At 43.4% G+C, this 72,089-nt stretch overlaps 1 protein-coding gene and 1 long non-coding RNA gene across 2 annotated transcripts in view; both read right to left on the bottom strand.

Moving 5' to 3' along the window:
* The window catches only part of LOC139672781 (uncharacterized), a 12,346-nt gene extending 2,565 nt beyond the window's left edge, over positions 1 to 9,781 (bottom strand). Inside the window, exons 1-4 of the long non-coding RNA XR_011697978.1 lie at positions 9,597 to 9,781; positions 8,253 to 8,375; positions 2,694 to 2,810; positions 1 to 2,605 (exon numbers count right to left, since the gene is read on the bottom strand). The exon at positions 1 to 2,605 is cut by the window's left edge and continues 2,565 nt beyond it. This is a non-coding gene — a long non-coding RNA (uncharacterized lncRNA). The remainder of the gene's footprint in view (positions 2,606 to 2,693; positions 2,811 to 8,252; positions 8,376 to 9,596) is intronic.
* Positions 9,782 to 22,318: 12,537 nt separating this feature from the next.
* On the bottom strand, positions 22,319 to 63,943 carry SYT16 (synaptotagmin 16). The gene is made up of 5 exons (XM_071559371.1): positions 63,336 to 63,943; positions 42,622 to 42,878; positions 38,277 to 38,720; positions 37,017 to 37,206; positions 22,319 to 25,634 (listed from the first exon to the last, which is right to left on the bottom strand). The coding sequence occupies exons 1-5, from the start codon at positions 63,886 to 63,888 to the stop codon at positions 25,321 to 25,323; spliced, it is 1,758 nt and encodes a 585-aa protein (XP_071415472.1). The 5' UTR covers positions 63,889 to 63,943; the 3' UTR covers positions 22,319 to 25,320.
* Positions 63,944 to 72,089: the final 8,146 nt, after the last annotated feature.

Raw genomic sequence — 72,089 nt, 5'->3', positions numbered from 1 at the left:
GTCTCACCAGCCCTCAGACCACGCAGCAGATGGGCTTCTCTGCCAGCTCCTACTGGTGGTACTGGGGCTGTTCCTCACGCCTGATCATTGTCCTGGCCTCTCTCAGCCTCCTCTTGGGGTGGGCACAGCCGCCTTCAGGTGAGATTTCTCAAACCATACCAAATGCAAGCTTAACCATATCCATGATTTTGGGCTGGTGTAAGCACAAGGACAGCAGGAATCAAACTACACATAGCCAGTCAGCTCTGATGCTGAATTGTGCTGACCAAGGATTTAAAGACACCCTTTCCTAAAAGACAAGTAAATATGACTTGTCTTAAAATAAAAACAAACCCCTGAACATTCATCATGACTAACAGCACTTCCGAAACAGCACAGCCCTGTTTTTCCAGCCTTCCCACAGTATCTGTGCTGTTTATGTTCTCCAGTTTACAGGTTATCCTTGTTTTGAGTTGCACTGCTGCCTTTTTTTTTTTAATTTAAAAAAATATCTGGATTTTACTGCTTCCTTCTGTCTCCTAAACCTCTTCTGGCTTCTAACTACTGATGCCAGAGTTAACTTTGTTCCTCAGACCTCTTGCTTTTGCCTTCCTGCCTTTTCCCCTGCACTAGCATGTGCCTGAGAGCTGTGATGATATGTGCAACACACACAACTAGAATGCTCTAAGCAGGGTGACAGGAGGAATCTGACACAAAGCACGTTCCTGGCAAGCCATGGTATTTGTTCATACTGTATAATGCTTCAGAAATAGCATCAGCCACATCTGCAAGAACAAAGCCTTCCAAAATAAAAAAAAAATAGGTTCTTATATATATATGTATATATATCTGCCTCCAGCTGAGTGTGCGCTATTATTTACTTTGCTTCAGAGCTTTAAAGTGGTGATAGCCAGCGAGGCAAAGCCAGTTTCTTTGCTATAAGCCCATAGACCTGCAGGACTTTGACAGGCTTTGAATCATCTTATATATTTGTTCAGCAATTCTGGGATGCAGGTCACCTGTGGTTGAACTGCAGGTGTATCACTAACGGCTAATTTACAGGCTCGTTAATCACATTTCCCCAGATTATAGTGCAATCTTTGCTTTTGACCCCATTGCTGGAGCATCATCTTTTCCCTTATGTTACTCTTTGGTATTTTCATAACGTAGCTTTGGCAGCTATAAAACTTTCCACTTGTAGTCATTCCATTTGCTGAACATCTCACGTGTCATTGCTTGTGAAATATATATTTACATCTTTCAAAGTTAATTCCCAGACAGAAATTAGACATTTCACTTAACCTGAAACACTATTACTAATGCTGAGCAGTTTCATCAGGAGAACTTCTGAGGTCTTACCAGCATCTGTCAAATACATTCATTCTCTATCTATGAGAGTTACCATTGTTTTTCTGCCTTTTATATTCCACATAAAAAGAAATTGCTGTCTATTCCCTAGCAGCAATGTGAACCTCGGGCCAAACAGCAAATTAGCATGCAAAGAAGTATCAGGGAAACAGCTATGGAAAGAGGCAAATGAAGTTAAGGGAACACCAATGATGGGCTGAAGAAACAATCTTTCCTGTAAGTCATTCTGGTTCTTATTAAAATAGCAAAGTAGGTACCAGCTAAGAGATAAGTAAAAGGTGAATGCAATTATTAAAAAAACCCCAAACAAACAACAAAACAACCCAACCCACACACTCTTGCAAATCTCAGCATAGAGTGCTTTGTAAGTAGGAAGTGAGTTCATTCTCTTAAAATCCTAAGCTAAAGTCTGATTCCTTTGGCACTGACTTCTTCATGATCAAAGCTCTGCTCAAAGAAACTTTCCATCTATACCTTTACAGCAGATAACTTGTGTTTTACTCCTCATTGTTAGACTACTCCAATGCTTTGGGGGCTTCCCCTTGCACTGGGGATGGCATAATTTAACTGCAAAAGTGATTTGGAACATCTGTATCTACACACAGGGAACTTAAATGCAGCTTTTGTTTCTAAAAAACTGCACTGCACGCAGTCTCTGCAGGTAAGAACCTCCATATTGCACCAGCTCTGTGTGTACAGCAAGGTACTTCACAAGCAGGGGGTTTAACAGCGGAGGCTGTAGAGTTATCCAAAGTACCTTCCACTCAGCTCCCAATGCATCCGCCTTGGATTGCAAGCATATCTGCAATTAGTGCCTCACCTTAACACCTCAGTAAGCAGTTCAAGCATTCAGAAACAAACATCAGTGGGTCTAACAGCTACTTTAATTCATTTTATAAATAAGCAACTGAGAATTTTGCTCCAAGTGGCTGCCCGTGTAGCCCATTCCGTAAACGGCGTTCTCTGCAGAGTAAGGCACGATGCGATACGAGTGCAGCTCTTCATAATAGAGCGACTGGGAACAGCACTCCTGCACCATAAACTTCAGCCGTTTTCGTGCGTCAGAGTAAGCAGTCCTATAACACGGAGCCTCCTTAAAGTATTCATAGCTCTCCCTCTCTGTCTCTAGGTGAATCTTCCTCAACAGATTGTTAATTAATACAGACCTACGGAGATAAGCTTCAGGGTCGTCCAGGAAGCGGAGTTTCTGGAGAGATAGTTTTAGGATACAAGTCCTGTCCTCTGGTAATATCAAGTGCTGGAGAGTAAAGAGAAAGGGAATAGGTCTTTAGCATAAAGGAATGAAACTGGAGGAGTATGGAGTCTGGAATGAGAGAGGTACTCACTTTTGGACAATACTCATGGTAATCTTGATGTAAATGTTCTTCTTCTGCATATTTTCTCTTAAAGTAGGCTACTTTCGACGTCGTTAATGTCTTTGGTAGGCCCTGATCAGATCAGCTCTGCACAAAAGAAGAAAAAGAAGGTCAGTACTGCTTGCTGCCATAGTGGCTGTAAGGTCACAGTCTGGAGCGTGTAGGGGAAGAAGGGATCCAGAGGAGGGACGCAGACAGGATGACACTCAGCCTTGACCTGCAGCCTTCAACCCACTGGAAAACCAATTGAGAGGCTGGTAAATGTTAAGGCATTTATCAAATGCTCACCCTGAGGCTTGTCAGCATAGCAAGCCCCTTTCTGGAGTGACCACCACGGTGGGGTGCCCTGGCCAGTCACAGCATCTCAGAGCAGCCGAGAGATGCCCAAGGCAGTAAGTCACCATGCACTGTGGGAGTGACCAGGATGGGGCCACCTGTCTGCAGGACTGGACTCTCTGCCAGGCTGTGGGGTGTGTAGGCTTAGGGATGGGGTTTGGTTGCCACACACCATGCACAGAGCTCTGTGCCTTCCCTGGAAAACCAATACAGAGCATATTCACTAGATGGTAGTGTCGTCTCAGAGAAGCAATAGAGCCCCAGTTCAGCGGGAGGGTGTTGGAGTTGGTTTGTTCTCCATGTTGCTTCAGTTTTTCAGGGTACAGAGGATGAAGGCTCAACCTTTGGGCTAAGAGAAGGAACTACTGGGCTTTTGTTCTGTGAAAAGAGCCCAGTGGAGGTCTGGTTCCTCAAAGCAGAGCCCTGTAGAGGACTAGGGCACCCTGTGTTCCTGCAGCCAGGCTTGGCTGGCTGCTCTGAGTTTGTTCATCTCCATGGAAAGCTGTCATGGTGCTAATTCAGCATCTTAAAGAGGTCCATAACTTTGCTGGTACTCAGTCTGCTGAACACTGGGTCCCTGTGAGAGTCAAGACTGATCTTTGCTTGGCTATTCACTAGAAAATATTAGGGGGCATGCACATACCCTCTCTTTTAGAAAAGATTTCTGTTGTTTACTTTTAAATGCACCATTTTTTAAAAAAACTTATTATTGTGTTCTGTAAAGGCAACTCAGTTCAAAGAAAGTATCCAGACCCACTTCACAAAATAACTCAAAGTGAGGTTCTAGGGAAATATTTTTCTCCCCAAATTGGGATCTCCTTATGGGAGCATTTGAAACTGAGGAATTAGAGGATTTTGTTCAGGACTGCTTCTGTGCCACAGTAGAAAAGCCAAAAGGTATTGCACAGCCAGAACACAGACCTCACATCACTGGAAGGATCCTGCCATGGGACATGAGGGACTCCTTGAGTCATAACTGCAGGTGGGAGTGATGAGATACCCACACAACCATTTCAGGGACTGACAGCATCTCTCCTTCCCTAGCAGGAAGGAGCAATGGGTTCTCCCTTCCTCCCTTTATATCAAAAACCCACAAGAAGGGGCTGAAGAAGAAATTCCCTCATGCAAGAGTCTTCTTGTGTTTTCTCCCTGAATTTCAAGTCTGCAAGGAAAGAGGTTTCTCATAAAGTATGTTACAAATCTATGCAGAAAACTCTTGATTGGTGGATTAACTCCCAATTTGGAGTCGGGTCCCCTGCTCTGGGACCGATGCCAGCACAGATTGCACAAAATAGCAGCATTTCTCTGGGTGAGGGACTATCACACTTGCAGTGGAACAACACTACATTCTCATCACCCTGGACCACAACACACAACAGAGGTGCTCTCTGCACCCACCTCAGCTCTCCAGGTCAAGGGCACAGCTGTGGTCTTCACCACTCCATTGGCAGTGAGTAACTGCAAACACTGGGTTAAATTTATATGCAGCTACCCTCACTGTTTGCAGGTTTTCTTCTATCATTTGAGTTATACCAGAGCCTGGACAGCCTGGACAGTTAATTACTCTGATATTAGGTTCTCCTAGGTGAAACCCCACTACCATCTCATCTGAGCACAACAACAGATACATTTAGCTTCCAGTGCCGTGGGATGGGAGAACATTACAGTTTTCCTCACACCTCTCTGAGAAAGACAAAGGTATAGACAGATGAAGTGACATCCCTGTAGCCACCCAGACTGTCAAGGCTGGGAAAGGAGCCAAACCCAGCACACAGGTAGATGAGTCAACCACAAGCCCATCCCTTCCCTCAGACCAAGACTCTAAATGCTGTAAAACTTGCTCCCTAGTGTTTTTCAGGGAAAGAGTTGGGGAGCATGGCCCTAGTATTGCCTGTGTGCAGCACAAGCGGAAAATCACTCTGAGTGTTGGGGCAGCACAGACAACCACAGCATGCAGAGCATCACAGCTCAGTTCTGCAGCTCCACCAGCTCCATACAAACCTCTCCTTTGCTGCTCCAGGCCACAGAAATTCCTCTCCCTGCCCCAGAGATGGAAGGTGACATTGTGAAATTCAGCATCCCCTGAGCACAAGTGGTCCTGGAGACACCAGCAAGCAGCAGAGAGCCGAGACAAAAGAAGGAGCACTGGCACCCTGACCCTGAAAGGGAGGGAGGGCTGTGGTGTAGCACATGCCATGGGATGGGGGCTGTTGCTGGCTGGCAGGAGCAGATGGAAAAATTGTATTTTGCTGAGGGACATGTATGACCATCCTGGCAGTGGGTTCATTGCGCATCCAAGTGGCACCCCCTTTGTGGGATTAAGTTTAGCGCCAGCCTGGGTGCAAAGTAGTTGACTATATTTAAACTAGTAAAGACCTTGTATCAGCTGAAGCAGCAAAGTTGCAACCACTATCCCCATAGCTTAGTTTAGGAGCCAGGAGGGAAACAACAACCAAGCAAACACCAAGAGCATCTTTAGGCTGTAAGTTTGGCTTTAAATGTGCTCCCAGTTTTAAATGAAAAACTACACACCAGGAGAAAAGTAGACCCAAGCTGCTTGACACCACACCAGCTGTTAGCAAGTCCCAGCAGTCTCAGATCTGCAGAGCCTGAAGCACCCATTTCCCCACACCAGCAGTTCCCATGAGTTGTTACAGGTGGCTCAGCTGCTACCTTCCCCTCTCCACGAAGAAAGGGATGTTGCCTGCCCACCTGCAGCTACAGGGTGAGAAAATGAGCTGAAGGCAAGTCCCATCCCAGGGCTGCTCCACAGAGGCTCAGGGTCTGCTTTTGTGCTCAGTGTAGCTGCCATCCCACCATCACCCATCTCATTGTCACCATCTTTTGTGGCTGCTTGTGATGCCCACATATCTGTCTGCAGGTGCAGGGAAGGAGACCATGAACTGTGCCCTTGCACTGTGCCCTCAACACCAGCATGGATGCTAAAGCCTTCCAGGGGCCCCTTTCCCTGCAGGAAGCTCACAAGGACTAAGCCTTTCTCTGACACTTACGGAAAGTCAGCGTGCACTGACTCTGGCGTGCCTGGGAGCTGCTTGGCTGGGGTTACAGGCTGTAGTAATGCCGCAGTGAATCAGACTCTTAGTGTTTTGTTTAAATATAAACATATTGAATCAGTGCTTTTTGTGTAGAAGGCTATTCTCGAGAGCCAAGTGTTTTGACAGCTACAGCAAGGTGGTATGAGTCACTGCCTCTGCCTCACTCAAGCTCAGAGACAGATACATCTTAATCACATTACGGGTTTTTTTCAGCGCTACACCACAAGTCAAGGCACGGGGCCAAATTTCCCCCACGGGGGAGACTAACCAGCGGAGCGCTGAGTTCTGAGCCTGAGGTTTGTCCTTCCAGCCTGGACGAAGCTTGGAAAAGCGCATTCAGCATCCCGGCAGCGTTCAGCCGCAAGCCCTCTGCTGCTCACCAAGGACTCGGTACAATTTGCAAGAGCGGTTTAGCGCTGCCAGGGCTCGGGAGCCGCGGGGCAGGCGCTGCTGCTCACGCTGCCCGGTGTTTACACCCCGCCGGTGCGTGCCTGCTCTGAATGCGAGGCACATCGGAGCGCGGCGGCTGCAGCTGCCATTAGTGCTAATGGAAGTTTGAAATATAAATCCCACGAGCGGCAGGGAGGGAATAGACGCCTCTGTCTCGAGCTTGGACCTCTCCAACGAAGCTTCGCAAGGGCTTTAATCGTACTTTCAAAGGAGCAAAATGTGTCCGTTCCTATTTGTTTCCCCGGGAATAATTGTGGTGCTCTGTGGCGTGGTACTCACAGCGTTATTAGGCGTGTTTGGATGAAGGGTTATCTTATCTAAATTGGGTTGGAAATAGATTTATAACATGGCAACTTCCCAGTTGCACTGCAAATTGCAAGAAATTTACTTCATCTGGTCGCTGTGCTTCTGCATTGCCCCAGTGACAGGAGCTCTTCTTTGGCACGAATTAGTGCCGGGCAATTTCCACAGGGCTGCAGCCTAGCCGAGAGAGTAGCTAAGAGGGAGTTCAGCAAATGGTTGAACACCCAGGAAAAAATTACCAAAACTTGTGCTCTTGCATCTCAGGCAATGGAGAGGGATCTGAAAGCCCTAGTCCCAGAATTTGTACGTGGGAGCATCCCCAAACCTGCCTGTGCCTCCACCTCCCCTACCTTTTCTCAGGACAAAAATTCATCCCTGCCTGCTCAGTGCTGCAGTGAAAGGGGTTGTGCAAGTCGATACTATTTGCTGTTGATGCAGACACCTGCAGGGGGTAAGCACAGGGCCGGCTGACCGAGCCAGACCTGCCGCCGCTGCGCACGGAGGTGGTGACTCAATGTGCCGGTGCCCTGCAGGGTTCCTATCATAGCGTAAGGGAGGGTAATCAATATGCAAGCTAAAGCTGGCTGAGACGGAAACCATTTCGGAGTACCTCTTGCATGCACAAATAGAAAAACCTGAAGCTTCTGAGCACAGAGAAATTGCCCTTTATTATCAGCGGGAGATGTGACTTTGACATGGCAGGACGTATCACCACGTCCTTGCTACTGCTGTCAAACTGCCGCGATAAATTCCCGCGTCTCTAACCTCCAGAGCACTTGCAATTAGGGAGTGCTCAGCTGAAACCTGCCTCTGATTTCAGATGCTCTGATGCTGCTTTGCCCCTCTGCAGGGGCAGCATAAACAGCTGGTCCCACCGTGGGATCTCCAGTTGGTAACGCAAAGCCACCAGACCACAGGCAGATGAACATGTGGATCGAAAACACATGCCAGCCCCAGGATTTCACACGAACTGCCAATCGATTGCAGTCCTTCCAGCATATCGAGCCTTATCCTTTGCTCAGACAGAGTAAGCCCCCTTCCACTGACTCACAGAAAGGTGGAGACCCACAACCGTAGTGTTGTCTGCTGGCTTTGCATTTTAAAACTGCCTTTTAGTTTGCTAATTGCTTTGCAGATCTCCCTAATTGCAGATTCTCCCTGGGCACACGTGTGTACAAGGCACAAGCATCTGAATAGCTCTCATGAGGGCATGAAGGCACGAGACTTAATGGCTGAGTGAGTATTCCTGTCTTGCTGCTCATAGTCCCGCTGCTTTTATCAATAGAACAAAATAATCATTCCAGGTTCACCTCCTTTCAGCACTAATCCCGGTAAAATCCCTCACTCAGCCCGACCAGCCGAAGTCTGCAAACTTGTTAGTTACCTGAGGATGCGGAGTCAATCTGCAAAGGGTCCTTCTGGGATAATCTCAGCAGTTGTGGTATGATTTCCCCCTCGCACGGGCTCAGCGAGCATTTCTGGCAACACGGCACTGCTGAACGGTTACCTGGGATGATGGATCAAGGAGAAACACACATGGCTAAGGTGGCAAAGTCAGGACAAACATAGCAAGTAGCTGGACCACAAGAGAAGGAAGTGCTATCTCAGCATCTCCACAGGGCTTAGTAACAGGAATAAATAAGAGTTCCAATGTCACACCCAATTCTCCAACTTTGACCTTGTTTCCTGGAATCTCTTTCAAACATCAGAAAAGTAGAAAATATTAAGAAAGAAACATTTCAGTCTCTCAGTGGTATAGCTGGAATACTCTCATAGCAAATGCTGAAAAAAATACAGCTTGCTTCTCTAAATATCTGGACATTTCCGGAACTAGAACATGAATTCTGTTCCGACCACCTCTTAAAATGGCACATTATTTTCTCCATTAGTTCTTGTCATCCTCAGAGGACAGCTAAAGGGCTACTATAAAACAACACCATTATTTTGAGTAGTAGCATTAATTACCTATCATACACACACTGCCTGCAGAGCAGTACAGGTCTGAGGAAAGTCAGATTCCCATTTCTCTTTAACAGAATTATTGCAGGGTGAACGTTTTAATGTTTGCCTGACAGAGAGTGCAGTTTCCAGGCTGATGCCTTGCCTTCTGGGTGAAGTCTCTGGCATGCTGTAGTAAGAGTATCTCCCACTCTGGGGGAAAAACAACACAGATATATATGGGTATGCCTAAACTCTACACTTTTACATGTGTGTGCAGAGACACTCACAGTTTTTATGCACGTGAATGTAATTAGACGTGTTTAAATCCCACAAGATAGAAAGGAAAAGAGAGCACGTATGTGTGCATATTTGTGCCTCGCAGCTATAAGACAACTATATTTAGACAGTTGTGTCATCCCAGAAGATGACACCATTAACAGGCAATGAAAGAAGAGCTAGGGTTACTTTTCAGAGTTCGGCTCTGACCGTAAAAAGAGGACTGTGATTGAAATGACCTTTTGTAGAGCATGCTACAGTCCGGCAGAGCAGCAGCACCTCTGCCCGTAGCCCATAGCACTGCGGGACGCGGGTGAGGCTCCCTCTCAGCTCTCTACCCCTTTCCACGGTGCAGCAAAGGCGAGAGCTCACAAACAAACACAAAACTTACTCCACACCAACAGTCACCTGCTAAACCCACTGAGGCAGATCCCACCAGCAAAGCCTCAGGCCACCTCACTGCCACGGGTAACCCCACAGCTCGCTGTCCCCCCGGATCAGTGCCACTCACCCAGCGAGCCCCGGCTCCAGGGAGAGGGCTGCTCCGTCCTTCCCTCGCTGCTCCTGGAGGAGGTGGTGGCGGTGGAGGTGGTGGTAGCGGCGGTGATGGTGGTGGTGGTGGTGGCAGCTCCTGCGGGTCCCTGCAGCCACTGAGGAGCGCATCACCTCCCGGCCGCAGCCCGCGGAGGTGGGTGCCCAGATGTTCCCCGCGCGGATTGGTCCAGCGGGAGCAGATGTTGCCCGGTTGCTAGGAGCGTTGCTAGGAGGGCTGCTAGGAGACGGTGACGCTCTCTCCATCACTGGCGCTACTCGAGGCCGCGGGGAGGGAGGAGGAAGGGGGAAAGAAGGGAGGAGGGAAAGGGAAGTCCCGCCACCGAGATGCTCCGCGCCGAGCCGGGCCGAACCGTGCCGTGCCGTGCTGTGCCGCCAGGCTGAGGGGTGAGCCGGAGGATGGAGCAGATGCTGCAGCTCAGAGCTGGACAGGCGGTGAGGAGCTGCCTGAGACTCGCGGCAGAGGATGGGGATGTGCAACACCAGAACTGGGAGGAGGGAGAAGCTCGGGATGGGTATAAAACCTCCCTTCAGGGAGGACTGAAGGAGGCACGAAGAGAGTCGGCAGCCGCGGAGCTGCTGAGTGCCTGTTGCGGCACTGGGAGAGGACGAGAGCTCTGCATGCTTTAAGACAAGACTGGGAGAAACACAACTCAGTGCCTGAAAGGGTTGGAGGGAGAGGCGAGTCCAATTTGTTACTTTTGGGAGAGAGCCGAGCTCTTCTGCTCTCTCGCTGAGTCACAATTCTCTTCCCTCCCCACTTACATTGCTCTCCTCTTCCTCCATTCCCGCATCAAATCCTGGCACACAGTTTTTCCCCTGAGCTTTTGGGATGTTCCACCATGGTGCCCTGGGTCTCACCCTGACACGTACTCCTGTGATCCCAAAGAGGCACTACAGCACTCTGTAATCTCATGGGCAGAAATTGGATTGCTGCAGGAATAAAAGCTGCACAGCAAAACAACCCAAATCTTCTCCTGAACAAAACAGCAGGTCACTGTGGGGTGGGACAACTCCTGCATCTCAGCCAGACAGTGGGATTTTACTGCTGAGAACCCTCCTTATAGCAATGGGTGGGATATCAGGCTCTGCCTACCCTCAAAACCAAGGGTCCAGCTAGCAAGGCCCAGAAAAAGTTTAAAAGAAGTAAGTAAAATACTACCTGTGTAAGGCACAGGTGTGTGCACAAAGAGTGGAAATCCCTTTCCCCAAAAGCCTAACTTTAGAGGTCAATACTGGCAGATAGGAGAGTATGAAAAAAAAGTATTTTCTTTTTATAAACAGTTACTACAGCCAACTATGCGTAGGGAAGTTCCCTGAAAGAAGTGAGACACTCCCAGAGGAATTGTACAAGTTGAAAAGGAGTTGTGTAAGATGAGCTTTACTATAAAGCCAGATTGGTGCCAATGGCTGCAGTGAAGTTACTGACACAACACCTTCTTAGATTAGCCCCAGCACCAAGCCTGGGCTTGGCTCAAGCCTTTTCCCCAAGAGGAAACCTCCTTAGACAAGAATTTTTCTTTTGTGCCTCCCAGCAGTGTCCATCTCCACACAAGTACCATGAATGACAGACACCAGAGGTCCTGAGAGACTCATGCTAATGCCAATAGTCAACCCCATTACTCAATGCAGCCCACAGAAGCATGGAATGGTTTGGGTTGGAAGGGACCAAGATCATCTCGTTCCAACCTCCCTGCCATGGACAGGGACACCTTCCACTAGACCATGTTGCTCAAAGCCCCATCCAACCTGGCCTCAAACACTTTCAAAGATGAGTCACCAGCAACTTCTCCAGGCAACATACTACCATGATCCATCCTACTACTGAAGGTGACTCAAAGTCTCAGCCAGTGCCTAAAACAAGGCAAGGTGCTATGGGAACACATTCATTTTAGCAGCATCTGAAGATCCTGGGCAATCCCCTGTTCTCCTGTGATCTGTAACATGGGTGTCCCACACACGTTGTAACTGGGCATACCACTGCTGGCAGGACACATGGAGCTTCCCGCCCTCTGGTTCTCCAGGGTCTTCATGAAGGTCCTGCAAAGGAGCATGCACCAGGCTTAGTCCTCCTCCTTCTTACATGGTGGGAATGAAAGCACACTTCATTTGGCATTCCCCTGGATCAGTATCTCATCCAAATTTTAACAGAGTCTTAGCAAGCCTGAGGTCCAGCTAACACACATCAGTGCTGCAGCCTCAGACCAGTTACTCCCTTGACTTGGAGCATCTGGCTGTGTTTGGTACTCACTATGCATGAACATGTGGCTGCACACAGCTCCCCTGGTCCTCACAGTTTGAGGAAAGATCACTCAAGGCCATATACTTACTTCAAATTATCTCTGAAGTTCAGCTTCTTTTATTGAGAAGTCAAATGAACTCCAACTAATTTCAAATTTGAATTTTCTAGGACAATAGGAAGGCACTGGAATTTAATTGATTTTGATTACCGCCTTATTATTATGCTGCCAGTAGCAGTATTTCAGGTTGGTGTAATTTTAAATTTACTGTGAGATGAATCTGACATTTCTGAACTGCTGAATAGAGGACTTCAGTGATTCGTCAGCTCTTCACAAAGATGTCATAATTAATTCAGTAATATCACTTCTGTAAGCAGAGGTAGAAAAGGAAGACACAGAAGCACCTACTCTGTGCCTAAAAGCTGAATGAACGACAGCCTTACTTACTCCAATCTTCATGAAATTGACTGTATTTTTTTTTAACATTCAACTCAATTTCTGCTGCAAAGATACATCTTCCCCTCTCCTGTCAGCACACAAGCAGGACTTATTAGCAGGTAATAATTTACAGCCAAAAGGTCAGCTGTGTTTCCTCAGCTGGCTCCAAGAAGTATTTCCATCCCTTCAGCAACCTGGAAGAAATTCTTCTGCAATTCAAGCGTGGCTGCTTTTCTTTGTCTGCTTTCCAAGGGAAGTAGATCCCCGTCAGTGTAAACCAACATTGCTCTGCTGGCTAAAAGGGACCTCCACCAAGGTGAAGAGATGCTCCATCTCACACCATCCCACCCCCTTCCTCTTGTCATGGAAGCATGAGAGATCACTTCCCCTTATGGTCCTAAGAGTTTTTCCCTCTGCCAGGGATGCCTGGTTGAGAATCACTGTCCAGCTGAATTGCACAGTATTTTAATGCAACGGAAATTAAACAGACCTGTGAACTGAGACCAAAGTCTCTATTGCCAGTGATATTATTTGAGAAGATAAGACTTTAAATGTGTATTGCACAAGATAAAACCTGGACAACAGGAGAGCAGCTTTTTCACTTTTATTTAAGTCTTTTAAAAGCAGGATTGCCTGGCATAGTCAGTGCTATAACAAATATATGTTTTAAAATGGTTAGAGCAATAGGGAGTATAAAAGCCCAGAACATTCACATTTCCGTTACTTTAATTGCCTCACAAAATTAGAAAAAATAAAAAATTAGTTCCTTCATTTCAAAGCAGTTATGTCTCCTCAAGTTGAGTGCTAAAGAAAAAATGAATTAAATTAATGTGCCCTTTCCAATTCAAGCACCAAACATTCTAAAGATGTGCGTACAAAAGCACCAGTCCTCTCAGGCAGCATATACCCACACAGGTACAGTATTTCTAAACACAGCATGCAGAAGGTATTTTTAAAAGATGGAATATGCCTGAAACATTCAGCATTTGTACCTGAGAAGTTTCAGATATGAGGAGCTACATCCTGGACCAAGTTTTATCGCTGGCCTGGCATACTCAGCTGCTTCCAGAAGACACAGACCCTCAAAAGCTTTCGCAGCCATTGGCTTGTCACAGCAAATGAAGATGAGTAGCTTTGCTTTCTGGCCCCTGTTCATGCCTCCCAATGGCTGGCCAACCTCAGAAGGACTGAATGCCTTGGGAGGCTAATCCTGCCTGCATCTAAAATACAGCTTTTCATTTAATTTTGAAAGACCAGCTCTCTCTCTTTCTACTCTTCCTGTACTAGAACTCTGTTTTTCTCCTCTATCTTCCAGTTCATTGCACAACAAAATTTGTTTGTATTTTAAAATTTTATAATTCACTTTTTACTGTTTACATTTAAAGAACTTTAAAAAACTCTTCTGAAACAAGCTGGGGAAGAGCAGAACTAATGAAGTTCATTTTCCTACTTATTTGTGCTCATTATCCCCTACATCCTCCCCACCACCTCCAACCATATCCCACCACATCCCCTTGGACACCCACAGCTCAACCAAAGACAGCACCAAAGGCAGCACGTACTGGAGCTTGTCTTGAGTTTCACGGCATCATGATAGACCAGCTGACCAACCCTTGGCCATGAAATCCACTTCTTTCTGCCTCCTTGTAAATGATCCTCTGCCAGCTGACAAAATTTGCGAGCAAAACCGCCTTTGAGACAGTTACTCTTCTCTCAAATGTGATTGAAATTGGCCAACCTGTTAAAAAGTGATGATGGTGGAAGAGAGACTGGTGAGGAGACAGATGGCAGACAGCTCAGCTTTAGCCTCCACTGAGCTGATTGAGAAGTGGGAATGCTTTCACCCTCTCATGAAAAATGATATCACTCTTTCACTGAAATTCAAAACTTAGTTTCCTGACATTAAAAATGTGACTTTTCCAACTGGTCAAAATTAGGATGGAAAACGGGATGTCTTGACAAAACAGAACTTGATGCTTTGCCAAAGAACGAAGTCATTCTAAGCAAGGAATTAAAATGCAGCTGGAGGAAGAACAGGATAATCAGAGCAATAAAACATAACACAGCCAGGAGCCCAGCGAGACCCACACGTGCTCGTGCTGAGCAGGGCCGTCCCAGCAGGAGTAGCAAGTGGCTAAGCCCATTGCACAGCAATGTTCTACTCCAAGCATATAGAAATCCTGAGTATTTTACTACCAAATTTATGGGCGGTCTCATTTGGGCCAAGCTGACCAAGTGTTGGCACCAAGACATACATCCACTCTCGAGTTCAATGCCAGCAGCTTCATCATCATGTGTGCCGAGCTTGCATGGGGGCACAGGCAAGTCTGTCTGGAAGAATGAGACAAACTCCACACTGGTTAGCCCTGCACTGGGAACGAGTCTGAGAAAACCCACCCTGAGGCTGAGGGCACTCCCACAAGGACATGTGAGGCTGCAGGAACAGCAACACAAGTGTGGTCTACCCAGCAATGATCAAGTCCTCCAGAGAAATTGCTGGCTCCCCTCAGTGCTGGGTTTACACAGGAGGAATAGGGTCAGTTGGTGGGAGAATCGAGGCTGGTTGATTGGGCAAAGAGAATTTTAAGTGATTTTCAGAAAATGTGTGGTCCGAAGTGTTACGAATAATCAAGCCAGGGAAGCACTGCCCTGGTACCAACTCAGACCATGCCACTGTCTCAGCAGCAGTGCCCACCTGAGCTCCCCAACCCCCTAGCAACTTGCAGATGGTGCTTTGCTCTGCAGATCTCCCTTGGTCCCTGGAGGAGCTGCTGGCTACAACCCACAGCAAATCCCCAGCCAGCCCTGCAACTCTCCCTCCCTCACCCACCCTCTCAGCTGAGCCTGGTCACCCATAAACATCAGCAAAACACATATTTCATCCCTAATTTACACCAGGGAGGGTGAGTTTTTCCAAAGTCTCTTGTTCCTCTCTGAGCCTCCCAGCATACCCCAATTTCCCGCTATCTTTCACAGGAAGGGCTCTGGGCTGGGTTTTCTGTGTCCACAGACTTGCCTCATACTGGCTGCCTTTGCTGAGCTTTCCAGGGACTGAAGCTATCAACTGTCACCAGAAAAAGAAACTCTATTTCTGGGCTGGTCCTGGAAAGTCAACCCTGTGGATGCCAGCAGGGATGCAGAAATCGTGGTTTCTCATGTCTCCCTTAAAGGTGGCACTGCTATTCTGAGAGGAACAAACTAACCCTGGGTTGAAATCACCAGTTTGGAAAGTTTTTTTAGCTTCTTTTTCTGTCTTAATGTAGGCAGAGACTACCACCTCAACCTGCCAGAAGTAAACCACTCACACAAATACATCATGACCAAAAGTACATGCAAGCAAGCATAGCCACCAGATACAGACATATCCCTCATGTCTGGCTTCATGTCAGCCCAATTTCAGCTCTTCAGGTCATCACTTGTGTTCTTACTTCTGTTTCCACCCCGTGGCTACCCCAACTGCTATGGGAGCATCCCTCAGTGTCCCATACACACGGCCTTGATGTCAACAAGGCTGGTATCCACACACAGGGGACACAAGAGTGACATTGACCCCCATGTGCCCTAGTGCAGGTGCCAAAATACCATTGTCATACAGGAGAAACCCGGCGGCTGGGGAACCACCATGGAAGGGGTGGGAGGGACTTCTGCCCCAAATCCTGCTGGGGCTGGAGGAGAGAGTGGGGAAGAGCAGACATCAAAGACATAGCCAGCACTTTTCCTTCCCCATACAGAGCTGGTTGAAAGAAGGTATGCAGGGGAAAGCAGACACATAGTGGGACATGGAAACCACTTCAATTCCTCAAAGCTCCCCAGCCTGCTGCTGCAGGACCTCTCTGTGTGAACAGACAGGGGCACCAAGGTGGGGGCAGAAATTTCCCGTTTTTCCCAGTTATGCATTATGCACCAGGCAACTGTATCCCAGTTCTGAACAAAACACATCCACCTCTCCTAGATGCATATTCACTCTGTTCTGCCACAGTGTGAACAAAAAGGAAGATATGTCGGTTTTGCATGTCTACATGAGCCATCTGCTTCTATTTTATTGAGAAAAACCTGCAACAGCAGCATTCACTGTAACAAAAAAATGACTGTTTCTAAGGTGTGGATGGTTGTATGTGGGGTGGGGGGTGAAGGGGTAATTTCAGCCCAGAATTCTGCAGGAGCTGGCTTTTATGCTTTTTTTCCCCCAAGTCAGATATCATCTGGGCATTAGTATTCTTAACGCAGCATAAAATTAGCGAGAGCCAATATATTGTATGATCATGCACGTTAGCACTTAAGTAGAATTAAAATGTTTCATTGTCAGCTACATGAAAAGCTAAGTATAAACCCGTGCATTCTTCCTGTTGAATATCCAAACATCTTTTCATCATCTTTTTCATCTTTCTGTCGCAGTTTTGCACTCCAGATCTCTTTCAGTCACATACCCAACAAGTGAAACAATGCTCCAACCATCCTGGTGGCCTCATCAGTCAATACCAACTTTTTCTAACTAGATTGAAGGTACAATTTTCAGAGCAAATCTTTAAACTTTTACAGAAGTGGAAAGAATATATGAATTTGTTTCTTATAACCTTCCCAGCATGAGCAGTTGTCCCTCTATAGATTTATTTACCATAAAAATAATTCAACAATAAATGAAAGCTCTAGAAGCCTTGCTTTTGCAACAACAGAAGTAAGGGACCTGGCATTTTTATTCATTTGTCTGTATTGTTATTATCTAAAGTGATCATTTTATAGATAAATTTGTGCTTGCCCAGAGAAGTTGCAGATGTTTATCCCTGGAAGTGTTCAACGCTAGTTTGGGTGGGGCTTTGAGCTACCTGGTCTAGTGGAAAATGTCCCTGTTTATGGCAAGGGGTTGGAACTAGATGGTATTTAAGGTCCCTCCCAACCCAAACCAGTATGTGATTCTATGAGACATTTAATTTCTCTGGGAATTCATGGTAATATTTTTTTTTCAGTATACAGAAGCTGGATACGAATGTGCCAGGAGGAAATGCCACGCAGCCCTTTTGGTTCCTGTTGAACCACTTCTGTGTCATCTAGAAGTTTCACAGATGTGTAACTAGTGGTAGAATTTCTCTCTATACTGAGTAATGATGAACATGGGTATGAGGAATGCGCTGTGCTCAATATTTAACAATAGGAATGAATGGTGCGTTCTCCTGTCATTTGTATTTTTGAAGTTGGCTTTCCAGGTTGCCCACAGAAGCTGTGGCTGTCCTATTCCTGGAAGTGTTCAAGGCCAGGTTGGATGGGACTCTGAGCAACCTGGTCTAGTAGAAGACGCCCCTGCCCATGGCAGAGGGTTGGAACAATTGTGCCTTTAAGACCCCTTGCAACGCAAACCATTCTGTGATCTCAGGCTGGGAGAGGGGAGCTGAGATCTCTATTACTCCTGATGCAGCCTCAGCCAGAGGGTTGAATAACTCAGTACCAGCCAGCTCACTACCCACCCATGGGCTGCGCTGAGGAGATTACAAAGAAAGGAAAAATCTTCAAGGCAGATTATCCTACTAAACTCCAGGAGGGAAATGCAGTAAGAGGCTTACAACACTGTCCTATGGTAACACGCCCTGGGAGGGATAGCTGTGCACCCACAAAGCTGCTGGAGGTGAAAGACTTCCATGTCACAGGGCACATGGAGCAAAAAGGAGATGGACACACCTCAATCTTTGCATCGCCGGTGTCCAGCTGTGACTGGGACAGTGAGACAACAAAAGCCTGCCAGAGATGGTATATTGTTCCAATATAGAAAGAAGTCAATACACACTAAAAATAACTTATTATGTACCGTATATTTAAATCAACAGTCAAATACACATTGAGATGTGCTTCATGCAAATGCCTTGCGGCACTCTACCATAAAAAACATTTTTATATATACACATATAAATGTCACGCAGTATTTAAATGTTAAGTCTACCAAATGATTACTTCATTTACTCTTCTTGACAAACAAAACTCTCTGCGGGGAAAAAGTCAATGAAGTTAAAACTGAGAATACAGACCAGCAAGACACAAACCACGGCAATGCCAGCAGAGGAACACAAGAGAGATGTGGTATCAGTTTAACTGGAAAACTTGTGCTTGAGGTGTCACATAATGACAGCAAGAGATTGGAGGATAGGTTCTATCCTGAGCACCATGAAAATAAAATATTGCTACCAGGCACAGACCTGTATTGGAGCAGACCTCTCCAGATACTAATGAGAGGATAGGAGATGCAATGATGGAAACAGCATGAAGGAAAAACACCTGCAAAGTGTTAACAACGCACAATAGGGATAAGGAAAGCTGGCAAAATTATGGTTTTTTTCCTGGTTGTTAATGAAGAGAGAAATTTGCAATGCTATCCTAAGTTTGAGAAATGAAGGGAGAGGGAGGTATTTGGCACAATAAAATGCCTTCCCTGGAGGTCACAACTAATTAATGGTTGTAGGGTTCAGGAAGAATCTAGCTTTTGTCTGAATCACGAATTGTTCTTTGCCCATGGCCGATATCAGCTTTCTGTCTCTTGTTACTCAGTAAGATCAGCCCACGCTGGGTATGATGCTACATGGGACAGACACCTCTGGAGTACTTGGTGTTTATTTGATGTCACCATTATAGCCAGAGGAAATGCAAGAGCCAGGAGGAAGCATCCTTACTTCCGCACAACTGCAGCTGCCCAAGCAGCTGTGATTTCTGTTAAACCACTTTTGTTAAGTAAACCCCAACACTTTGCTTTCTAATTTTCTAGAGAGATGAGTAACAGGTCTGAATGGAACTTCACAGCTCCCATCCGGCATTGTGTTTCTCCTTCAATTTTCTCCAACCCCAGCTGCCTAATACTTACTGGATGCAACACTGTGACCATATAGGGTTTTGGGGAGATCGTATAGACTACCATATAGACTGTCATATAGACTACCATAGCCTGTCTGCATGGCTGCCAAGCAGCAGTCTTCCTTCTGCTTCATCAGTGGTACCTTGTAGAATTCAGTTTTATGTTGCTGTGATGGGCAATACCCAAATCCCATGCAGGTTCCCAAATTAGGATCTAAAAAAATCTCAGCACTGGACTTTTTTTCTGCCTTCTACAAGCATTAGGTTTTCCCTGCTCTGTGTATAGAGACCTGTCTAGTGACAGAGCTTTGATCAAGCTGTTCAGCTCTGCAGCAAGATCTCAAAATTCATCCTCCCATGACAAACTCAGGAGCAGAGGGGAGGTAAAAATTTCACCTTCAGCCTTCTGTTTTAGGAGAGCAGCTCAGGGAGAGACCAGCCCTCAGCTCTCCTCCTACCTTCTCATTTGTACAGATGGGTTGTGTGGAGGGGAGAGGGATTGTAATGCCAAAAGAGATGAATGGTATCTACCAAGTTCTTTATTCAGGCTACAGTATTGACCTATATCTGCTCCATAAAGGTGAAAAAACATGGATAGCTGTGTGGGTTGAGCAGGAACATCTTCCTGCTGCCAGCTGGCAAACAGCTTGGGGATTACAGCATGAGGATTAATAGCCTTTGTCATTTGTAAGTGCAGATGCTAACCTTACTCATATGACAGACTGATCTTCTTTGGATTCTGTGCCTGTTTGCTGTTCCAGAAAGATGACCTTGGGCTGCTGTGAGAGACAAAATATTTACACATTCATTTCTTAGGGTCCACAGTGTAGGCTGCAGAAAGACAGGAGCTCACTCAGCTCTAAGAAAAAAAGCTGTATGCCTTCAGCAGATCTGGAGCTCAGGAATCATGCAGAGAAACTGGATTTCAGCTCAGACTTGGGCCACTGCAGCCCAGCTGTACTGCTTTCTGGAGTAGAGAGTGAGCAAACTCCCAGCTCTACAGCAGCAGGAGAACACTGAGAGCCTTCTCTCCCTCCCTCCCTCCTCACCACCTTCCCACCACTGCTTGGGGTTTTCTTTTCTAGCTTGACATCTCATTAAATCTGCACCAGATCCCAAATAAACACCGAAAACAGTTATGTGGAATTATCCTGGATGTCTTTCCAAGCTTTAGGATCTGTCAGCCTCTGGTTGCTTGTAGCACAGAAGCAGATGAGCTGGGAGCCAGCACTGCTTTCTGGGATATGAGAATGTATTTGTTGGAGTACCACAGGCAGAAGGGAAAAACCTGCCTATTCAAAGTGTGAGCTTTTCTACAAACCCTTGTTGCTTTGTTTTTTCCTCTCAAACCATAGCTGCAAACATCACACTTAGTACATTTTAAATGAAAAGCGGATGTTCCTGCATACTAATTCCTTCAGGCTCTGTTGTGCTTCTATGGAACACAATGCCCATGAGAAAAAGAAGAAAGAAAATACAGAACAGTTTGTTTCTTCTGTCATTAACTTGGTCCACACTGAGGTGAACGGGTGTCACTACTTTGTAAATATTAAAGTATCACAGCCCAACCAACAAGCTTCAAATTCCACAAGTGGACTAGCTAGCAGGGAGGCAAAGTCTTGATCATGAGCATCATAACTTTAGGATGACCCCTCCAGGAGTCAGCTTCCCTGGAGCCCAGGGACAATGTGATGGAGAAGGCTGTATTCTCTGCTCAGCCTTTCTGTCCACCTTTCGTGCTGAAGGGCAGAAGGCAGCTGAGAGGCAGAGAGATGAAGTGCTGTGATCATACAGATTAAAGATGATGATAAATATGGGAGCGGAAAGCAAACTCTGCAGGCACGCCAGCTCCAAGGTCATCGCCAGCTTCAACTGAAGGGGAAAATGAACTGCCACCAGAGGAAATGCCTGCTCCTCTGCCAAGCTGCCACCCTCGGCTTTTTGCTGGAAAAATGATCAATAACAGCTGGCAGCCTTTGGTTCTGTTCATCCAGGAACATCTAAAGACATTCATGACTGAAGATCAGTCGACTGTGTAAAAGCACCAAACAACTCCTCGGGATCTGCAGCCACTAAAAATATATCCAAGTATTGTCCATGTACCCTCGGAGCTGCACAACCCACATTACCCCCAAAAGGGAAACGCAGGCAAGGCAGAGTGACAGGAATGAGCAGACCACAGCAGGGTCCAGCTAATTAAAGACACTGGTATAAAGGAACCCAAACAAATCAAAGGATGTAGAAGGCCGTCCAGATAAAGCCTTTGCAAATGGGCACTTCAGTGAACCATCACTGTAGCTCAGTGGGCTAAAAGAGCTACACATTTCTGTGGGCATCAGCTGAAGATCACCATTATCATGGGGAATATAAACACGGTGAGATCACTCTGTTCTGTTGTCGACACACATTGAAACCAAAAGATGAAATAGCAGCAGAGAGCTTAGGAGGACAGGGGCGTGCTGGTTGGAGAGAGACCAAGGAAGGAACAGACTGCAACCAGCTGAACGATGCTGTTCAAGATACAGAGCTGTATGCAGAGCACTTGCCCACAAAATTCTGGGCCTGTGCCAGTGCAGTTAGTTCCTTCCCACACAATGGTTTTGTGGCTTTTCGGGCCTTTTTTATTTTTCAAGAGAAGAAAATTCAAATAAGCTATGAAGGGATTACAGACAGTGGTGTCAAAAGGGAAGGAATTGTCTCAGAAAACCAGTGCATTAGGAAATATCCATAATCTGGACCTGCAAGCACCCAAGCATCCCAGAGACAGGTCAGCAATTCCTGTCCTGTTCCTTGAACTTCCCAAGGCCCTCCCACATATTCTCTCCCCACTTGGAACCTAGAGAAGCAGAGAGCAAGCATCAGCTCCCACATGGAGGAAGACCAGTGGAGCACAGGGCCCAGTCTACCAACCACCATCAACTGTGAGTCAAGAGAGTCAAGCTTCCCAAGGAATGGAAAACTTATTCCAAAATCTTGTCAGCCAGTTCCAAAGGAAACACGGGGTTAAAGCAGTGACTGAAAGGGCAGTGGTATTTACATAAGAAAGACCAGGAGCACAAGCTGAGCCTGTATCAATATTAGCAATGACTAATTCAATCTGTCAATGGGAAGAATTAGAGGAGCTTTGGACTATGCCAGGGGTGCTGCAAAGCCTTCATTTCACAGACAGTCAACACTGAAAAGAAAAATAAACCACAAAAGCAACAAAAATCCCAAAATACATATAGCAAGCACAAGCACCCCAGCACCTTGTTCATCCCAAGATTCCAAATATTCCTCTATTGCTTCAGTAATGGACCCCACAAATACACTGCTCAAGGCATGGCTGTGCCAACAGTTTTGGCAAGCTCCAAAAACCCAGTGGTCCATTTGCCTCCTTCCCTTTCCCCCCCCTTCAGAATTTACTGGTAAAATATAAAACCAAAATGTTGCAGCAGGAATGCAACAACCTGTTTCCCCTGGACAACAAAGTTTTAACATGCTTAGATATTGACTTACTCTAAGTAAGCTGTTTTCACTTGCTTTCCTCTGACTCCCAACACTCTACACTGAAATTATATATTAAAATTAAATTCCGATAATGTCGTATCTTCAGAAAAGATCTTACTGTGAAAACAGCATGGAAGTCCAAAACCAGTTTATTTCATTGCTTTTTAAAATTATCTTTCTCAATAGTTTCTTCTTTAATCAAACTGTTATAAATCTGGTTATCTCCAGTACACTGCTAAAGCATATTATCAACTTACACTTTTCCCTTAGCTAATCATGAAGCAAAAGCAACGCTTTGCAGGTTCAAGAAGTTATGAAGAGAATCTCAGTAAGTTTATTATACATACACATTCCAGATTACAAAATTAACTATAAACACTTGTACATACATTTTATGCAGTTATGGAAAAAAAAGACATAGAGATAGGAAAACAACTAGAATCAGCAATTGCACCTTTTGAATTGAGCTGTTTCCTCTACTTTTTATTCCAGATAAAAAGTGTGTGATAAAAAATGCCAAAACTATTGTGCTCATTACCACTCAAATGTTCGTTTTTTCTTGCATTGGTGATAAAGCAGCATTAGCAATGCAGTCAAAAATGCATTTGTTTGCTGAGCTGAATTTTGGTTGTATCCTGTTTTGTGATAAGAAAGCCCTAGTAGTGTAAAGCAGACATGCCAGCTTATCTAGGCAGTGGAGGAGAACTCTCCTGCACAGGACACCCACCAGTCTCTCTGGAAAAATGATGTTCAGGCAGGTGATAAGAATATACAAAAGCAGGGTCTGTAGAATAACTTGCAACACCTGTACCAGAAGTCCTTCTACATGCAGATTATTCTGTCTGTCTCATGAGGACAGACAGAGCCTGGGTTTATGACACCAAATGATAACCTGTGAATGTCACAGCACTGCCCTCAGGACCTGGCTGGCTGGATGTGATGCAAACCAGCACAGAGGCCCAATTTTGGACTAACAGCCAGTGCCAAAATTTGCATTAGTTAGATTTGCACAGCACCATTGAAAGAAGGAGGCGGCTGAGGTGCAGTAGGAGGCAGAATTTAGTGCCAGATCTCAGCAAATGACAAAACCAAAACATGAAGTGACTCAGTACAGGCAAACCTTTTCAGCAAAATATTTCCCATGTCTTGCTGTCATCAGCAGGAATGGAGAAATGCCAGTCCTCTCCTAGAGAGCACAGAGAATGGGAGATTGGGCAGCTGATAGCATTTGAAGATCTCAGCACCTCACTGCCTACATACCATCACTATACTTGAGGATGAACATCCTCCTTTGTGTCACAAACAGCACTGCAACATCAACCACTTAGTCAAGCAGCAGACTAAGACATGTCCCCTCTATCCATCATCTCCATGGCTTCAACTTGCAGAGACAGGAAAAAAGAATGGAAAAGGACAATATAGTCCAAAAAGTCACTATGTGAAAGTGTCATCACTCCATCCAGCAAGCCTGCTCCTCGTGTTGCTTTCAGTTGGAGGCAGGAAGCACAATACTTTCTGCAGTGCTAGTTCAGCAGAGTCAGCAGCCCCCTCTGGAGGGTCTCCTGGTTCCTATTCCTTGCCTGCAAGAGAGCTCACCCCAAGATGAGGTGACATGGTCTGGTATTCTCTACTGCTCAGCATGCCAAAACCAGTCTCCTTTCATTTCCAGGAAGATATTACAGGATAGCATATTTGAAGAAGAGCCCTCAGCAAACCAAGTAGTGCTTAGCTGAATCACAGAGAAACCATGGATCTGAAACCTTCCCCTGTGATGCTCACAGAAATGCTTTTCTGAATGAATGTCACTTCTAAAAACCAAATTAACACATTGGCAAAACAATGATGCAAAAAAAGCTTGATTCAGGCACAAAGGTGGATATTCAGCTTGTTCTGGCCTTTTTTTGCTAATTGTGATGATAGAAACCATAACTTCAAGTAAACATCTAAACATGCACTGTGTAATCCAATATAAAACCAATGCTCATTATTTCTTGTGCAAACTTATGGCAGTGCAGGCTAACAAGTGCACAAGGTGCCTAATTAAAAATATCAGTAGTGTTTAGTCCTAATATCAACTGTTAGTACAGGAGAACAGTAATAATGTCTAGGCACTTAAAAGTTGACAGAGAATTCAAGAGTGCTTCTCATGCTGCCGGAAAAATAAATCATCCAGGCTGCAGTAGTATCAAATGCTCATTTCTAGAACTTAGAAACACGATAATAAAAGAGAGAGGATGTGATCTGCATGCAGCTTAGCCTTTCTGTGAGCTATCTGCGTGTGAAGAATATTTGCAAACTTCATTAATATAAATAAGGGAAAGGAGGGAAGGGAGAGTTTACCCCAGAAGAAAACAGCTTTAAAATCAGGCTGTGATAATTAAGCCTATGACAAAATGAGCAAGACAATGACCAAGGAAAGTATTTTGTAGGTATTCCCAGTGCTTCTACCTAGGGTTAATTATTTGGATGTAGAAAAACCAGGACAACCTGGAAAGATAAGAACTAAACACGCTTCCCAGCCCTTGCCACCTTTAATACCCACGACTGCTGACACTGAACAGTCAGGTTAAAGGGCACATGCCCTGTCAGAGCACAGTGTTTGTCAGGGGATAGCAGTTTTCTGCTGCCTGTGAACAAGGTAAGACAGCCCTTTGTCCCAGGATCCACAGGCTGCCCTGGTAAGCACTAGGACTCCAGCAGTGTGTGCCACCTGCAGACCTGCGTCCCTTGTGATTCCTTCATTTCCTGCCAATGGCTTTGCTCCTCCTCTCCACTGCTGTTCTGACCCATGGAGATCCAGCCAACCATCTCCTTGCGCTTCATGCTGCGCCTGTTGTATATGGAGATCATTAGGGTGACATCAGAGAGCTGGAAGAGAGCAACCTGGAAGATGAAGGTTTCCTTGTAGACAGGGTTGGGCTGACTTCGACGGATGGAGGTCTTGCAGCGAGACATCTCCTGACCCACAGAGTTGCGCAGGCAGAGCTTTCCATAGGTATCTAGGCCAAAAAGAAAAAAAAAAAGAGGAAATAATATGTCTGGCACAGGTAACAGACTAAATGGACGCCCCAAGTGGTCAAAAAACACCTGAAACACCTCTAAGTAGGACAGCTTTTTCTGCAGTGAATAACAGATGAGTCTGGACTGCTCTCTTTGGTAAAATCCATGGGATTAGAAGCAGCAGACAAAAGCTGCTCTTGGATTTTCTCATATTCAGCTGTTGAGAAAAAGGAACTGATGTATGTTTCAGTCCTGCTCTCTTGGAAAGAGTGGGATATCTGGTGTTCAGTCCTATCAAGCCTAAGACTAACCAAAACTGTCAGCATCTTTATGGATTTTCCAAATTAAATTGTGTGTCTCCGTCTTCCCTTCCTCTCCCTCACAATCAAGCTTCATTAGAGCTCTGTTGTCTCTGCCGTTGTCTCTTCATCACTCTTCTTTTTTAAGAATGCTTCTGGGACCTATTGTTTATGACACCAAACAAAAAAAGTCTTGAAAGAGTGGAGGGAAAAAACCCTCCATACACAGTGAAGCAATTTGATCTCCCACAATAATTTCAAGGTTTTTTCCAAATTCTCATAATACTTTTTTAGTGGACTCAAGGCTAATTTTATTCACTATTTAAGTCAATACAAGGAGCAAACATGTCTAGTAGATACAGGGAAGGAATGGTCCAATTTAGCATTCCTGTAAATCTACTCTTTAAACTCTTGTTGCCTCCTGTACTAACTAGTTCACCTTTGTTATGTGATTGCTAATATTGTGGTATCAGAGCTCCCAGTGCTCCACAGACCCAGCTCAGTGGAAGTTTTCACCTTGCTCTGCACGTGGCAGTGACAGATTGCTTGCCTAGACAAGTCCTCTGCTAACCCCTTCGTAATCTGTGCCTGGGTTCCTGAAAGTGAGTATTATTTCAGAGTGTGCCAAAGATAGGAAATAAATAACAAGCCTCCGTCTCTTGTCTACAGCATTTCTATCCTCTTCTGTTCCCGTTTGATGTGCTATTTTACGCACTTATCTACTGAGCAACACAAGGTGTGAAATTACACTTCAGGTGCGAAAACACTTCTATGTCTCCAAAGCAGGGCTTTCCACTCCTCTCAAACTGTTCCACTGAAAAAGCTGTCAGGAGACTGACAATCGAGGAGCAAATTGTGAGCCTGCACAGCTGTACAGCTATCAAGTTACTGCGGGGAAAGTTCAGTGCAGTCATTTGCTGGGGGTGCCACCTTGGCTCCCAGCATAACGCTGGAGATGAAGTAGATCTTGCCATGAAAGACCTACTTGTTAGTAGGCAGAGTTTTGATTTAATTTCCTGATTGTATCTGAAAAGGAAAAAAAACTGCTTTATTAAGAGGTGGACTAATTTGCACCTTAATATTCAGTGTTGGTGGTGCTGAGGGACTGAAGTCTGTGAAAACTTCAGACCAGCAGAAACACCCAAGAAAGACCAAGAGAGGACTCTCTCTTCTAGCTCAACTCAATGTCCAACTCTGCAAGATAACTACCAGACACAACAACTCTTGCAGTGTTTGTAGAGATATCACTTTGCTTTGCAGTGTCAAACCTCAATGTGCACTGAAGTATTCCTCATATATAAGTCCTGGGGGGCTGGTCTAGGCTGCAGAGAATTCCCTGGAAATAAAGATAAGTGAGGAGTAGGGATTTTATAGATACTTTTTAATATATTTGTCCTCTTTCTCTGAGAAATGGATTTCAAAATAGTGGAAGATCTCCACCAGGCTAATTTTTAAAAACAAACAAGTAACTAATTAGTACAGTTCCCTGTTTGAACTTTAAATTTTTTCTTTCCAATTGAAATCTCACATTTTCACATAATTTCACTGCATTTTCCAAACCAATTCCATTTACAGGCAGAAAGATGAAGGATCTCATTTCTGCTCAACTGGAAGAGAGGTGAGTGCTGAAACCTAGGACTTCACAGTGATGGGACCCTCTCTCTTTGCTCCTGGCCCAGTTCTTCCGTTATTCTCTGGATGTGTCTTGGTGTCACCTTGCTTTTCTCTCTACACTCTGAGAACTGCTTTGTTGAGGGCATTTGATTTGGATCACAGAAGGGGCTGAGAATGCTCAGCAAGGGCAGAGCTGGAGGACAGAACAACACTGGAATGGTTCTGCCTCTGGACCCCTTGGAGTTTGCCTGACTATGCTGGGGCAGGGAATGGGCAGAGTGGAGCTGTAGCCAAGAACTGCTACCAACACCCTCGCTGCCATCCCACCCGAGCATGGCAGCAAAAACCAACAGCAAATTAAGAACTTTTGTAGATTATCTTCCCATGTTACTTGAGAGAAAGGTCACCCACACATGCCTGTATCTCTTTTTCTAAGAAGACAGGGAGAGGATTGAGGTCTACATTTTACTCTTAGTATACCTTTATATCATCCTTCCTTCTGCCTTTCTCCAGTACTGGCAGCTCAGGTGGGATTCATCACACCTAACTGCAGGCACATTCATTTGAACAGTCCCCAAAGGAGTCAACCAATTTATAATCAAAGAAGCATATGGCATAATTCAGCAGCGATTTAGTAGACAGTGCTGCCATTAAAGAAGATTTAGGTTTTAACACTAAAGCAAGTGCCACAGCTAAAATGCCTCATAGGATACTGTTTCAGGATGTCCAAATTAATTTTCCAGACAATGAATGGATCCTACTAGGATGTCACACCCCTGGCTGAGGCCTCAAGTTGCAAGTTGGGGCTGATACAACTGGCTTTGAAGAAAACTGAGAAACACAGTGCCAATGACTTAAAATAAAGTCAGAAAATATGTCTTTTTCTTTAATACATATCAGATTGGATACAATTATGCAACAAACCCCTATCTATACAGTACTAAGGTTGGTGGGGATTCTGCATGTATCATCTGGATCAGGCAGGAATGTGCAGGCTGGACAGAGTCTGTGCTCAGGGCAGACATAACACCAGGAACCCCATTCACACCCATGAAAGCACAGGCACAAAACCAGTGCAAGTGACAACTAAATCAGGCTGCTAATTCTCCTCAAATTTATTCCTCTGGGTGTATTTTATCAGGCAAAGAATCAAGATTGCCTGAACAGAAATAAAAGAGTAGGTGTGGATCATATATTTAGCATCTGAAATTTGCTTTGCAGAGTTGGTACATATGAGGCTGAGCTGTTATTCTGCTTCACTAACTACATTTTAAGATCATAGTTTGCCCTTTCTGCATTGTTCTCCCTGCAGTATCTTTTTAGATGTCTCATCAGAAAACACTTCCTAGTTCTCCTTTTGGTCCAGTCTGGTACTCTGAGATGGAAAGCTCTCCCTTCCTGTTGACTTTGCCAAAGAAAATCCATCCCCAGATACACAGTGAAATTAGTGAAACTATGGCAAAGATGAACTTGACAATTTACTAAGGAATGTATGTGTAAGAGCATCTATTCATTATGAAGGCAAATATTTTCTGTCTAATTACATGCTCAGATTCGGTAATAGCCTCATTACAATGGTGTCTCAGAACTCTGTGCTCTTCAGAGTGTTTACTTTCATGCCACCTCTGTCAAGCACAAAAGGATAAAAGAGACTAGGGCTTGCATTCTTTAAAATGCCTAAGTTCTCACCTTCTATTTGGGCACCCATCTCACTGATGTGAAGAGTGATACCTCTTAATAACTGGGGGTGTCTGAGACTGCAGCTTGCCCACTGTTACACAAAAGGCTGTGAAGATTCAAGAACAAAGTCTAATTTTGCGAAGACCAATTTTAGAACTGCATCTACCAGGCTCTCCTTTCCATACAGGTTTTGGAACAGAAGTTCTTCCTGCAAATAATTTTTACTCTGAATGCATCTTTCATCTCTAGTATGAGTAGATTGAACAATGCTCACTTATACACACAATATTGACACCTCTGCATTTAATACCAGAGTGAAAAGCACTAAATCAAGGAATGCTGCAAGAAGCCAGACATATTTTGGGCTAGCAACGCATCATCTTACTCCAGAGGTCTGGGCAAATCTCTCCTTGTACAGACTGCTCTGTCTCCATCAACACTGCCCCAACTATAAAACACCTCTTGAGAGCTCATCTGCAAAGGCAATCACTTCATCTGCGATCCTTCTAATGACCCATTTCTGTCATGATCCTTCTCAGGGAACTAACTGATAATGACAACTCAAGGGAATAATCAACTGTAATTTATGCATTGCCATTTTTGGAGCAGGGACCATAGCATGAATGCTGCTTTCCCTTACACTAAGCACTACCATTATTAACAAAGCTGACCCGTGAGCAAAACCACTGCAAATACAAAAGCATCTGACCCCCTGCTTGAATTTATATTTAGAAAGGACATAAACAACCAAAGACTCCTGACCCCTCACATCTGTGGACTGCAGGGTACCCCACAGTGCGGTACAGACTTTCCCCTCCACGCTCCAGGCAAGCTAGCTCATTTCCAAAAGCAGTATAACCATGTCAGCATGCTGCAATCCAGACTAATAACAGCCGCAGTAGAATAAAGCCTTGGGCCTGGAGCTTAATTTCCCCCAGCTGGCATGCCCACGCTGCCAGCCTACAGAATGAATGGCAGCACCGCATGGCAGAGCAGCCCCAGAGCTCAGCTCTGTGCTACTCTGTACAGGCAGCTCAACACAAGGGCTCTGTCTGAGATCCACAAAACCATTAGTCCTGGCTTTACCTCCCCATTAAACCAGCAGTGGGGCAGAAATACTCTGAACTGGGTTCACTACAGCTTTATCAGTAAAAGAGCAAGGAGGAGAATTAGACCCAAGCTTTTGGTCCCAAGCCAACGTTGTGAAAGTCTGGATTAAGGCAGCTTGTGGCCTACTCTATAAATCGTACAAGCGCTGCGATCTGCCTACTATGTTGCTGAGAACCCAAGCTTCCTTCGCCTATTCCACCAAGCCTTTTGCTGCTCAAGTCCCCTCTCCTGGGGCTTACAGCTCCCACACAAGGGAGAGGCTGGAGTCTGGCAACGTTCACAACATGTGAGTCATCACAGAGATCATCATTGCCTTTAATTTAAAATATAGCAGAAAGGAATGCACTGCTCCCTGGGAGCACTGTTTGGCCTGAGCAGAGGGAATTGTCAGCATCAGAGACATGCAAGAGGGCTCCCTGAAAGCAACTCCTAGGTCTGTCAGGAAGGAAAGCTGTTTCCAGAGCTCCTTGCAGCTCATTTCCTTGATGATCCTCCTCTGCTGCTTCAACATCCCATGTCCACTCCATTTTACAGCATGAGCCCTCTCACCTTGGACAGGCTACCGAGCCAGCTTACCATCTGCCTGCACTCCCCAGCCCTGAGGAGGTGCAGTTTTAGTCTGGGCTGACACAGCTGAAGTAGAACAAAGATGTCTCTCCAGATGCACAAGGTGACTCTCCTTTAATAAGGGCATTTCAACACTTTCTACAGTTATGCATTGCTGCTGCCTCAGAGAGGGGTTGAAACTCTAACAGAGAGCTTCTCAGGAAGCATAGTTACACACCTCAGCAACAGCAGTGGTAGGGGCATGATGTAAAGATGCTAAAGCCTGGCTTCTGTCACCTCCAGCAGTAGTGCCCACAGGCACAGCTTTATTGCACAGCCTGTCATCAGATCTCCTGCAAACACTGCCCTGTAGAGTCACTGCAGATTTGCACTCAACATTCAGCTCCAGCTGAAACTTGGAATTAGGAGAGTTCTACTCTGGTGGCAATGGCTTTCTCTTCTGCTTGCTTTGTGAGAGGGGAAAAATTTATTTCTTTTCTTGTTCACAACTATGGGAGTGGGAGATCATCACCATACATCCACTTCAAAAGCACTCCTCTGATTCAGAAATATCTTCATTTTTATTCCCAGCAACTGTCTCATGCATTATACTTTTCACAGACCATTTAGAAATATAAAACTATCAAAAACATTACTGGATAACCATGTGCTAGCCCTGGATGTCTAATTATCATGGAATATCCTCCACAAAAATCTCACAGTCGCTCCATGAACGTCCCTGGTTCTGACAGTTGTCTTTCTAAACCTAACCAGTCCAGGTCTCACATGTGGTGGGAAGAGCTCTGCCCAGCCAGTTTATCCAGCCAACAGTACCGATATCACACACCTTAGTAAAGCTATAAAAATATGTTGGTTCTCTCTCAAATATTCTCCCAGACTTCAGTGATTTGTGACTCAAGAACACCCTCAGTCAGAGGTAGTGTCTTTGCATTTAATGATCCTCTGTGGAACTTTCTTTGTGAATTTTTCCTGTGCTGCACAGAGCTCAAGGAGACTTCCAGCATCCATGACATTCTGTAGTGAGGAATTCAACAGCGTGGGTGAAGAGCTGTCTCCTCTTCAGAAACCACTACCTCCTCACTTCCTTTTGTGATCCTTTGGTTTTGTATCAGGAGAAGACAATGAATAAGTGTTGTCAATTCACTTCCTCAATGACACTTACAGACCTCTGTGAAATCTTCCCCCATGTCCCTTTGTTGCAACATCGTAGGAGGCACAGTCAATTCAGCTACAGTTCGCTGGAAGCTGTTCCCATACCCCTGATTGTCTCCATCACTCCTCACCACATCTTTTCAGCTCTGCCATATTCTATTTGAATAGAGGGAGCCAGAACTGTACATGGCATTCATTAGAACACTGACTGTATATTTACAATCAAATATCAATTTTTCATTTTGTTCACCTTTGTTTTGGATTTTTTTCACTACAGTTGCTGATCCTTGAGTTGACATTTTCCTGGAGCTATTTACTATAAGCCTAATATTTCACTCCCAAGTGAAATATTGAGTCCATCCACATTAAGCTGGAATTCCATATGTGCCCCCATATAATACTTTACATTCATCCACATTTCATCTTCCACCTCACTGCACAGCTGCTCATTACTGAGACATCCTTCTGGGGCTACTTGTGTCTGGCCTCATCTTTCCCACCCAGAACAAAGCTTTCTCAGCTGTTCTTACTGTAAATTTATTTTGGCTGTGTTCAAGAATGGGCAACAAGAAGATGCAGAAGCAGAGGTGATTTTCAACCAGCTTCCCAGCACATTTTACTGCTCTCTGGAGGACTCAATCCACCCCATCTTGCCCTGGCAAGATCCCCCTTCTATTACCAATGACATGGGAACATGAATCACAAAGCTTTAGGAGTTCAAGCAAGTTCCCTGTTCAGAGCAAGACACGCGGGTTAGAAGTCAAGTTTTATTTGTCTTCTTGGTCTTATTTGGAGTAATTAAAGGAATTAACCTGTGCCTTAGTTCTCCAGGAATGTAATAGGGTTAATAACTTTCCTTCCCTCACAGGTAAGCTGATAAAGTAAAATCCACTTTCAAGCATCCTGATACCAGAGCAACAAAGATCTTAACATAAGGGTCCCAGTTTTTCTGCAGGGGCATTTTCAGTACTTGGCATTGTTATCTGTGGCTCAGGTAGATGTTTGTTTCCAGATGAGTTTTTGCTTCAAACAGGACTTTCTCTTGTTCCCAACAGAAATCCTGATATATTGTCCTCTCCCTGTTGTCTTTTTCAGCATTAATGCTATTGTTTTTGTTTAATGGGGTTAATATTCTGCTGGTATAATAATGATCATCTACAGATGTAATTATAATGTGTGATTAATTCTGCAGCTGTTGAAAACCTTGGAAGATTTTTGTTAGGCAAGGGAATAACTTCGCAATTGTTCTTCTCAAATTGCTTTACATGCAGACACAAACCCCAAAAGAAATGCAGAAGAGAAAAGAAGGAAGGCTGGATTCGAGGAGAGAGATCTGCACCCAGCAGAGCAGCTGATGAAGGTTTAACGTCACATGGGCAGAGACATCTCTGGTTTGTGTTCGTACACTGACTAGTTCAAATGATTCCTGGCCCATCACTATGATCCCAAGGTATTTCTGCCATGCACATAGTATGTAAGTGGTTATAAATTTTTAAAGACATTTCAGCCTGTGGTGTAGGCTTCTCTTCTTACTTATTTTTATAATAACCACCCTTTAAACATATGCACTGCGTTTTAAGAAGATACAAAACCACAGAACAAAATATGAACTCCTAAAAAATGCTAGCACAGGTCAATGTTTTGTACAAGAACCAAATAGAATGAGGTGGACAGCATACAAGCCATTAGCACTAAAATACCAGGAGTGTCCACATCTGACAAAACTGTAGATGCTTTTCTGCATGAGGCTTTTTGCCAGACACTGATAATTTACGGTCCGATGCTGCAGCCCTGCTCTTGAGTGCTCTTAAGTGCTCTGAGTGATAATGGATCTATTTATGTGATCAGGGATTGTAGGCTTAGGCCTATAACTCAGCATGTTCCCTAGAACAATACCTGGATGCTTATCCTTGACCAAACTAGCCTTAAATCCCACATATGTCACCTGAAGAGAGGATACAGATTTAAGCTTCTGTAAGATGTCCAGCTGTTTTCTAACCCAGTTGTTAGTCATGTAAGCACCCATGACAATATTTACCTGACTCAGTTTAAAGGTTTAAGTGAAGGAAAGGACATGCCCAGGAAAAATGGAGACATGCACCATCTCCATTTTCTTCTCCAGAAAACCAACTGTTTCAACCTCTGCAGTCTTTAATACCTAACCTCACCAATGCCCCAGTCCAGTTCCCTCTCCTGCACACAGTGAAATCCCTGTGCAAGGATGCCAAGAAGAAAGCACGCGTGCCTATCTGAAATTTCTATCATACTTTAAAAAAATCACTGCCTCTGAACTTCAAACAACAGAATCACAAATAAGATCTATTTAAGGAAACACAAGGGCTCTTTCCTCATCCTCCAGAAAGCAGGACAGCAGTTTTAGTTTTCACCTTTTGAAGGACTTATTGAGAATCTCATTCAGCCTCTGGCATGTTTCAGACAGTAATGGTCAGACCTCACAGCACTCCACTGCAGTGCCTGAGGAGTTATCAGTGAAATAACCTCTCCAGCATCTGAGATGAGTGCTGGTTTTCTTTCTTCTTTTTAATTTCTTTCAGTTTCTGCTTCTCTGGGTTTTCCTTTGCTCACCACTCTACTGGGAACTTTATAGGCACAGAAGAACAGTTCAGAAAGCAGAAGCAAAAATATGACTTGGTATACAAGAAGCAGATTGTGATAAGTTCAGAATTTGCCTATAATCATTTATGGATTTCTGTGTTTCACCTAAAATCTGATCTAACACTAAGAAACACTGGTTTGGCAAGGCTAAAGTTCATCTAGATATAGAAAGGATCTAAAGAAACAACTCAAGATAGTCTTAACAGCAAAGATGAAAGTACTACTATGAAACAATGTATTGGCTGACAGAAGACTTTGGCCACCTTATCAAACTGATTAAACTGGATTTATCCAAAACCCTACAAACACAGAAATGGAAAATTCAAGCAGAATTAAAAATAAAACATCCCTCAAGGAATGTCTCCCTTTTCCATACCCTGTTCTGTTCTTATGTCATCAACAAACACAAAATGCTTTTGAGCTTGAAATACACTGCCAACCAAGCTCCTGCACTCCTGTGCACCCCCTGCTAAAAGGCTGGATGGGACATCTGATCAAGGCAGACAGACTTTTCCATGCTGTAAGCTAACCTGTGCACACATTGCTAATCTGCCAAACTCCACCACACCAGGGGACCAGGACAGACACAACTCCTCAGCGCCCAGAAACAATGAGCTTATAACAATACATGCACCAAGAAAGATATTTGTTAGGAAAAAAACCCCAAAAATGTCAGTAATTCGGTCATTGTATTGCATGTGGTAGGTTTAAAAGCAATTATTTATATGCAGGGAGATATTTCACTTATAATAAAAATGTGGGCATCACAGATGCCTGACCCAGCCAGATACAAGACAACGTGTGCAGGGCCCGATTTAAGAACAGAATTGCTGCATAATCCACCTCTCTGGGCAGATAAGAGACAAAACTCCAATACCACAGGTAGATACATCAGAACATGCAAGAAAACAATGCAGCCATTAATTTGGACCTATATTGGGACTACTTTGATTTCATTTCTGAGAGTAAAACTTCAGGGTGTATCTACACTACAGTGTAAATAAGCACAGGAAGGCTAGCCTGCTAGAGCATGGAGCAAGGAGCTTGCCTTAGTCTACCTGTGCTTTAAATTACTAAGAAAGGCCCCAACCTGAAATCTTCTAATAAAACATACACATGCAAATAAGAACATACTTTTAGTTAACTCACATTGAGAACTTGTGTTGCTACAGATAATAAAAGATGAGCTAGGGCTACATAGACTTGGGTCAGGTGTTTTACTGTTGCACAGACCTGCCCTTAATTCTTGAGGGACTGACTGATGGCACCGATTATTTCTGTAATATACTCAAGTACAGTTTAGTGGAAACCTGAGTTTTCATATCTATACACTGCAATATTACATCAATATTTTTGCTAGATCTGGCCCAAAGACCAGAGCATCTTTCAAAAGCAGTCTTAGCATTTTGCAGCTAGTGACACTATGCCAAATCCAGTGAAGGTAAGGAACTGTCAAAGGTTATTACCTTTGACAAGTAGGGAAACATCACAAAAAGCAAACACACCAGCAAACAAACAAAAACCCCCATTATTCCACATTGCCATTAACTGGTGGTTTCAGACAGGAGGCAAAAGAACAACACAGGATGAATATAGTGCTGTTGTTCAACACCTGAATGAGGCAACTCAGCAGCAAAGCAGGCAAGACCAGGCAGTGGGTTGTGGGACTCCATCTGTATCATGGATATTAGCAACATTACCCTTCTCAAGGACTGACTACAGCTCAGGCACTAACTAAACCTACTGTAAGAAAATTTTCATTTTTTCCTTTAGGACTGGAGGAGGGAACTCAACTGTTGGGACCCTGTTGTGACAATTTTGAAATCTTCTTTCTGCAGAAGATTTTGTGCATCAGCAGGGAATTCACAGCAGGAGGATCCTTAAAGGGTCCAAAGCACCAGGTCACTCAGCACACAGCAGCACAGCAAGGGGACTAAATAAAGTATAGCCCTGGGAAACAACTTCCCTAGGCAGGGCTCCTGCAGGTCACAAGGTAACATATAAATGCTTGGAAAGTGCTTCTTTCTTTTTATGGGTCTGCTGAGAATTACTCTGTGCTTTGGGTATAATAGCACTTTTGCCTTAATCAGATGTTGTAAAGGTATATGCAATAAAACAGACATTCAGGTATTACCATCCCATCAGCTGTGTCTTCATATGATTGCCTCCACTTACCCTGAAACATTTACCAGCACACCTATCTGAAATAATGTGGTTAATTTTCAATCAGGTACTCTGCAAGGAAAGCCAGCTCAGAAACAGCGTAATTGAATATCTTGAGGAAGAAAATAAAAAGCAAATTTTGACTCAATGGTGTTATTTAATAGCAGTGAAAGTACTTACCAGGTGGCCTATTAATTGCGAGGTTTCGGAAATGACTGCCTTTGATCATCTCCACTGACAGCCGTCCCGTAGTGGCATTGTATGACAATCCCACGAGCAGCTCTGGCACCCCTCCATGCGACAGGGACTGTGTTGAAGAAGCGCTATCACTGTGAGAGATTGCTGACAGACTAAGCTGAGAATCTGCACTCTGCAGAGAAAGAGCACTGAGACTATCATCAGGACATTCACCACCACCCTCCCCTAATTTATATCTTATAGCCTTGTTTAGTAAGATGTCTCTTAAGAAATTACAATAACTAAGAATTAATTATGCTGGGGCAGCAGAAGAATCAGAGAGTCACTTTTACAAAAACACATCTCTGAATTTCTCTTTAAAGATGAGGAACTCTGTTTAATGTGTTATCACTACTGTAAATCAAAGCCTTTGAGAGAAGCAAACATATTACTACATTAATACTCAGTCAATCTTCTTGATAATGGCTGTTGGATGAAATACAGTTTGCAGTTTGGGGTTTTTAGTCATGTACTGTGCATTTTCTTACTTTCTTTCCTTGCTACCACAATGCTCTCTCTCTATTCCCTCTTCACCTGGAGTATGATGTTTTATTCATTTTGTGTGCACAACCTCTCACTGAGCTTTTTGTAGGCAATGAATCATGACAGAGCTCATCTACACAAATTGATTGGCATAGCCAGACCTGGATACGACTGTGATATGCATGGAAAATTAGGAAGCAGCACAGCCAGTTCCTCTTCCCATGACCCACCTCTCCACTTCCATCTGTCATGTGAAGAAACATTACTAAGCATTCCCAGCAACATGGAAACTGCAAAGTGTGAAGATACACCAACTAGTACCTAGGGCCAAATGAAGTAGATCCAGCAGTAGCAGTAGAACAGGTCCATCAACACAAGGTTCACAAGAACCTCTGTCCTTATTGAAATTAAGACAAAATTAGCCTTGGTGGTTCCTGGACCAACCTGCTATTTCTGAACGGCACAGCTCGTGATGACTCATGTAGATGTATAGCCACATGATTTTGTGTAAAGCTTGCTAGCTGAGCTGTTAATAAAGCACAGCTTTGTAGAGGGAACAAATGCCCTGTGCTTCCCCTTACTGATAACATTTTAAGTGACAACAGGACAGATCCACCAGTCAGATGCTAACAGCTCTGAATGGAAGACCTCAGGTACAATTGGTCCCTGCTCACCAGACGAATGCTTTTATGGACTCCTTATGCCTGTCATCAAACTTACACTCAAGTTACTTCTTGGCTCCAAGACCAGTGTCACCTTCACTTCCTCTTCCTGGCTGATGTTGCTCATGTAGAACAACTGCTCTCCCATCATCTTCTCTCCAATCATCTTGTGCACGGCATAGAGGCGGAAGCGAATGGCGTGGCTGCTCAACTCCTGTGGTTCCAGCTTACTGAAGGTAATTTTGTCCTTGAAGATGGGGATGGGTCCTCTCTGAACACTCGTTTTACCCCTCTGTTTCTTGCCTGGCATCAGAACTGTGTGCACTTGCCAAGTGTTGACACCACTGCGGTCTTTGTCTGGGATGTCCCTGGCCTCCAAGATAGTAACTACCAGCTTTTGACTGGAAGATTTATAGCTGAAGATGACATCTAGATCACCACATTTGCAGATGGGCTCATGAGCACCATGATGAGCTGGCCCACTGTTCACTTCATTGTGTTCCTGCAAAAAGTAGGAAGTAACAACTCCACTGGAATTCAACTGACTCTGTCATCCCAACTCCATTTAAAAAAAAATCTCCTCCCTTGTGCCTGCATGTGTAGGCAGCTGCTGTGCAAAATAAGGATCCCACTGTTTTTTGAAAGGGCAGTGACAGTTAATTGCCTGATTTTGTGTAATATTCCCAATACACTCTAGTAAGCAATAGCAATTGTTGAAACATTTCCAACAAAAAGTTTCATCAATATTTAAGTGTCTTTCAGGAGACAATTAATTTGGCAAATGTTCTGCATAGGGAAAAACAGAACAAAGGTTTTTTTACGTTTCATTGATGTCAATTTTGAGGCATTAACAAAAAAATTTTGACCAATTTAACATACTTTGAACATACACTGGCATTTTTTGTCAAGATGAATTTTTTTACATTACCAAAATCAAACAATTCAGCCAAATATGCTTTTTATATATTTTGTTCTGCTAAAAGTTAAAAAAAAATAAGCACTGTGTTGAGTTTGATGGGATACGAAATCACCATATCAGAATTTCTTGCAAAATGGAAATTCCATTTCTAGATGCTACCCTATATTTTAATGCTTTTCCTACAGCTAAAGCAATGATAATGGAGAAAAACAGTCTGATTAAATACATATTGACTTTTTATATCCTTTTAAAATCCCCCAAGAGAAGCATCTGTTCTTTCTCTTCAGTTTGGATCCTAATACATTCAGAATATAAATTCAAAATAAACAATCCCAACATGTGCAGAGCAATTCACACACAGTCTTTTACCTACTTTTAAAACAAAAACCATCTTGATAAAACAAGATAAAAACATGGATGCTCACCTTACCTTCTGCTGAGTGGGCGTGTGCATTTCTGTTCAAAACTGCTTTTTTATCTCAGAACTAGAATGTGCTTCATGTGATAAAGGGGTTGCTATAGTGATCAATGATTTGTATTTAAACATGACTATACACTGTACTAAGGAAAGATTTCCAGTTAATAGCCAGAAGGTGAATTAAGGCCTGTCACCAGCATCTGAGTCACCCTCCTCCTCAAACATTTATCTTCTTTTGCATTTCAAGTAACAGTTCTATTCAACACAGGAATCTTATTGTTCAGAGAAGAGATGATGAGCCATAGAATGCCTGATGTAAGTCCCTTCAGAAGTGTCTAGGGTGGTATGTATCTCAAACCAGGCCTCAGATAAACATCAAAATTTATATTTACTTCCTGTCAACCTGCTTTTCAAGTGCTCAGATTAATTTGCCACAATGTGCAAAGCTCCAGCTTATTTTATTTTCAGAGATGTTTAACACTTTTGCACATAAACACAAAAATCCACGTGTGTAGTTTAGTGATGGAGACCTGTTGTCAGAGGTCTTGCAGAAGTAATGTCAAAGGGAGAGAAAACACCACTTGAGCAACACACAAAATGACTTGGTTGGCCACAAAAACATTTTTCTGTATGAACAGGAGGCTTCAAAAACCAAAAATGCAAGGTAGGCCAGGTTGCCTGGAGAGAGTGGGGTGTTATGCAAATGTTAAGTGCTGCTGTGTAGCTGTCAAGTTATTTCTGTCTGGTTGATGAAATAATATTTAAGAAGGAAACATAATTGGAATTGTGGTTGACTCATATTTCCCTCCACTTTTTCATCCCTTCACACTTTTAAATGTGCATTTGCTACTGAGGATATGGAATCAAAGCACACTCAAGGGCTGCTGCTAAGGTGTGGAGACAACTGTGTTTGTGGCATAACTTTGCTTTCATCTACACACCCAGTCTGAAGAACGTGAACTCCAGGGCATCATCATAAACCCACAGGTACAAATATCCAAGAGGTACTTTCCTATTCCAACAGGACTGAGTATCTCACCTTCTGTCAGCACATAGAGCAGACTGAGGGTCAGATATCTGGGTTTTGACTGAACAACCAGCAAGGATTTGGATTTCAGGAAAAGTCAAATCATGCTACTGGAGCTGTGGCCACATCCACTGCAGAGAAAACTGCATGAACTGGAGGTATAGAGGGAAAGAGAAATGCCACACTCCGTGGCAGTAACCTTTCCATGGGCAACCAAGCCTTTGGGACCTCACAAGCTGGCCCTTTCTGTGCCATCCAGTACTCACCCATCTACAGGTTTGCTACGCAATTAGTAATCTCCCTTCTGTGGAAGTCATTGACAGAATTCCCCTCGGCTTTCAGAGCTCAGCTGGTCAATGAGGGCTTTGTGAACATATTGGTTATACAGACACTTAAATTAAAATCCAAGGAATGAATGGTGTTCAGATACTTCATCTGAATTTCCTTCCCTCTGCCCAGCACAGTTGTGATGTCAAGCCAAGTATGCTGATGGATACTGAATGTCTAACCTGGTAATTCAGGACAGCCAACATCCACTTCACTAAGTAAAATAAGTCTGTTTCTGCCAGAGAAACCTGAAAGAGCAGCTAATTATGGATAAGGATTGAAATGGTACTTGTGGTTCCACTGCAGGGGCATAAAATTACCATTTCTGTCTCTAAAGAGAGGTCCTTTGAGTGGAGCACAATAGTGCTTGGACATTTCTGGCATGTCAGAACATTTAGTTCCTGCAAAAAAAAGTCTTTCATTAATGCACACAATACCTTTGGATGAGAAGCTGCTTGCAGTAGATAAACTGGGTCTTAGGCATATTTGCCCCCTGATGCTATAACCATTCTTTGCATTTTTAAAATGTAGATACCAGGAGCAAAACAAGAGATGTATTCCAAAGAATTGCAAGAGGACACTGGAGACATTTCGGCACACAGGAACCACAGCAATGTACATTGAATTTGGAAAAAGAGAATGAGCCCCAGATGGACAAACAAACAGTGTGTGTCAGAGGCACACAGCAATGAGAGGGCACAGCTTCTACCATGCAGAGTTGCCACATGATGGGCAGTGTTTTGTGGGACTGGATTGCTCAGCAAACCGAAATACTGCTCCAAACACCCCTTAGGGCTGGAACATATGCACCAAGGAGCTGCCTTCCATTGCTTTAACTGGCTGCAGACAGCTTGCTCCAAGGATAGGAACCTTTCCCTCAAAGCCTTGTTGCTCAGAGTGTGATGGAGATTAATTCCCACAGCTGAAGAACAGTCTCTTTTAGCTCAGGCAGATGTGACCTTTGTACTGTTCTTTTAATATGTCTGTTGCAGGCTGATATTTTTTCAGAAATTAAATCCTGAAGTAAAATAATGAAAATCAACATATCAGACAGAGAGATTAGGAGAGAAAAAGGGAGATGCCACGTAATCAGGTGTTTATAATGCCTTAAAATCTGAAAAGTTTTCTTGAGGCTTTAAAACGAAGGTGCAGAACTAAGGGAAAGCAGCCTCAGGTTCTCTAAAAGGTCGTCTGGTATCAATGGGAACCAGAGTGTCTATCACTTGGCCAACACTCGCCACCCCCACCAGCTGTCTCCAGCCTTCCAGATGCTTCCCATTGTCTAAGTCATAGAAACCACCTGGAAAAAGAGGCATAGATCTGACTCAGTGACCACATACCATGTCTTGAGGCACACACCCTGCATGTAGAGCCAGCGGACAAAGCCCTGGGCCACCACAGAGAACTCTTTGCTAAGTGACAGTAAATGCTGTCAGGCAGCTAATGGCTCCAATTTCAGTTCAGAGACTGCAGTCAGAAATAAGCAATAAAAGAGCTTCTGTGAATGAGTGTTAGTAGCAAGAGGGAAAATACCAGGAAAAGGGGAAACACAACGGGAGGGGTGTACGTTCACACACACATGCACACAGGAGTGTCATTATCTTGTGCCGTGCTGATCTATTTTTCACTTCATTTCTCCTCTAACACTTTTTGGCCCCCAATACCCTTCAAAAGCTTACACCACACATGTGATAAATGGCAATTCACTGTACCTCAGGGCTCCAAGCCGATGAGCTGTCAGTAGCATCATTTACTTCCAATCCCTGGTCAGCAGATACTGTCTCCGGTTCCAAACGTGCTTCCGTGGCTGCCCGACTAACACCATCCATGATGCCAGGCTCCATCCTGGGCCCTTTACGCTGCCCAGCACCCCTACTCCCAGTTGTTGTTCTTGAATCAACAAATACATGGTCAACTTCATGATAGGATGGGTTGTCTTGGTAACTCAGTTGGCTTAGTCCATCCAGATCTAACAATTTTCAGCAAGAAAATAATTTCAGAAGGATTAGAACAAATTCCTCCCCCTGTAACTTTCAAAATGTGCCTTTCTCTTTATTTTTTTCTTTTTTTCTCTTATCTCCAGTGCTTGCAAGAGACAGTCTCTGAGTACTGCACTGAACTTATAAAGTAACAAATCCTGTTTAAAACAGCATTTGATGAAGGGAATGGGGCTGTTTCTCTCCCCATTCTGAACTGAGAAATTAGTTGTCTTTACCAATGGAATTCCTGGGATATTCAAGTGCCTTGGGAATGTTTTGCAGTCCCAAAGCAATCTCTTCCATGAAAACACAGGTGAGACAAAATACAGAAGAGCACAGCATAGGCCTGATGAACAGGATCACAGTTTCCTTCTATGCAGGAGGAGAAGGAGGAGGAAAAGAGAGGAGTTGGCAGCATCCTTGAAGGGATTGTGCCGGTGAGAAAAACAGTTTCACAGAGATAAGAGAACACCACCATGGCCCTATCACCCATCTCTGAGAGCTTGGATGAGCATGACCAGCTCCACAAGCCAACTAGGCATCTCCAAATCCCATGTTTGGGCAAAATTGCACCAAGGACAACTGAGGGGAAATATGTTCCCTAATTTCCTGACTGCTTTTATTAGTTTTAATTCATCTGGTCCTACACACTTACTCCATAGCCTAAACTAAGGTTTATTAATGTGAATAAAATAATCTCTGATTCACACCACCGATTCCTCTTCTATACAACTGAAGTTTCTATTTTGAACACAGGACACTTTTCTCCACTTGAAAGCACCACTGGCAGCTCTCCGGATGAAGAAGCACAGATAATTACATGTCCAGGGACACAGATGAAAATAACATCATGATTTGTCCTTGGATATGTTCTGCAAGCACTTACAGAAAAAAAAATAACAGGGACATTCCTTTTCCTATTGCATCTCATGATGGACCTTGCTTTAGGAACACAAAGAGTTAGATTCTGCCTCTACCTCTTTCAAAAAGGCAAGGAGCAGTTACAGTGAAAGTTACAAGTTGTGCTTCCAGACAGCTGATAGCAGCAATGAAAACAGAATTACTTTCTTTGCAAACAACGCTATTTGGGGGTTAAAGGTTTCACAGAAGGAGGTGAGGTTGCAAGGGACCTCTGAAGCTCATCTTGACCACTCCTCTGCTCTAGAAGGGGCAGCTCCTTGTTTGTTCTTAAGAAGGTCATTATTACAGAACAATTATTTTTTTTTCAAATTTGCTCTCCAATTCATATATCAAAAAATAGTATTAATCATTGTGTTTATTAGAAAACTATTAGTTCACTTTTGTTTAGATTAATCAATGTTTTTATTCCCTGTCTGATAAATGAGACTGGGAACCTGCTGTCAACAGACACAGAGAAGGCTGAGGTACCCAACAACCTTTTTTTTTGTCTCAGTTTTCACTGTCAGTTGCTTGTCCTACATCTCTCTCAAGTCCCTGAAACTCAAGGCAGGGACTAGAGGAATGAGGTCCCAGCCAACTGAGGAGAAGATCAGGTTTGAGACCCTCTGAGGGACCTGAACATACACAAATCCATGGGACCTGATGAGATGCATTCCAGGATCCTGAGGGAACTGGCCCATGCAGTTGCTGTGCTGCTCTCCCTCATACCTGAGGAGTCACAGCAGTCAGGTAAAGTCCCTGGTGACCAGAGGAAGGCAAACTTCACACTCATCCTCTAAAAGGGCAGCAAGGAGGACCCTGGGAACCACAAACAGTCGGTCTCACCTCTGTGCCCAGTAAGTACATGGAACAGATCTTCCTGGAAGATACATCAAGCTGTATGGACGACAGGAATGTGACTGTCAATACGGCTCCACAAAGGGCAAACCTGCCTGACCGAATTGCTGGTTGTTGAGATGGATTGACTCCATTGGTGAATAAGGGAAGAGCAATACATGTCATCTAATTTGACTTCTCTAAGGCCTTTGAGATGGTCCCACACAACAGCCTTGTCTCTAAATTAGAGAGAGAGGATTTGATGGATGGACTAAAAAGACAATTGCTTTCTGGGCTGCATCAAAAGCAGTGAGGCCAGCAGGTTGAGGGAGGGGAATCTGCCCCTCTGCTCTACACTCATGGGACCCCACCTGCAGTGCTGCATCCAACTCTGGGGTCCCCACCACAGGAAAGACATGGACCTGTTAGAGCAGGTCCGTAAGAGGGTCACCAAAATGATCAGGGCATTGGAGCGTCTTTTGTACGAAGAAAGGCTGAGATAGTTGGGGTTGTTCAGCCTGGAGAACAGAAAGTATTGGGAAAACCTCATTGTTGCTTTTCAATACTCAGAAAGAACTTACAGACTTTTACCAGGGTCAGTCGTGACAGGACAGAGGGTGATGGTTTTAAACTCAAAGAGTGCAGATTTAGATTATATATAAGGAAGAAATTCTTTATCATGAGGTGGTAGAACAGATTGCCCAGAGAAGCTGTGGATGCCCCAGCACTGGAATTGTTTAAGGCCAGGTCGGATTGGACTTTGAGCAATCTGATCCCAGCAGTGGGATTGGGCTAGATGAACTTTAAAGGTCCCTGCCAACCTCAGCCATTTTATGATTCTCTACACATCCCTCTGTCTAGAACAGAAAGTCCAAGTCTTTCTGTAGAACAAATTCTGTGTTTGGCCTTAGTAGCAGATACGCTGTTTGTGATGCATACCTGCTACACACACACACAAAAAAAAAAAACAAAAACAACAACAAAAAAAAACAACCTAGGGGAATGGGAATTATACTCAGGAAACATTTCCTGGAGGTGTACAGAAGTTCTTGCCCCGCTCCTTGACTACCCTTTCAATTTAACAACTCAGAAATTAGGAGAATAACTTTATCCCCTTTCTTCAACTATGAATAGTCTCACACTCTCCATCCCAGTAAAATGCTTTCAGCACAGGCACTTCAACAGAGAATGCTGAGAGCATCTCACAGCTTTGTAATTATGAGCCTCTTCCTCATGGGAGATGGTCCTTCAGGAGCAAAGAGGGATCCAAATTCATATCTCTCAAATTCCAGGTGAGGGCTCTTCTCACTCCCTTCTGAAATGCAAGCCCCATCTCTTCTCCTCCTCATCCTCCCATCTGGCAGACCTAGTCCTGAAACTGAGAGCCTTCATTGTCTCGCCTCAGCCCTGAACTGAAAGCCTTGAGTTAGGGTAGAAGGTAATTTCATTTTTTGTCATTCTTCTCTGCAAAGTGAGAAAACTGAAAGAAGTAAACATAAGAATGTCAGCAAGAAATAAAAGAACAGAAATTCCACATATTTACTGAGACTGAATGGATACAGACACTCCTTAAGGCATTTAATTAGCAAGCCAATGTCTAATACACATTTTAAACAGTGGATCATCCATCAAAGCACACACCACACAGCAGGCTTTCAGAATGAAATGCTTCTGTTGTAAGAAATTATCCTCACACGATTGTCTTGTGGGTTTGACTCCTGCTGGGATAATATCTAGATCAATAATAGAGGAATTTTCAAAAACTACATTAAAGCCATAAAAGTCTATTCATAACAGGAGAACTCCAGAAATATATTAATAGAGCAAGCCATCTCCCTAAGACTCAGGTACAAAATGAATGTGAGAGGGAAGCAAATGTAGTATTCAGGGAAAGAGGGAAAAGGTGATTCACCAAATCATTCACTGAAGTAGTCTGGCTTTTTCTTTAAATTTAAAGCAATTGGGTAAGAGATAATCATGTATAAATACCAGTATTAGAGGGTCATTACAGATAATAGCCCAACTAAAGAGACTAGAACAACTACACCTTACCAATCACATCCGTTCTAACAATATATTCACAAAATAAACCGAGAAAACAAAAGTTCTTCCTGTAAAGGAAAAGGTCAGAGCAGTAAAATGTCTGTAATTTAACTGAGAGATCTTTAAGGGAGAAAATGTCAACTGTCTTATGAATACCTGACATGAATAAACAGCTCAGCATCAGGGATGTAGGTTGAGACAGCATTATCTAACTATCTGAACTTTAATTAGCCAAGAGTCCCCACAGAGAATAGCAGCCAATTCTAAAATTAAGGGCAGATAGCACTGTACACTAAAAGAGTGTGAATTTTCTCAAGAATCTTGTCCCCCAAACTTTCCCTGTCATGCCATATGTGTCCACAAGGAAGGAGGCAAGGGGTATACTGGGGAACAGAAATAACCAATAAATCAGGAATTCTGTATTCAGGGTTGGAGAACTGGCTGTGAAGAAGCTGTGACTTCTGTCAGATGAAAGAACGAGTGTCACTTCCTAATAGAGCTGTAACAAGAACTGAGATATGGAAGCATCTCTCCAGAGACAGAGGGAAATCTGGCACATCAAAAACTAAAAATCAGGCTAGAAAATAGTGTGAAGTCCACCCTCACATTGGCAGGTAAATGTTCTGGCTAATCTTCAGTATCTTTCTTTTAATGACACACAATCTCTCGGTTCTATGAAGCATTACAATATGCCAAAGAAATGTCCTGAGAGGTCTCATTACTTCCTAAAACACACTGACAGAGTTAAAATACAGAGCCTGGTAGATGTGGATAAGTTAACACCACATAGGGCATTGGCCAGCAAGAAACACAGATGAAGAGTTAATGTGCGTACCTCCTACCTGTGCTGACCAAGGCCATGGTTACTCTGTGAACTCCAGGGAATATCTGTGCTTTCACAAAAGAAAAAAGAAAAGAAAAAAAAAAGAGAAGTATGTCTTTTCTTTGTGATTTTCCAAAATTAAAGAAAACTCATGATGAAAGGTAAGAACCTGTTTAAATACAGAATCATAGAATAGATTGGGTTGGAAAAGACCTCCAAGATCATCAAGTCCAACCCTTGGTACAACTCCAGTCCCTTTACCAGATCATGGCACTCAGTGCCACGGCCAATCTCAGTTGAAAAACCTCCAGGGATGGGGATTCCACCCCCTGTCTGGGCAGCCTATTCCAATGCCTGAGCACTCTCTCTGGAAAGAAGTTTTTTCTGATCTCCTACTTCAATTTCCCCTGGCAGAGCTTGAGCCTGTGCCCCCTTGTCCTATTGCTGAGTGCCTAGGAGAAGAGACCAACCCCCACCTGGCCAGAACTTCCCTTCAGGTCTAGAGGAGGAAAGATTTCAGTATGGATCTAGGTACTTCTGAAATCCTCCAAGCTACAAGCAGCGATTTTCAATCCCTCCCTCCTAAAAGACAGTAACAGCAGCAGAGATACAAATTATGGGACTGAGGCATATTTGCCCTGTAGAGCACAGCAATCCTCTTACCTGGCCCCTGCCACACCCCCAGCTCCAAATCCCTCTGCAGTACCCCTGCACCAGCTGCCCCATTGCACTGAGATAAAACAAATCTCAGGCAGGGAGACCAAGCAGTGCTCCTGCTCCCGGTTATTTTGAGATTAACCATCAAAAAAGTGCTAAAATACTTCCTTAAAGAGCCTCGAAGGAACAGAACTATTATCTAATTACAATAAATCTAAACAAAAATGGCTTGTAAATTTTAGGGGTTAAAGAGAAAAAGGATCTTAAATTTCAAGTGACATTATGCAATCAGGCCGAGATTGTTTAATTTACCACATGCTGGGTAATAGCCCGAGAAGACTCCATGTTTCCAGAACTAAAATAGGCTCTTTATTAACAGGGTGATTTGCAGAGAGGCTGTGGGCAGAGCTGGCATTCAAGCCGTTCAGCTCCCCAGAGCATCCTCCAAACATTTCCTTCCTGCGATGTGCACTCCTCTTTCCAAAATCTACTCATGTTACTACAAAGATTTTTTTTAACAGGTGAAAAGTTAAAGCTAAACGAGTCCAAAGTGCAGACTGTCATAACGTTAAAGCAGACACTGAGGGTCAAGGAAAATCTCCTGTAAGAACATGTGAGAAGACTTTGCTGTATGTCAAGACTGAGTGGGAGAGAAGCTATTCAGGGCTCTCCAAGATGCTCAACTTCACTGTGTGCCTAAGTTAGTTATGTATTTCTGATTCTGTAAGAAATGAAAACTACCATCAATATGTATAAAATGTCTGTTAAGAGAACATGAGGAGAAGAGAAGTCTCAGGCAGAGTCTGAACTCTGGATCCAGTCTGGACTCAGCACTTTTCAAAGATCCTTCATTCCTCCAACCCAGACAGGCACAGAAAATCTGCTCAGCTGGAACAGTATTTCATCCACCCTTGGAGCACAATGATGGCTTTATTCCCACAATTTTTTATGTTTAGTGACCATGGCAGCAACCAGGGGCCAACATGGACACTCACACATCTGCAATTCTCAGACCATAACTAGAGAGTAACAGAATGGGAGGTTATCTAGGATTTATACCAATCACTTTTCTCCCAAATAAAGGTCTTCTATCAGGAGCTGTAGGTGTGTGCAACTATCACTCTACACCCAATAACAGCAGCTCTACATGCTCAGAAGCCTGTCTGGATTTGAGGGTGACTTGGCACACCCAAGGCTTATTTTATAGGCATTTGTTGGTAATGAAAGGTCTAATCTTGAGCCTAGTGAGGAATGGGACAGAAAATCTAATGTCTCAGTGAAAGCAGAGCTCAACACCTGGTTTCATCAGCTATTTAACCAGTATTAATATCACTTCTGGGGAGAAAAAAAAAAAAGAGCAACCCTGCACTGCACTGTACCATAGGAAACGTTTGATGGTGAGACCTATCTTCAAATGGCAGCTCTAATTGGAGGGTACATTAAAATCAAGCAATTATATTTCAAAATGAAAACATTCTATGGAACTAAAAACAAAGGGCACTTTCATTGCTCTTCCCTCAAATGAACTTCTGCAGACTTTAGAGTGTGTTCAGGGCAATTTTCTAAATAGCTATGTTTTTAAATGCATTTCATCTCTGTTTGTATAAAAGAGTCATTACATTAGTCCATAGAAGATCATAAAATTCTTCCCTTTTGTGCCATAAATTTTTAGTTTCTGTCATTGCCTGACATTTGGCATATGCACTGGCAAATTATACCACATAATTCATTCACTGTTCACCTTGTGTTTGTTGTTACTAAAGGAGACATTCAGCTTCTGCTGAAAGTCTTGCTAAAGAGATGACTTATGTGGCACAGATCAAAAATAATTAGAAACAAGACCTGAATCCCTACACAGAGAGAATTTCCAATAATAATCCATGAAAATCCCTGTGCGTTATGGAGACAGAATTCAATAACCATATACAATTAATGGAAAGGTCTTCATGGACTTCAGTAAGTCTTCAATCCAGACTCTTCCCTCAAAGTATTTTAGCTGCAGGTAACCAATCAGAAAACCAAGTTTGGTAAGAGAAAAAGCAAGATTTTAAGACTTGTTCTCACAACAAAATCTCTTTTTGTTGAGGCTACAGATCTTAGATTCCAAGTTCTTTAACATTTTTTCATGCAAACGGTACCTTTGCATTCAGATACTTCCATACTGTGCTCTTTGTGGCTGGAGGGCAGGCAGCTGAATTTGGGTCTACACTCCACCCCTGCTGGGGTTGCTTTTTGAGATACTTTTGATTGAAAGCTTTGTGAGCATGACACAGACGTCTCAAACTGCTTAATCATCTCATCATTGTTGCCTGAGGATGCTGTTCTTCATGCTCCCTATAACTGTTCACTGGCAGAAAAACACAGTTTGGGCTTTAGACAGTCTGTGGTCCTTGGCCAGGAAGCCAGAGGACACAACACACTTCTGGCTCTCAGATGGACCTTCTGAGGAGAAAAAGCAGACCAAGGGCTTAGGAAGGATTAAGGAATTAACCTGAGAATCACCTACTTTTTCAAGCCTCTGGAAAGTCTGTGAATGTCAGATTCTATACATTTTATTAGATCTTGCCAGCTCTGCATGTTAACCTATTTTTTATGAAGATATTTAACAGAGCAAAACATAAAGACACAACACACAGAAAGCCACTTGTAAAATAATTGGCATGTGCAAAGACAAAGTAAAGGACTTGAAAACTTTTCCATGCTTCCATTCCCCTGAGGCTCCTCCTAAGGTACAGAGGTCAACTTATTTTGTGCACAAAAAGCAGCTCAAATGTAACCTGCTCAGGGAAGCATCATGAACACATAAATATGGCACGTGACTAACAGGCACTGCTGACTCCATCTGCCAGCAGCAGAGGAACTCAGGAGACCAATGTAAATTATAACCTTTAAAAGTGAAGACACGCATTTGAGTACGTCCCTGTGATGCCCTTCCCCTCCTGCTGCCAACCCGTGCTCTGCATAGGAGATGACTGTACCCTCATTAGTGTGTGAATTCCCACCAGATGGGGGAAGGAGGGTTCAGTACATACTATATATACACTTGGCCTTGCTTTGTCAGGATGGAAACATAGAGGCATTTTGCTGATCTCCCTGCCAGCAGCATCAGGGAAACACAACAGCAGGATGTTTTGACCCACCAACACATGGAGAAGGGAGCAGTGGGGACAGAGGGCAGCCTGTGTTTGCCAGGTTTGTGGATATGTGTGTGAACAAGCCAGCTGTCAGGTGTGGCCATGTCACTGCTTGCTCTTGAGCATGAAGTGTAGGATATGGTTGCCAAGACCCACTTTGATAATTGGCATGGCAAACCCTGGCACTGAACAAACAGGTGGAGGGAAATTCTCTCAGGGACATTGCCTGGTTTGGGAGGGAAAACACTTTCTTCCTCCTTGAACCTCATACCAGCCCCACAGCTACAGGTGGGAAACTGAGTCCTGCTTTTACACACTGTGTTAATGACAGCTGCTGTCACAGCTCCATAAATCTGCCTGCTGCTGCACTCCACTCCCTGGACAGAGAGGACAGAGCAAAGAAGCTGGGAGCACCAAAGCCAACTGCTCCCACTACCAGTCCAGTACCAGCTGACTCCTCTTGTGCCACCACACTGGTAATTTGACCCTCTGGTCTGGTTTTCCAGTTTGACAATAAACCTGCTGTTCCTTCTAGAAAATTGCTCTCAGCTGGAGGAAAAAAGCTAAGTGTTCCTGTTCTGATAGAAATTGCAAACGTTTTAGACATTAGTTTGTAAATGGTCAGTGACCAGCTACCATAAAAAATAATTATTTTTATGTATGTTGTTAAAAATAAGCTTCTCTGAAATTTTCTTAAGTAAAAATTATTTCAAGCTGTAACAACCCTATGGCCTAAATGTGCTATGATCTGTTCAAATAATCAAAACACATAAAACTAAGCATTCCTTTTCAGCCAGCTACCTGCATACCTGCAGCCCATGAGAGCTCTACAAAACTTGATTAAACTCTCAGAAAAGACTTTCAAGTTTTATTATATGTGTATCTTTTGGGTGATAAAAAATAAAAAATTTTCCAGTTTAAAAAAAGTCCACTTTTCACTTAAACATCTTGGCAAAACTCTTGAGTAAAATAGCATCTTTAGTAATTAAACCAAATCTTTCACCATTTTCTAAAACAACTGTAACATTAAAATCCTAGCTCCATGTGCTTGAGGCTGTGTAGTTAAATAAAGGTGCTTTAACATAGTGTACAACTTTGACTACTGCAGGAAATTTTGCAAAGATCACATGGATGCAGCACTCTCAGACTGCTCCTGTAAGGGCTCTGACCTGACTGCAACTCCCTGTAAAACACAACAGAGCCCTTTTTCCTGAGACAGAAGGGGAAGGGTGAAGGGATGGAGGAGAGAAGCTTGACCTGGTTTGATATATTATTGGCTGCTTGACTTTGATTTCAACTTTACCAATCCCCAAGCACGACTGCATCACTTGTTATGACAGTGGCTGCTATTTCTCACAAACATTTGGAAGCATCCAGGCTAATTAAATGGTGGCACTGGGGAATCTGTAGCAAATGCTTGATACGTCTGCTGCTGAATTGGTGCCTGAGCAGCAGACAGCTCCATGTCAACTTAATATCTCTGTATTAATAAAAGTAACTTTACCCAGGGGAGAGGAAAACCATCACCATTCAAATACACAAGTGTCCTGATTAGCAAAGGACAAGGGGGAAACATTTTCTATATCACCATGGAAACTTAAATAAAGGACGCATAATTACAATCTAAATTCTGGAAAGATAATGAATACATCTTGAGATCTGCAGATGTTGTGTAGCATATACATATTTCTAGCAACTTCAACTCAATTACTTCTATGCAGCATCTCTTTTACAAATCAACTTCCCACTGCTCACAAAGAGGAATGTGGGATTATTTTTTCCCCCCCAGAGGAGACAGTGGGGGAAGAAGGAGGGTGACCTCTTTTTCTGGCAAGGTATTTCAAACTACCACTATTTATTCAGAAATTTCAAACACCCCAGCAGTTACAGAGTTAGCTTCCAGGCATCCAAATACACTAAGCTAAAATGCATGAAATAAATAATTCAGGATTTCTCTGCAATGTTACCAAGCATAAAGAATAACTTATCATTTGCTCTAAGCTTACCCAAGGAAAAGTATTACTGCATAAAAACATAGTGTAGGTGTGAAGTATAGATGTAATGCACACATCCTGTGTTGCCTGCATGTTAAAAAAACCAAAACCAAACAACAAACAACGGTCTTTTTGGCCGAACAAAGAAAACTGTGCAAATGCCAACTTCCTGATTTTCCTATACATTTAATGTTGCCCTTATGTGTCCACTTTGGTCTTAAAGATTTTGATTCTTCTTTACAGAAATTAGCAAGAGCTTCAATGGGAATATCACCAAGCCCTGAGGGAAGCAGAAGCACTATACAAAAGAAATGTATTTGATCATATAGCCAGATAATATCAGTGCATCTATGCATAATGCATATACTCAGATCATCCCAGGAGCACTCATTGCCGTGTTCTTTGCTATTACAGAAACCGTCACATAGGCCTGGCCTTAAAATTTTCATGATCAGGATGACAGAGAGAAACAGTGATCTGCAACAGCTCCTATCTCAGCAAAACCCAGAACTGACACAGAAAGAAAAGGGCTTTTCTTTTGGAAAACTGGAAAGGTCTGACACAAACAAGGGATTTGTTAAAGCTTCTCAGCAAAAGAAGGAACAGAGAACACACATGTTTGTACAGAGAACACACATGGAATTCCTCCTACCAATTCCTATGCAACTACAACTCTGTAGTTGTTTTCAATTTGAAGTCGCCACCTTGCTCTTGCTGTCACAGCCACTTGGATTGGGAGTGCAAACTGAAGTACAAAGTAATGCAACTACCTGATTTACAGGCTTGACTGAGGAGGAGAGCACCCAAACCAAACCACACCCCTAGAGCCCAAATACATTTGAAATTTTGGAGTAGACCCCTGCCTCTAACCATGCCATTATGGCCGAAGAGACTCAGCACAGTGAGCAGGCACCACTATCCAACTCCCACTGGTCATTTGCTGGTGAGAAGGCAGCCTTCAGATGAGCTTTCTCCTCACACCCACCCCTATGTGTTTTCGCCCCTTTTGCAAGGGAACCATGTGTGTCTAGTGCTGCAGGGGAGGTTTGCCCCAGTCTGCTGAGTGTCCTACTGACAGTGCCCTGCTTTTGCAGCACATCAATCTCTACCTCTTCACTTGTCCTCACGCCATGACTAAACCAACTGGGAAACTCCCTGAGGTGAAGTGCATGTGGGTGTTTGCAGGCAATGCAGGCAGAGAGTGTCACGACTTCGAAGCCTTCATACCAGGGGGTATTTCCAAGAGAAATAATTTTTAAAATCCCAAAACAATAGCAAAAAACCCCAAACAAAACAAACAAACAAAACACCCCAAACAATCACAAAAACACACCAAAAAAACCAAACTGAACAGAAAGAATCCAAACAAACAAAACAACAAAAAAAGTCAGAGAATAATCAGAAAGAAGACATGATTTGGCTCCAACCATCAAGCGCCTCTATTGTGGAACAACACAGCAGTCAGAGGAATACGCTCCAATCCTGCACACTCTTGTGCAAAGAAATAGAGAACTGCCCACAGAAAAGAGCATAAACACCAACATTTTCCTTTTGTTTTTTTCCTACTCACAAGTTTGGATTTTAAAAATAGGAACATAGGATTCAACTTCAACCTGACTCTCACTGAGCTGTCCAAGGTTCTTCCGTAGCTATACGAAATGGTAGCCAAGAGGGTCAACCACAATCATTCCTGATTTTTCCAATCCCCTGCTTTACATTTTACATGTGGAATAAGTATGAGTCAGGCTTCATTTATGCTACAAGGTTCTATTAGCACAAGCCCAGGATTTGTGGAGAAGTGGAAGAAAAAGGAGATTACATGTGGTAGGAGACACTGCTAAGCCAGGAAACTCCGTGGTGTGGATGCAGTTACGCCCATGAGTCAGCCTACACCTCTCTGACAGCCCAGGTCAGGTTGTTTGCAGAAAACATGCAGCTGCAGAGGCAGAAAAGCACCTTCTGTCAGCAGATACCATGTCTACACTGGGGACACTGCAGGGCACAGGTGTAGCTATGTGTGCTCTGGGGTGGGGAGCTGTAAATGCTCATGGACTCAGAAACTAAACAAACTGCTGGATGCCAGTGACTGATGATTACAAAGTGCTGTCCTTCCAACAAAAAAATAGCTTTTGCTTTATCAGTATTCTGTTTATTACAGTTTTTCTCATAGCTTTTGTACCACAGTGGGTTGAATCCCTTCAGGTTCCCCATCCATCACCTCTTGTGCTTGTTTGTTTGGCTTGGATATACACTTCTAATGCAAGGGAGTTCCTTTGTAAGCTTCCTCCACTACATTTAAGGAAGTTTCTCTGAATTGGCACTAGCTCCTTTCATCTAGCAAGAATCAAACTGGCCAAGAAAACATTCAGGAAACCCAGGTCACTGACTCTTGCTCCTCTTTAAAGTGCTTTCCCTACTCCACACTCACAACCTGTGAGACTTAGTGTATGCACACACCATTCATAGCACCAAGCCGTCAGCTTCACACCCACAAGCCTTTGTTTGCTGATTAACAGTTCAGAAATTAACTCCCTTGAAAAGATATTTGTTTGCATTTACTACAGATAACTGCATTGCAACAAGGCAGGTATTTATTTTCCCACTTATTTTTCTAATTGAAACTTTTCTGCCAGAGGGTTGATTCACCACAGTTGCCTTTACTGCTGCTGTAACACTTCTGGAACCATAACACACCTGGGAAAATTGCTGACTTTGAGAGCAGCAGTGGGTGAGGATGTGGTGCAACTAGGCTCACATGCCTTCAGGACCAAAGCTGTCACCCCAAAGGGACAGCCCTGTCCTCCTCCCCTTCCACTCTTCCCCTTGCTTCAGTTTTAGGAATCCTGTGGCCAATTCATGTGACTCAAAAATGATAAGGAAGGGGCTGGTACCACTTGGCTGAAGAAACAGCCTGGTCCAGTTCACCCCACAGTGACTTGTTCATGAGGCCAGGCATGGGAGGTATCACAACTGTGTGACATGGAAAGGATATTGTATCTCAACTGCAGGTTTACATCAGTTACTGGCAATTACAAAACTCAGACCCAAAGGTGTTATAGCTACATTATTTGTGGCAATAAGTCTAGACCCCAAAACTGACCCTGCAACATGGAGCTTCAGCAAATTTCAGTGCTCTCATTAATTCAACTTCAGGGCTTTCTTTCCAGCACCCACACTCCCACACTATTTGCTGAAAAATACTCCCACACAGATTATGCTGCTGCTGTATAGATAAATCTCTCAGCCTGAGGAGAGAAATTCCTTCAAGTATCCAGCTTAGGGGGGGCCAGGTCCTCAGGTCTAGTGCAATGAGTCCTTTTGGGATTGCTTTGTCTCACATGGGTACTGAGCTCTCTAGACAGGGGAGCACCTGCCTGAACATCAAGGAACTTTTAGGCAGGACAATGATGATGCAATGAGAGCATCAGCTATCATCATGGTCATTAAAAGGGATTTTCTACAGATTTTGCTATGGACTAATTTAAGATTTGACCAAATCATTCATGTTGGTCCACGAACAGGTACTGATGACGTCTCCCTAAGTCAGTCTCTGGAAACCGCATAAGAAACACACAAACAGCATCTGCAGAGGTGCAGTCCAACCACACCTTCCCACAGCCCAACAAGGACATTCACTGTCTTTAAAACAGTAAGTTTTACCTCCGTGACCTGTAATCTCCCTATTTTCTTTCATTGCAGTCTTTCCCCTTGGTACTAAACCTATTTCAGAAGTCTATGAGGCCACTTAAAATGACGGCTGCTGCCACCAGGTCATCACAACAGCCAAAAATTAACTGGGCACAAGGAAGTCATATCCATAGTTCAATCTGGCAAGAGGCAGAGTCAACACCAACTTACCTTTTGGCAGAGTGATCTCATCTCATCTAAGCTTACATTAGTGTTTGTGCTGCTAAGCAATGCAAAGAGGCCGGGGAGGATGGAGATGGATTATCCTTGCTTTCACCAAGCACAGGCAGGCCAAACTAGCAACAACTGCCACTGAAAAAACCACACGTACCAAAAAAAAACCAAAAAACCAAAAAAATGACAAACAGTATTACTGTTTGTGTCAGCACACAGAAATACTATGCCCCAGCTCTGCACAGAATGCTGCTAGTATGCCTTGTACGTAACCTCCACCACAACACAATGAGATCATTCACACCTGCCTCGCCTGTAGTAGGAGATGGAAGGTGAGGAGGCAGGGTTTCTAGGAGAGAGGCAGCACTTCCCAGATGCTGCCAAGATGCTGTTTATTGGTAAATGAAGTCTCTTGAGTCCTAAACAACCTTCCCAGAGGAAGGTAGAGTCGCAACTGCCATATGGGGAGTGGGAAGAGGATGTCACTTAGCAAGAGTGGATCAGAAAATACATGCACAAACACACACGCTCTCACACACAATTTGTTCTGTAACTGCACTGAATGGCAAAATCCATTTCATCTTCTCAAATACATCCTTCTCTGTACAGCTTATGCAACTTTCTAGATGACAAGAGCAGATGACAAGTATTCCTGAACAGAGCAAGCCTTCTCATGCCCCTAGGGAGATAGGCACGAGGCAGCTCTGCCCACCAGACAAGGAACTTGATGAAAACCCAGACTACTGATCTACTGTGTGGACTGACAAAGGTACTGTGTCCAAAATCCCCAACTGAGGAGGAACAACAATGCTGACAGGCCCAAGATGGAACTCTCAGTGGTACCACCTTAGAAAATTTCTGGTTTGAACCACTTTTTGACTTTGTTTCCACAGCTGTAAAACTGATAAACCACCATTTCCCCTCCTTTCAGGGCTATTGTGTACTCCCCTTGCCACTCACTTTTGACATCAGGGATGAAGTTCCCTTATAATTTGAAACATTGAAGAGACAGGATGGCAAGGAGCACTTTAAATATAAAAAGGAACACTGCACCACCTTCACAAGGACAAAAGTCTGTGCACAAACACTTTGAGTGGTTCTGAATTTCTCAGAGAGAAAACATTCAATGCAAACTCACGTCTGCACTTCATTTCATAAAATTGCAGACTTGTACTGCATTCTTCAGAGACCAGATGCATGTCCCCAGTCACGTTTGTGCTTCACCCCACTCAAGGTGCCAGGAGTAGTTTCTGTGAAGTGTTTTTGTCCACTGTCTGCCATTGCTTTCCTTCACTCAGCCCTTGTGGTGGTATTGATTCAGTGTAGCCTCTTTAACTGTCCTGCTTGGAGTACAGACACTGATTTTTATAGGGCTACATTCTGGCTAGAACACTGGCTGGCTCCATACCCAGCCAGGTGATAAAATTCATAAACACTTCACTTCTTTACATGGAGACTGGCCATCTACCTATTTTAGTCTCAAGTTCAAGCAGAAATTTAATTTGTCACATAATCGGCATCTTTTTGTTGTGGCTACATTTTGCTATATGGGTTTACAGGACCTAATGAAAACTCACTTCTTGTCTAGGATTTCCTGCCCATATGAAGGGTCATTTACTGAGGTCAGGAGTGTTCATATACAGCAGAAAAAATAATTTCCTTTACTACAGCAATTACTGGCAAAAATCAATGACCCCTGTGAAGCTGGAGGCCAAGGTAAGTAAATGCAATAGTGCTTCCTAGTTTTTAAAACTCCCAGAGCCTCAGAGGTGTGCCCTCCTTTACACATTTATTGAGGACTATCCAGCCATCTAGACAAGATTCCTATTAGGATGTCACACATCTTAGGATGTCACACTCTTAGCATTCCAAGGTAACAAAAATTATTTTAGTGCAATTAAAATGCAACCTTTGTCTAGCATTGAGATTGCCTAGCTGATGGGAAAAAAATCTCCAAGGACTTCTTGCATTTGAAGAGTTGTGCTCACCTATATATTACACCAGTGTTATGAACACAGTGTCAGACAGCTCGGGAGACTCTTCTATCACAGAACTTGCTATGCAAAAATAGTTCAGCTCTGATTCAGAAAACTCAACACTGCTGGTGTGTCTGTCCCCACGCCTTTTCAGGGCAGTGTCTGCTGAAACTGCTGGTTTAATGGTCATTTTGGCCTTTTGTTTGTAAAGGACGTGGGCCCTCAGGAACAAGTGGGCTAAAGCCATTGCTTTCACGGCATGGTTTTTGCCGTTCTTCACCTTTTTCATTCTTACTGGGAAGTGGATGGACTGGCCACGCCTACCCCTCCACCTGCACTGTGCTACTTTTAAATGTAGTTTATTGTTCCACTGGGGTTTTTTCAATTTTTTAAGCCAAATATGCAATGATGAATCTGGCAGCCATGCTCTTGTCAGCCACCTCCAGTCAGCTGAGCAGCCGGATCCAGCCATAGAGGAATGCAAAGGCTGCTCTATCCCTGCCCTGCAATGTGAGACAGTTTCTCTAACAGAAACACTGAGGTCAGACAATGGACGAGGGTCTGCAAGAGCAAGTTCATCTGTATTTGCAAAATTCCTAATTACATTATTGGCAAGTGGTGGGAGGGATCTGCATGCACTGCCTTCCCATCACTAACTTCTTAAACTAAACACCTGGCATTGCAATATTTCCTGAACTCCCTTCATTAATAAACTGTGGATCAAAAGCACCCAAAGTGAAAAACCTTTCCCTGCATTTGTTGGAAACCTTGCTACAAATTTACTATGATCATTTAAATACAGACTAAGACTTGACAACAGCCAAATCTGCACCCTGTGATTAGCATGCCTCACAGTGTCTGACAGAAGTTTTACTTAAGAACCCAAAAATTTCATTGCTCAAACACTTTATTAGATCCCTAAGTCTAAAAATGGTTTTCAATAATGTGTGTGCTGCTTTAGAGCCTAGGAAAATCTACTCTGGGAGCTAGGAAACATTTCCTAGGAGGCAAAAATATGATCAAAAACATATTTGATAAAAAGGAGAACGGGTATTGATAGTTTTTAACTACAGTGTTATTTTATTTCATCTCAGAAGCATGCTGCCAGTTCAAGAGAAGGGAACATCTATTGGATTTTGTTTTGCATCTCTTTTAAAACAAAATGATTCTCATCTAGGGCCGTGGGAATGTTTTTCCCCTAAACCAAATAAACTATATATTGGAATGACCTTGTAACAGGTTTCTGTGGCTCTTTAATCACCAGTTGCTGCTAAATGAAGCATATCTATTTTCTCTGTTACATTACTATTGGCAACCAGGTCTTTAGTAAGTGCCCAGAAATATTTCCATGGCAACAAAAAGCATTCAGCATTGCTACTGTTTTGTGCCAATTTAGATTTAAAATATTCTATTGTGGAGAGAAATATGGCACATTAAGTGCAATAAAGTCAAGATGCAATATTCTGAGAAGAATATAAGGATAAACAGGAAACATGTATTTTGCAGAACTGGAGGGGCAGGAGTGGAAATGTCAAATGGAAGAAAAAAATGTTCAAAGCTCCTTCTGATGCTACTAAATGGCTTTGCTGAATGTCAGCAAGTCCATATACTTGCTTACACTGTCACTTAGGGTTAGGTAACAGAAATAAGGATACCTCAAATATCTTCTCTTGATCATTTTAATCCATGACTGAAATTTAAAGTTGCCAGGGTATTACAGTCTCTCTGCATGTCTAGGTTACCAACAGAAGAGTTCACACTCTTGATGTTAGAGAGTGAATCTAAAGGAAAAAGAGGAAATAAAGAGTTGAAAACTAAAATACAAAGAGCATGTGTGTTTTGGAAGTGAAAGTTCACTTAGAAGAGCAAAATGAGTCCTTCCACATCAAAGAGCTTGTGGAAGACATTTTCAAATCCCAGTTCAGCACCTTCTCTCCCATTACACAACTTAGTTCTGAGAAAAAATGCATCAGTTCCCAGCCATCTAACCCTCAAACAGCCAATGTTATGATGATGAAGTCTTGAGACCACTGGATGGCCCTTTGTGTAGTGTATTGCAGAGATTAAAAGATTAAAACCTATTTGAGAGGATTTGGGATGACATTTCTTCTGGTGTAAAAGGCCACACAATGCTCCCTAAGTGTTTCATGGGGAAGCAGAGAGCTCTAGGAAGCAGCAAGGTAGGTGCTGGAGAGCTCTGTAAGAACAGACTTCCAGTCCATAATGGCTGCAGACTGTTTACTGAGAAGGAAAGCCAATAAATATTTAAAGGAACTCCAACAGCAGCTTGATCAGTACCTGCTCTCAGCTGGGAGAGTAGTCCAGAGAGACCCTTCCCTTTAGCTGCAGTGATGGGTTACTCCAGTATCTGTCTGTCCCTCTAAGTCTCTCTCACCAGGAAGCTTCATCTGGTCCATCACATGCTCCTAAGGACCCTCCATCTCAGATGTCCCCATAGACAAGCCTGCAAGTGACAAACTGCTCTGACAGTGACAGTATCTCATTGCTGGCTTCCATTTCCCTGAGAACTCACCACCTTTCCTCCCATCCACTGTGAGCAAAAGTGTAGTCCAGAAACAGAAAAAGATCTGGAGGCTACCACAGCCCCTCTTGTGGATATACAGGCTCCATGGAAGGCAAGGTTATGCCCAGGATAACACTTGTCCAAGAGGATTCATGGTCCTAGCCCTCCCTGAAAGGACACTATTTGCCCTGCTCCATGTGCACACACTGAGCACATAATCCAAACACACACAGTAAATCCAGCCCTGCAGCAGCGTTGACTTGGTGCCTATGAACAAACCCTGGGGGCAGGATATCACACAGGCAATGTATAGGGACACACCAGAAGGTTGGAATTGGGCTCCAGGAGATACAGCTCTGAGGTACTTCACCTAGCTGAGAACTGGCAATCGTTCATTTGGAATATGAAACAAGAAGTCCCAGTTCAGGAGATAGAACAGCAAGACCAAAAGGTCTTTTTTAATCATTCACTCCCGGCCATAACATCGTGAAAAGTAGTAATAAAGAGCTAATTTTAACATTAAAGAACACCATCAAGGTTTTTACCCTCTCAGTCTGATGTTCTTATTAAACATAAAAACAAACAGGCTGGTCTTCTGCAGTCTGCACAGAAAAGGCTAAATACGTAAGACTTTTCCGAGAAGCCAAGAGTGATGAAAAGCTCTTGGTCATAATAAAACACACATTTTCAACAGCATCTACTGCCAGGTTAAAAATAACAATTTTTTTAAAAAGATATTTGAAGCCAAATTCTGAAGATCCTCGGTGAGTCTCAAGTTTTTCATCAGCTCCATATTGTAGACCCAGTCCCCCATCCCCTTCCTTCCCTTATCCCCATTCCTGGGATGTTTCTAAAGAGCAACTTTATCCCAGCAAGACCCAAGGATAGTGCCAGCAGGACTTCAGCTTTCCTGTGTGGAGTCAGGATATAAATCTCCATCAGACCTCTGACTCAGGAAACTTTCAGCATCACTTATGGTGATATTGGGTGAGCAAAAGTCACATGGCTGAAACTCAGTCCTGAACGTTATCATCTGAAAAGCTGCTCCTGTCACTTAATGATCAGAAGTCATAGTTAGGCCTATTTTAAACTGAAAATATCAAGCTCGTTCTCCTTCCCATAATCTCCTGCCTGCTGTCCTCTTCAGTCTTATTTGAAAAGCCTGTGGGGGTGGTGGGAGGGGAGGAAAGCGATTTGGGAGCCTTTCATCCATAAAATCATGAGATATGTCTGGTTTTTTAGTACAGCATTTCACAGCACATGGCACAGTAACATCTTGAGATTCCTGGCACAAAGAAACAAGGTTTGAGATTATATATATCTTTAATAGCAATGACGCAAAGGCAGATGGTTCTCAAAGCAAAGGCTTAAGGCTAAACATTCCCTTTGAAGAGTCCTTCTACAAGAAACTAAACAGGAGTGAGCAAAACACTCCTTGCTACAGCAACAGGGCCTGATTGCCTTCTAATACACAGCATTTCACCCTGGAGATTTCCACTTACTTCGATTAAATTAGTCTCACATGTGAGAAAAGCACTGGAAAGGTTGGATTTTTCTTTGGGATTTGGGGAGGGGTTTTTTAGCTGTCAGAAACAAAGACAACACAGAACATAATGAGCAGATTAGCAACTAAATCAAATCAATACCAGAAAAAGAAAGGTCTGGATAATACTGTCAGGGTGCATACTGGCTGCTTACCTGCAAAACTTGCCTTGTCATTATTATTTTTTAAGGAGCCACCCAAGTTGAGGTTGTGCTCATCACCTCCCATCCTCACACAGGGCTCACCTTCTTCCTCAGCGATGGGAGGAAGCCGATCAAGAGGCTGGAGATCTTCACTTGTCCAGTAGGATCCATTGGTTGTCAAAGACCTGGTGCTTTCAACACATTGTTCTGGTAAAGTGCATGTGTTTTTAACCCGTTTTTGCCTCTGTGGACCCAAGTCAGAGCCATGAGGGAGGTCTTGTGAAGTAAAATCAGGACCCCCAATGTAACCATCTTCTCTAGGATATAAATATTCCTCATCCCAGAGGTCCAGGTCTTGTTCATCAGCTGATTGCTCAGAATAATCTTCATAAACTCCATTATTCTCCAAGTCACGGTTTCTCTCTTCTTCTGACTTATGACCCACTCCACTCAAATTCTGCAGTGAAGCAGATATAGAATCTCCTGCTTGTTGGAGAGCTTCATATATTTGAGACATCCAAGAAGACAGTGGCTGAAGGAAATTCTGAGCAGCCTCAGAAGCCATGTTTAATACTATGCCAGTATCTGGTGATCAGTTGTTCAGCTTTGCCAGCATGTCACTCAGAATTCAGGGAGCTACAGAATAAGCACCATAAGAGATTACTGTAAATTGCTTGTCCATCAACACCTGTCGACACACTATCTACATATGATGTCTAGAACTGAGAGGGAAAAATGGAAAAGCACTTCTACCCATTGAGAATACCATTAGAAATCCAGAAATGATGGACAAATTACACGTATTCCTGCAGAGATCTGGAAAGGTTTTATTCAATTGCTAAACCTTATATAAAAATAAAAACATGTAACATTGGAACACAAGTACCTTTTGATGTGCACTCATTTTGGCTCCAGCTGTCAGCAGACCTGGTAAAAAAAGTACAAAACAACCTGCAATCAAAAATCTCAAGTAATCACCTGGCCCAAATTTCCACCACATCCTTAGTATTAGTATATCCAGGTGAGAAAATTGAAGGAACCATAATCTGGGGAGAATTATGTTTTGATTGAATAAAGGATGCAGTACCAACCCATGGCAGACAACTATCTCAAATTCATTGCTCTAGGAAGGATCTGAAAAAGGTCTCTCTGCCCACAGAGCAACACAGCACAGAGTTGTTTTACCCTTCACAGAAATGAAAAAAAAAAAAAATGCAAAAAAAAAATAAGAGGAGGTGGAATATTATAGGTATGAAATAACTAGAAACAGAAGCAAGTTAACAAAAGCACTGCTGTCATGTAGATGTGTTTTCTCAAAATTGATCTACTCTAAATAAAAATGTAACTTGCAGAAAGTTAACATGCCTTTTTGCCCGATATACATCTTCCCACATTATCACAAGACAGATATTCTTTTAGGAACTCTGAGAAGAAGGAGAAACCTACACATAGGAAGATGGGTTTAGGAAGAAAGAATTAAATAGTTACAGATTTTAGACTAAGAGACAACTAAAAAGAAGCAAAAAGAAGCTTCAAATACTAATACCAGTGTCTTGCTGAATTGAGAGGTCTAAAAGCAATCAAATTATAAAAGGATAAATACAATGTAAGCTGCAAGAAAATAAGCTCAGCAGCAATGTGAGCTTATTCACAATGAACCTTATGAAACAGTCCCCTGAGAAATATAGTGGGAATCCCAGTATGCTGGATTTTCAAATGAAGTGTGGACTAAGGAGATCTCACCTTGCTTGGTGAGCAGCTCTTTTATAGATGAGATCTGTGACCTAAGAGGACTTCACCTTTTCAAACACTTCTGTCAAATAATTTTGTTCAGTGATGTTGACTTACACTGCAGACATTTCCTGCAGGTTTATTAACAGCTTCAGCGTGTGCTAAGAATTACAGTCCTTACAAGGATAGTAAATGAATGTAGGTTACCAAAGCCATTTTAGAAGCTGATGCTGTTACAAACTCTGTGCTCAGTGCACACACTGTTCCAGGATCCGTCTGTCAGGCCCTGGCCTCTGGCTCAGCCACAGGGACCCAGGTACTGCTCTGCCATGCATTAAATCTTTGGCAAGGAACAGGCAGTGTCATAGCCCAGCCTCCCAGGTGAGCTATTCCCCTCATTGATTCTCCTCTTTCCAACCCTGCCCTTGGCAAAGCCTCTTTGCTTTGTGCAATTTATTTTCTCATAGACCTAAAGAGATTACATGCTCCCAACAGCATATTTTCAGCGTAATGCAGATTTGCTACCGGTAAATCAAAGCACCAGAGAAGTCGCTGAGAGGAGTCTTGTTGTAATTACTTGTACCAGTGGGATTCTCCCAGGCATGGAAGGAGATAAACTCAGGTGGGTAAGTACTGGATACTACATAAATTTTTAACCTGTCATTTATTTACAGGCAACAGCAAATGAATCTCTAATTTCTGATGAAAGGAAAACTTCACAATACTCTGTCTCCATCTCAGCAGCAAGATCCATGACAGCAGTAGCCCTCAGGGGGATGCAGGTATCCAGGAGTGATAGCTATCCAATGCAGATAAAACATATGGTTACCAAAATGAAAAGCTGATCTGTTTTAAAAATCAACAGAATGTACCCTTGTGACATTTGCATGGCAAATAATTAGCTCCTCTTGTTATTAGATTTTGGAGCTAACACCTAATTGGTGTAATAGAGCCATCCCACTTCTGGATGTCGTGACCGACTGCACCATGCCCAGGCAAACATCACAGTTCTGCACAAGACACTCTGGCACAGGGAGGTTGGTATCCCCATCATAAAGATGGAGGAAGTTTCCAAGGCAAGTTTTTACTTTAGTAAGGGAATTAAAGCAGAGATCTACAGTCCTGCAGGGCTTGTATGTGGTCACCCAGTCATCAGAAGTGGCAGGTAAAACTTGAAAATGAACATCAAGTAGTTGCCTAGATCACCTTGCTGTAATTAGGCTGGGAGAAAACAATGGATACATATTCATATATACACATCCACAGTTCTATCCAAGACCTGGAAATTTGTCTGGATTAAAGGAGGAGAATGCTCTATATAGTGCCTTAATTTCATTTCATAGACAATGGATATATACACTGAACCATATTTCACCCAAAAAATTCTGAACCACTCTGCAGTAACACCTGCAACTCACCTGTACAACTTGCAACCCCATACCTATATAATCCCTCAAGCAAATGAGGTGCCTGGCTCTGTTTAGTCTTTGCTTGGCTTTTCCTTCACTTCTTTCCCTCTTACAGAAGACTCCACAGTCAGTGATATGCTGCACAACTGGAGTTCAACTGAATTATAAATCGTTTATTTTTGTTCTTGTAGCAGATGGATAAAATGTGTAACAAGCTGCAGGCAAGTTTAGCTGGGCAATGATTTTACAAACTCAACAGAGGATCAAAGGGGACAGAGCTGTGTCACAGGCTTGCTGTTTCCCAGGAGCTCTCTCCCTTAATTAGAAGACACTGCTCTAACGAGGTGTTTATGATATATTTCTCAACATGGCCTTTTCAGCATAATGGATTTCTACTTTTGAATTCTCTGTTTTGACTTGCATTAGAAGGGGAAAAAAGTAAAATAACTGAGAAAAACAAAATGTGTGGGAAATAAAAATCCATTTCTTTTTTAAAGTATTCATTAAAAAAAGAGGGAGGAAAAAAAAGCCTTGCAAACTCACTTCAAGTTCCATATTCTAAAACTAATCATAAGAATTTTCACACCAAATCACATGCTTAATTCAGAGTTATGTGGTTTTTCCCCCCCTCCTGGAAAATCAGATATAAAAGGATCAATGTTAAGCTTCTCAGAGAAACCATCATAACCTTTACTATAATCTATATTCCCTTGTCTTGATAGGATCGTTATTCCTGAGAAATCACTCCCATTGAGAGGTGCAATTATTGTATGACTAAAAAGAGAAGACTATTAGCAGAATTTTGAACGCTACCACAATGCAGAGCTTTGTAATATTACCAAAATGTCTTTCAGTCTTCTTGATACGTAGGCCCCTAATAAAGTGCCATCAGATGTGCATTTCTTACAATTTCCCTTATTCAAGCTGCTGCAGAACATGGGCACAAACTTCCTTTGCTTCAGTTACTTTTTATGTGGTTCTTGCAAAAGTTTTCTACCAAACTCCTCCCTTGCAAGGGAATGTTATGGAGCATAGGTTGAAAACAGTGTCCCAAAATACAATAACTGAACAACTCCAAGTGAGTTCTTATTTCTGAAATCCCAGATGAGGAAGAAATGCACAGCCTAACCATTCTCTGCCTGGGACTACACTGGTCCCTGTAGAGACACAGAACAGGAGATCAGCTTCCAATGATCAGGAGACATCTTTGTCACAGCCCTGTTTTAGAACAATGCCCTTCTTTTGCCACTGCCAAGAAAACTGTACCAATAAGCTTTTTTTAGCAGTTTGGGCAAAGTTTGGGCAAGTTGCTGAATCCGTTTGTCCACAACTGGAACTCTGAGCACTGTGCTGGGTCTCTGCTTTAAACAGCCACACTACATGTGGCTACATTCCCAGAGGAACGATTCCTGCCTTCCCTACTTCTCAGAACTTTTAATTAAGATATTTATGATTATTTACATCTTTATTTCCTGATCTTATACAGAGAGCATCATACCCACATGGCCTGCCACAGATCAGATCCATGGACAGGAGCTTTATTCATGTGGACATCAAGAACAGCAGTGTGACAGACCCACCACAAAGTCCTGTTCCAAGCTTAGGGGGAAAAACCTAAACCAGTCTGAATCTAAGCTGATACCCAGAAAATTGAGGGTCTGTGCAAAAGGTAAGGCCTATTTTGTTGTTCATGAAAGGAGGAAGTAAGGAGGGCTTGGAGAGGTAAGATTATTTAATAACTCTTTTTGAGCTACTGAAAACTATAATGAGCCTGATCCTCCTTTCAGACTAGCACCCAATTAGAACACATTTAAAATAGCAGAGGGGAGATCAGAAATGTACTGAGATGAAGACAGGCAGAAGCAACACTGGGCCAAGAAATCCTCTGTCCTAGTTCTGGGAACAATCTGGACTCTTTGCTCCTCTTATAGCTGCCAGAATTATATCTAACAAGATGCTAGCAAAGCCCTTCCACCCTCACAGTGAAGGATAACCAAACATTGCTGTGATGAAAATGTATTTCCAGTTAAAACAGTCACAGTGCCAAACCCAGCCTGTGTACTTGGAGCTGTTCAGTTGACTGGAGCCTCTTGCAGAAGGTTTATGAGGTAAGTTCACACACAGTGCCCAAGGTTCACATCAACTGTGAGCATCACTACTGACCAAGCTTTCCTAAGGTAAAAACAAAACAGAAATGCAGAACATCTTGGTACCTTTTTGGCCCATGTGCTATAAAAATTCTATTTGTGTAGCTCAATTTAACACACACACAAAAAAGAGAGGAAAAAAAAAGAAAGGAAAAAGATAAGATAGAGGCGCTTTCCAAGTGATTATATGCTCTGTAATAATAGTTTTCAGCTGGTGAATCAAACTCCAGGGCATTCAAGGAAAACCTAATGGTTTATGCCAATAAATTAGACACATCTCATTGGAAACATTCACAGGTTACAAATCAACATGGCAATAAACCCACTGCTGCAACACATTGGTCCTGCAAGTCCCAAAAAGGTGAAGTGGAAACAAAGATGAGATCAGTCAGACAGCAATGGAGCTGCCTGCACGGGGCTCAGCCTACACAGAGAAAGCCTGCAGACTTATTTCTCTCTCCCAAATCATCTCATGTCTTTGCAGGCAGCTCGCTAGTGATGCTGTGCCAAATTAGCTGTACAAATTGATACCCAAATGACAGAAGTGGTTTTGATCAGGATATTTAGCTCTGTGGTGTCTCCTGTCTTCCCATTCTTTTGTTCATGCTTTTCTTTTGTCAATAATAATGGCAGCAATTACTGATCCCCACAGTTTCAGTGGGATGGGGAGAAGAGGAAAGGGACAGAAGAAAAATGGAATTATGCAAATGTGAAATTAATCATTCAAAACTGTGGAGCCTCTTTCAAAAAAACACAGGGGTATCTACCATACAGAGTATGCAATGATAAATTACATCACAAAAGACTGTTCCTGGAAGACCAATATCCAAATATTGTGCTCAGAGGTTCCACTAGCAGTGGGGCTGAGAAGCTGATGGTGATTTCCTATGCTGACCACTTTCCACCTTTGGTTTTACTGAGACTGTAAGACCTCCTAGACAGCAGCAATGTGTTCATTTCACATAAGTCCAGTGAGTCTACAAAACAGAGGATCTGTGAATGCAGACAGATACTATTGCCACCAACATATTAATACAAAACTTGATTGAATTTTCAGAAGAGAGAAAATGGAAACACGTTCCTCGACCATAATATTTGGCCTGGATATACAAAAGAGCCAGATTCTGGCTTGGCACTGGTGTCAAGTCCAGAGTCACTCTACTGAACATCCTCCAAATCAAAATAAAGTCCTTTGTGTTTAAAGAATCACTTGTCACCGTAGGCACAAAAATCTGACAATTCTGTGCCAAGTGGTAGTACAAAAAGCAGCAATGAATAACATTATTTATCCTTCCTCAACTGAGGGTTGCAAAAAGGGCATAAAGAAATTCACAAATCATTGATGTATTAGAAGAGTGGTGTTCGTAGTGGCAACTGTGCTCTTTCAGGATAAAGGAGTGAGAAACATCTGTAATTACTGGATTAGGGCAATGAAAGAAGAAACCTGCAGTCGGAAATTACAGCACATTCTGTAATTTGAGCTGCTGTCATTCATCGACTTGCATGAAGACTGAAGAGCCAAAGGAAATCACAAGTTCAGAAGGCTGGAGAAACACCAATTTACACCACCACTCGAACCCACCCACCTGTGCTGTCAAGCTGTTCTGTAGAGCAAACCCTGAGGACCAAGTCTCCTTCCCGCCTGCAATCACACTACCCAGACTGCAGCAAGTGAACAAGCCAGGGTCAATCAGAGCAATTACTTGCATGGAAATTAGCAGTGGGAGAGCATGTCTAGCTGTTTAACATAATGAAGATATTTTAGCAACATTTTGAGAAGTCACCCAGCTACTGTTACTCCTTCTCCCACGCACACACTCCATGCTTACAGAGCCTAAGGGAATTACTCTGTATGGACCACCATTGAGCAGTGCAGACAGTGCTGCCCAGGAACCAAAAATGCAGTGGATGATTCCCGGTTATCCATCTCTGTGCACACACATGACTAAGTCTGTAGCTCCCACCTCCTTTCACTTATACCAAGTCAAACACTAGTCCATCTGGACACGCTGGGAGGCTGAGGGGTCACAGGGAAAACCAGACCCAGATTAAAAGAATTTAAAGGAATTTGGAGCCATAGATCTAAGCAGGCAGTTGCCTCTACCAACCTAAGAACTATTCTCTCAGCTACTCTTATCCTTCATTTCACTCAGCATTATTGCAAACCAGGCTCTCTAACATCTAGTGGAGGCACCAGTGGCAACAGTCACACTGTCCCATGTCCAGCCACACTTCCTACGTGCCTCTATAGAGGCAATTGAGAGAAAAAGCAGTTTAGGAGAGAGGCTTCATTTGGACACAGAAAATTTCCTTTCACAAGCTTCTCTCCCTCCTGCCACTGGCTGCACAAGGAACCCAAACCCTGGCTGACATGAATAACCTCAGACTCATTTCATTCTGCGCTTGCCGAGGACAGTGGAGCCCCTGGGTACTCAGCATCAGAGTTACAAAAACCAACCATAATTGTATTTCTTTGGAGAAGTACATTTCTGGGTTTTCCACAACTTACCATGCATTTGGAGAAAGCTGGTGAACTGTGCATGCCAGACTGGTACTGTCATGCTCACCCACGTTCCTTGTTTCTAAACATGAAGCTCTGCCTCTGCTCGCATATGACAGTCCCACACACTGCACATGATGGTTCCCAGGGCTTGGGTGGGCCCAGGGCAATACTGACTATGAAGGTCAGCACCCAGGCAGCACTGATAACATTCCTGCCCTTGGTGAATGTTATAGGTGTTGATGCTTTCCTTAAAGTCTCAGCTATGTGAGATGGGTGGTTTATGTAAGAACTGCATCTCTATTTATTTATTTAGAGCATACTGCTAGCCCTAGAGGCTGAAGCAATGGCTGTGCAGAACAGCTTGAGAACATGAACTGAAAGCACTCTCAAGGCTGCTAAAACAGAAGGAAAAAATGGGAAAAAATATTCCTTCAAACCTCAATCTTCATGCTGTTTTCACATATCAGGAGTACATCCTTAACATCACAAGTGTTAAGTCAAGGCACAATGGAATAGCTTTGTATAAAGCATAGCCAGGAAACTACAATTTCTTTCCCAGTCTCAGGTCACATCTTCATAAAAAGATTACTGTATAGAACAAAGAGGGCCCTTTAGTTTTTTGAGTCACAGCACTGAAGTATATGGTTAGATACAGCTCTTTTCTCAAGGGTTTGCCCAGTATTGTCACATGTTTCTGTGAAAATTATTGCACCTGTGAATTTTTGAAGCAAAGTACTCCCCAGCACTAGAAACACCATACCTAAGAACCATTTCTTGGTCCTGAAATTCACACTACGGAAAGGGACACCAAACCATCACAGCATCAAAAGGTCTCACTTGAGACCTCACTGACATCTGTCAAGCCTTTGCTCAAGGCAAGGTCCTCCTTCCTTGTGTGGAGAGATGATTCGAAGGGAAACCTGACATACACACACTCTCCCACTGCCTGAAAAATCACCAATGCTGTGAGGAAACA

Source organism: Pithys albifrons, chromosome 6 (genome assembly GCF_047495875.1).
Source record: "Pithys albifrons albifrons isolate INPA30051 chromosome 6, PitAlb_v1, whole genome shotgun sequence".
NCBI classification, from domain to species: domain Eukaryota; kingdom Metazoa; phylum Chordata; class Aves; order Passeriformes; family Thamnophilidae; genus Pithys; species Pithys albifrons.
The sequence above is the reverse complement of the archived record's forward strand: the minus strand, read 5'-3'. Positions and strand labels throughout refer to the sequence as shown.

Excerpts from the sequence above, each read along its gene's own strand:
- SYT16 (XM_071559371.1), bottom strand. The coding sequence starts at position 63,888 with ATGGCTTCTGAGGCTGCTCAGAATTTCCTTCAGCCACTGTCTTCTTGG. Across the intron at positions 38,721-42,621 it reads CATCGGCTTGGAGCCCTGAG|GAACACAATGAAGTGAACAG; the intron begins GTACAGTGAATT and ends TACTTTTTGCAG. Across the intron at positions 25,635-37,016 it reads CGCAATTAATAGGCCACCTG|ATACCTATGGAAAGCTCTGC; the intron begins GTAAGTACTTTC and ends TTTTTGGCCTAG.